We start from the raw sequence: 60,948 nt of genomic DNA on the forward strand, positions 1-60,948 counted from the left end.
GTAAAAACGTAGGTGGCGCGCGCCAAATGATTTTTCGTTCTTAACGCCCTCCGTAATACGGGAAAAATGACGATTAAAGTGACAGGCCGAGCACACACATCGAAATGAGTCGTCAGCAGCAGCAGCGGGATGGGCTCTTTTGATGAGCCCGCGGTACTCAACTATTTCAGAGCCCGTCGCTCCTCGTCGGCCGGGACGTTTACGACGCCGGGATTCCCGCGTTTTTCTCAATGTCACGGCTGCAGTGTAATGTGGAAAGAGAAAGAGAGAGAGAGAGAGAGAGAGAGGGGGGAGGGGGAAGATAGAAGCGAGCAAGGAAAACGCATACACATGCCTGGCAGCCGTCCAAGTCACGATCTCGCGTGGATAGTCACCTCGAAGGGAATTTATTTCACAGCAGACAATGGCAAGTACGAGAGTTGCCTGGGCTGCTTCACTTATATCCGTACTCACATAGAAATAAAATCTCGAGCTGATATATCATAGCGCGATGTATTTATACGACAAGTAGATGTGTAGTCGTTTCGAGAGTGCGCGCGCACGCGATGTTATATACACGCTGCGGGATGTAATACTCGATCTGCGTTGCTGCCTTTTTTTTATTTTGCTTCCTGGCGCGCGCTGCCTTCTCAGATTGGCTTCGTCTCTCTGATTCCGCTGAATTTTCGCGGATGGAGAGATGTATACGCTCTCTCGTATTACGGATGATTTGTCGAGCTTGTGATTCACTCGTTTGCTCGTAAAAGTATTCCAAACCTACTCGTATTATCTTGCAAGGAGAAATTCTCTCCAGCTGTCCAGATATGCAATGATAAATCACAAGATTTACAACACCGCGCGAGCACCGTTTAATTTGGCTAAAAACTCGATTCCGGAGCTTAGAAAAGTTTTTTGCAAGCTGGACGAAACCGAAGCCAACGATCGCATCTAAATATTCAACCGTCGTGGGGTTGAGGGAGCGTGCGGTGGCCAGCACTACAAATGGCCGCTCTCGGTTCACCATGAATTTATAAGGGTATTACCGCGCGCCGGGCCGACGCACACGCTGCCCAGCGACTAAAAGGGGCAAGAGGGAAATCAGAGGGGGGCGAAGGACGACGCATTGATGTAGGGTCCCGGGTGCTATTGCGGGGCTAGGAGAGTCCCGAGGAAAGAAAAAACTGCCGAAAACAAGGATAGCCGAGCTGTAATTACGCGGGGGAGAAACGCGCGCGATTGCACGCCGAAATTTATCGAGTGCGGATTGAACATTTTCTTGGTGATTATTAGCACGGGCTCCTAGCGATCGCGAATATGAAGAAACTTAATTAATCCGCCAGAGAGGGTGTGCAGTGTAATAGAGAGCGAGGCATGATTTAGGAAAATAAAGCTCCGTTTTTATACCGTGCGCGCGCACTCGGCGGAAAGCTCTCGCAAGTATTTAGTTAATATATATCATCGGCGCCGTAAATATACCGCCGCGGGAGTCCCGCGTAAAAGCCAAGTAGCCAATACACGGCGAGCAAGGAGAAAAGTGTGTATATGTACAAGGGGACGCGAAGCGGCTTATGGCGCGTACGCATTTGAGCGGCAGTAGAGGAAAGTAGCCCGGCGCGTTATAGGTTGTAAATTAAAGAAATAACGGGAGAAACAAGGAGCCGGCGCGAGAAGGAGCGTGGAGGAGGCCGCGCCGAGACGTCGGTTGCAAATGTACGGGAAAAACGCGAGTAGCCAGTAGTAGAATGGACGCGCGGGGCCGGATAAATAAGGAGAGTAAGTATAGCGGCGGAGGGCGAGAGCGAAGGGTTTCCGATAAATCTCCGATAGCGGGAGGAGGCCGAGATGCACGAGTGTGCGCGCAGGCTGATCCCGTAACGACGATGGTCAATGGCGACGGCGAGCTAGCTGCGTGTGTGTGTGTATGTATGTGTGTACATGTGTGCGCGGCTGGAATATGCGCACACGGGGGAAGGAGGAGATGCGAGCCAGAGCGAGATTTAAGCCCGGCAAGCTATTCCGCGGACGCGAATATTATGAAAATGTTTCGGAATTGCTTTCCGTGAGATACGGCGATCGCGACGTCGTCTGCGGGATGCTAGACTGTTATGTACTACGGCGTTTTCATCCGTTTTCCCGATGCCGCGTGAGGCAAACAAAATTTTTCGCTTTTACACACAAGGGAGCGCAAATTGATTAAAAAATTAAAAACATTATTAATAAAGTGCATCTTCTTTGTTTGGCATAAAATATACTTTACTTCGCTCGGCTTGAGGCGATCACTTATCTCTGTGTACCGGGAGTCGCGGTCATTTCTCTATCTAAAGCACCGATTCGACGCGATTATAAAGTGTCTTGAGTGATTGAGACATAAACGTTAAGCGTTCAACGTGGAGCCTGATGCAGACTTACAAACACGTACATTCGAACAATTTGTGAAACAACTATTATAACGAGGACATCACCGCGAGTATTTAAGCAACGATAAATTTTAATTAGATGGTTTTCCTAGAGAGCTCGAGTGTTGCACCTCGAAAATAACCACCATGAATCAGAAATTTTTCACTCAAAGTGACAAGCAATAAATTAGGAAAATAAGTGTCGTCCTCTCACTCTGCCTTCTCGGTCCGCGGCTCTTCCTACTGGCTTTGAGGGCGCGCGTATAGTAAGCTGTGCGCGAGTGGTAGGTGTACAGAACGAGGCGAATAGTCGATCGCACTTTCGATAAGGCGACTTCTATTTCAGGAAAGGAATAAACTCGCGCTTACACGTGACGTGTAAAAAAGCGAGGTACACTGCACTACTCGGCCGGTGCAGACTTTCTCGCGATATACGCCTAGACGTTGCGGCTGTGTATAGTGCAACAGTTAATGCGTCCTCGCGTACAATATTTCAACGAGTCGCCACTTAGCTCAGCTAATATAAAGGAGATCGAAAACTAGGACTAATTGTTCAGGGCTGATCGGTATACGGCGGACCAACGATATCTTACAACTCTCGATATGACTCGCGGTGTGACGGCTGCTCTGGATCTGTTGATATTATCTGTTGTAAACGATCTGCAATTTGTGGCGCGTTACCCGGACTAAATGCTTTTGTATGCGCGAATTATGTTTTAGAAGAGTATTGAAAACCGAGCTTTTGAGTAAGCGGAGAAAAACAGTCAATTTTATCTGCGCTCGAACAACAGTGTCTTCTTTGCCGACTTTCCGGTTAACATAAATTCAATAAAGCTGCAGTTTTATTTATAATATAACCTCTGTGTTTGTTGAAATTTTGAATCATTTGTTATGCGGAAAATCAAGTATTCTCATGATTCATCATTAAAAAGTTTGTTTAATGAATCTTGAATGATGCATATGTACAATTGTATTTTTAATTAAATTAATTTTTAATATAAAAAATGTATACCTATATTAAATTTTGGTAAAATTCTTTTTCAAATCGCCAACAATAGTCCGGTAACAGATCCTTTTATTTTACAATATGACGGTGCGAAGGTCCACACGTTAAATTTGGGATACACCTCGATTGTCGAAAGTGGTAAGCTCTTATCCCATCCTCCGATGGCCCAAAGTTTCCCCATGCTAGAAATTAGTAACATTCCCCATCTTGGAGTATTCATGCTTGGTCTGTACTCCCACCTTTAACGAAGTATAAGTAATGTCTGAACTGTTTTATTATGTGGTGCACTATAAATGTAGGGATAGAATTGATATGTATATACATACCTATTAGTTTTTGGATCGTAAACTTCCATTGTTTTTAACGAGACTAATAATTTGCTACTACTTCCTCCACATACATATATTTTGTCGCCAAGAACGGCTGCACCGAAACTAAACCGCTTCTGATTCATCGTCGAAGCTAAAAGCATCCATTGATCTATCCGAGGATTATACCTTTCAACCTAAAATAAAGCAACTTTTAATGCTTTTGAAGTTACACTTTATTTAACGATCCATTTAAAAAACTTGATGAATTTACGAACTGAGTCTAACGCTGACACCTCATCACATCCGCCTAAAGCGTAAACATATCCTTGACAAGCAACAACTGCAAGATCTTCACGAGATACATGCATAGGACTCATTATTTTCCACTCATCTGTTGCTGGACAGTAACTTTCAACGACATTTGACTTGTGATTTGCATTACTGCCGCCGCAAACATAAACGAAGCTATTCAAACCAACTGCTCCGACATAACTAAAAAATAAAAATTTATAACGTATGTAATAACATATTCATTCATATAACCACAAAAATTTTAATAGTGCAAGTCTTGGCTACTACCGCAATTTAGTATTCATTGAAGATATGGATCTTATAGTGTGCCTCTGTAAATTGTAGATTCGCACAGATGATACAATTTCCGAATCAACTTTTCCACCAATAATATATAACTCGCCGTCGTGCATTGCGCAGTTATACCATTTCCGAGGATAATGAGTTCCACCTAGAGTTTTCCACGTATCTGCAGCAAACATCAATACGTATATAATCATTTTATATATAGCGTGTACACGCTGCAGATACTTTACGAATATAGTAAATAATCTATTAAATTTATTTTGTCACCTGCGTGCGGATCATATACTTCCATACTTCTCGAATCAAATATACCCATGATGAAAAAACGTTCGTTTAATTCGTTGTAATTAGAATTATCATTAACTTCTGACTTCGGTTTTATATACGAGTAAATTATATTATTTGCGAAATCTCTGATGAAAAAAAAATTTTATAGATGAAATCGTAAATGAAAAACAAACCATTAATACAATAAATTAGTAGAAAAATTACCTGCATTGTTCTGATTTATTTATTAATTCGTCTTTGATGACGTGATCAATCAAATAGTCTATACTTAATCTTTCAAGAGCAGTGCCGACTAATAAATCGTAAAAATGTTTTTGTCTATTATCAATATCATGCTTTACCCATTTCATTGTTGCTTCGTAGACTTGCCTTGGTAAAACAACGTCCGAATCGTGATCGCAAATAATTTCGAATAAGAAACTGATAGAAATACTGAAAAACTGTTCGTTTCGGGATATTTTTGCAAAATGTTGACGCATAAATTGTTTGCATTGTTGCATCAATAAAGTGCAACCTAATAATTCAGCTAAGTTATAAATATCGAAGACACTGTCTTCCCTCACACAGGAATGCATAAATGTTATGCACTCGTTCTTAATGTCAATTATATCAAGGTAATCAGCATCAATTAGCATACTTTGAACATTGTCCTCCATTAAAGTAATACATCCTAAGTAGGCAAAATTGATAAAATTTTCCATATTTCTATTAAACAAAAACAGAAATTATAGTAACACGTGTTTTTGGTACCGAATCTCGATAATCAAACAAATAAATCACTTACTCAGCTTTAACGTTTGGTATTGAAATTTGTTTTTCATCACTTTCTCGAAAATTACCGACAAGCATTCTCTTGAAATAATTGATTGATGCAGCTAATACACAATTATGTGCGTGAAAAAATTTTCCTTTTACCTATAATGATAAATAAATAGTTGTGCTAATAAATATTTAACGCTTTTTTATATATGTTTATAATAATTATTATTGATTAATAAACCTCAATATTAATATCGCATAATATATTATCTTCTTGCAAACATTTTAATGACGAAAAATGCTCTAGACGCCGATAAACCATATGGTGTTTTTTATTACTTTTATTTACTTTTGCTTCCATGTTGACAGCACAATAAATTTAACGAAAAAATTACATTAATTTAATAATATCAAGGTTTTTTTATGCAAAAAATGGAACATAAGAATAGATAGATGACGTTAGATGGCAACAGTCATACTGTCAGTGTTGATTTTGATTTCATCACCTAAGAGTATAGAGATAACAAGTACACGAACTTTACGTCAGATGAAATCCTCCTATCCTCCTATCTTAAAAAAGTGATGGCCTTTGTTGTGAAGCATTTAATACGTGATTCTGATTGGTTGCTGGTTGGTTGCCTAACGAGATCAGAACCGCGCTTTAAGAGTGCTCCACACTTATGCTAGAAGTTCGAATTTTTAGCAGCGCCCCCACGTTACGTCTGAATAACCATTAATAATTTAAACAAACTTAAAGGTTGAAGAGTGGGTATTAGTGGGTTTCAGCAAGTGTAGTGTGTATCAAGGAATATTACAAAATTAATTTTATTAGGTAAAAGTTTAAATTCACATTTTATTCCGTCGGACAAATTTTAAGAAGCAGTGGCCATTTTGCTAACTACAATTTGACTTTTTCCGACGAAACAAGACGTTATTATTTAATTTTAATTGCTTAATTTTTTTTTCAAACATTCCTTAATACTTATTGCACGTGCTGAAACTCGATTTATGATGATAAAGTTAGTCAATAAATAACCCTGGTAGAAATGTTTGAGGTGTTTAAAATGAAATGTGGAAACCTTGATAACAGATAAAATATATGTAATATAACTAGCAAGAAATTTTAGTAAAAATTAATCATTACCAAGAGTGTGTAGTATTACAACATGTGTATTGAAAAGTGGCACCCTAACCCTATTTGAAGTAGTAAATAAAGTGTGTGAATATTATTTAGTTTTTTTTTTTAAATGTCAGTGAGAAGTTCAATTAAAAGAATAAAGAGTTTGAAGATATGCTGTGCCTCTGTGCCCAAAGTTGCCCTCGGTGAGGTTTGAGAGGTGAATTTAAAGAAAAGTTCAGTATCCGAGTCAGTAAGTTTAAGTCTATCATTATACAATGCTCTTTGAATTGTAAAAAGGCTACTAGACAACTAAAATATGACACTATGCCACTTCCTATGTTACCTAGAAATATGTAACCTAGATGATTCTGATTTAACTGTTTTCGTTCATATTTTCACATCCAGGTTCATGCGAATTTTTTAATTGAGCAGGTCAAATTTTACTTATAGCCAGTTACGCAGAAACTACTATCTCTAGCACATTGTATTTCTGGTTTCTAGCATATTTTTCCATGGAGAAAGTGATAAATGTTTTGGCTTTTTTGTCAAGGTTTTAGGTAATTAGAATTTTGACTTTTAATAGTTGTGAGAGATTTTGAGACCGGTACCTGTTTCTCCATTTTTGCATTTTTTCTCATTCGAAAACTAACAGGTCTAGAAAGCTCATATTTTGCATATAGATTTCTTTTGTGATTGTGAAAAGATATTTAAAGTTGAATCGACCTTAACTGAAAAACTTCTGATTTCGACTCCGACACTGATGTTAATGCAAACTCATGCTATACGACTAAATAATTATCATGGGTGTTGTAGTCGAACACAAAAGTATTTCAGTTAACGTCGATTCAACTTTAAATATCTTTTCACAATCACAAAAGAAATCTATATGCAAAATATGAGCTTTCTAGACCTGTTAGTTTTCGAATGAGAAAAAATGCAAAAATGGAGAAACAGGTATCGGTCTCAAAATCTCTCACAACTGTTAAAAGTCAAAATTCTAATTATAATGCCTTGACAAAAAGCTAAAATACTTATCACTTTCTCCATGTAAGAATACACTGGAAACCAGAAATACAATGTGCTAGAGATGGTAGTTTCTGTGTAACTGTCTACAAGCAAAATTTGATACGCTAAATTAAAAAATTCATATGGGCTTCGATGTGAAAATATTAATGAAAAAAGTTAAATCATAATCATGTAGGTTACATGTTTTCTAGGTAGCATAGTAAGTATCTGTGTAAAATTTCAGTTGTATAGCTTTTTTATAATGCAAATAAATGGCATTGTAATGATAGACAAACCCACTGACTCTCATACTGAACTTTTCTTCAAATTCACTATTCAAACCAATGATGACGACATTGAGCATTATTAATATATTTATTAAAAAATAGTTTTGAGGGATTTAGTAACATGTTACATGCTTATAAAATATTAGCAGACGTTAGTGTGCCAACCAACACTTATGGTAGATTTTCTACCAGTGTTATTAGACAGAGATAGAATCAAGAGCGCGCGAAGCGCGCCTTCATTCCTAGTTTCGTAAAAACACAGTGGAACAGAAGTTTAAACAGCAGAGGGCGCTAGAATCGGCAGTTACAAATGTATATACATACATGAGACCAACAATCAGTTTAAATGACGTACTTATTATAAAAGTAATTCGTGCATAAAAAGCAAATAAATTAACAACGTGTATCAAATATATTCGATGCTGAATAAAATATGGTCGAAGATTTTAGAAATCATATAAAGAATTTTTTCGCAAAAAACATAAGTATTATAAAATATTATAAACTTTTATTCTGAAATAACGTTATTATGCTATATAAGATGCTTGTAGTTTTCATGACTTTTACATTGCATAAAAATCCATAGTATAGGTATGTGTATATATATATATATATATATATATATATATATATATATATATATATATATACGGACATGTAAAATTTAAGCATGAAAAGAGAACTCTAACGTGAAAATAGTTAAGTAGCTCTATAATCTATCGAGGTTGTACCTTTGGGAATAAAATTAATAAAATCGTCGATATTGTTCGCACATATTTTTTATTATAAAAAAATTGAAATAATAATTAATTTCTAAAACAATTAAAACTTCGGACGCCAAGCTCAATATTACGATAGCGATTTCGAGTTTCGTACAAGTTTTACAACCTTCTGTCATGAGTAAACGTGTTTCATGCAAAAATAAAATTATGTGTATAAAAACTACAATATTCATGTGTGTGGAATATTTTTATCAGTCTCATCGGCATTGTAAAGCTAGCTCCACTAAGTCACGATGAAATGTTGTTGGTAGCCAAGTTAGGCAAGATAAAGCATCATAGACTTTTTGTAATTTTTCAGATTTGCCTGTTTTTCCTTTGAGAATTGATTCGTTGAGCTTTGTCTCTTGCAAACTTTTTACCAGTTCTGTACCAGTATCTTTAAACTCTGGAAAAAGACTGCCATCCTGCAGCATCCCATTAAGTTTTAGGTCGAGTCTGAAAATAATTAATTGAAAATATATACCAACACGTTTGTATAAAATACAAGAAAATAATATTTCAATATTTACGTTACAAACGCGTTGAAAGTGTTTGATATAGCTTTAAATGGTATTGAGCTCGCTGCGATAAAAAGTTTCGCATTGTTAAATACTCCTGTTTTATTTTTAAATGCTACATCAAATTCAGACTTATGAGTAGCATGTGCTTTCATCTGAAATATATATATATATATATATATATATATTTTAATTTATTACATTTATAATATTAAAAAAAAACTAATATTTTTGATTATGACTATTATGCAATGCTTCTTATATATATGGAATTTAAATAATTAACCTTTGAAGGATCATTGCAAAAATCTGGAGAAGTAATACTATTATTATCGTTTTTTCGTGTACAATTGTCCTCTAACAAGTTTTTCATAATGTTGTATCCAATTTTTTCATCGGATATATGCTTGGCCTGAGTATTGTATTCAACTGGGCATGATCCTAAGGAAGTTTTCTATGAACAAATTATGTTATATTATATTTATCATTCAGTTTTTCCGATTTGATTTACTATTGTGCGTGTGTGTGTATAGATTAATTGACATAGATATAAGTTTACATACTTCTTCAGTAATAAACGTAGAGTTAGATACACCTTTTTCTTCTAATTTACCTAAATCAAACTGTATCTCAGAAGCAACTGTGTACTTCAGACTTTTGGTGAATTCTGTGTCCTTTTTACTAAATTTTAAACCTGAAATCTTTGATGGATCAAAATTATATACTTGCTATCGATAATAAATATTTGCTTATACTGCATTAAATAAAAAACCTACAATTCCAGAATTCTTATACACAATTAAGAAAGGTTCTTCAATCGTCTTCTTTAATTTTTTAAATTTTTTACAATTGATTAAATTGTAATAGTTTCCTTCTTTGGTTCTTTCGTATATTATAAAATTTGTTAACCCTGCACTAAACGCGTTTTCTGTATCATTGTTATTTTTGAAATATAAAGTTCCCTTTACTATTAAATCTTCAGGTTCTGAAACAATTGCTAGACCCTTGTTACATCCGAACCGCCAATTTGCATTAATATCTATGATAAAAGTCCTTGCCGCTCGCAATACTACAAATTAATAAATATTAATTCGTACAGAACTCCTTACTTATATATGATAATTATTGAAACTTGTTATTCGTAATACATTAAATATCATACCTGCATTACTTTCAGTAATAAACAAAAGTACAACAACAGTAACTAAAAAAGAAAAGAATGGTATATTATTTTTGGAGTAATAATACCATTCTTAGTATAATTAGCTCTGCACATACGCTATACTATAGTATCGTTATATAAGTTTGTCAAAATTCTGTTATAATTATTAAATACAGCAAACAAGAATTTTTTTACGGTTTATTACCATACCGGCAGTAAATTGATAACGCGCCATTATTTACGTATACATTAAGATTCGATCAAGAACATATTATAAGCACACTCTGCCATTCAAATCATAATATATTATAGTACTGTAAAATTTAAAATAGTCTTAGACACCGTGCAAAAGAAATAGAATGAATATATATATAGCCAAAAAGTTAATTTACATATGCTCAAAGATATTGAGTTGGACATAATATTGTATATATCGTCTCGCCTAACGAAGAGTCGTATAGTACATTTCAGATTTCCCACAAAGACTAAGTACATTCTATTTTTGCCGCGAAGACTAGTACATTTCAGATATTTCCACATGAAAATATCCAACTGTTTTGAAGAAAAACAAACATAATAGGGCCGCGCTTCGCCCCAACGCACAGTGTATAAAAATTTATATTTGCCATCGGGGCGCTACCGTGCCCCTTGATAGTTTTATTTTGGTTAAAACTAATAAATTAGCAATATTTTTATAGTTGCCAAATAATTTTTCAAAAGTTTCGAAATTTAAAAAGTTGTTATGAGACTATTAATATCAATTTTTTTAAATTAAAGTTTTCAATAAAATTTTTTTTAATTTCAAAATTTTTGAAAATTATTTAACAAATTTAAAAACATTGTAATTTTATTAATTTTAACCAAAATAACTATTTGTTTTTCTTCAAAATAATTGAATATTTTCATGTGGAAAGATCTGAAATGTACTATGTCTTCGCGGCAAAAATTTTTTGTACTAGTCTTCGTGGCAAATCTGGAATGTAGTATCTGGAATGTGTACTCTTCGTTAAGAGCGACGATATATGTGCCCCATTTTGCTTATATGGGGTAAAAAATATTATATATATAGAGCAAGATAATATTACCTGCTGGAACTGATCTGGTTACGAACTTCATTTTTAATTACTATCTATGTACTACTGTACATTTAGCTGCAATCTTATTTATAGAATTCACGTATTTTTTTATTTCTGAATAAAACAATACGTGATACATACTGTTATCTTTGAAATTACGGCAAGTACATACAGATTCAGGCATTTATTTCTTTAAGATTTTTAATTTGTACTTTAAACATTAATAAAAATATATATTTTCTTTGCATTAAGCTTTTTTTTATAAAATTAACAAAACTTGATTATATTCAGTAAGGAAGGTGAATTCTACTTTTTAAGTAATAATACTATTGGCATTTGTATGAAAATGTCATTTTCTTTCGTATTATTTATAGTATAAATTAAACATGCAAAATAGTCAGAACTATTGACTATACATAATTATACATCGTTATGTTACAGTATAGCAGTTTTCAGTTTTGGAAGTTTTTATTTCTAAATAATAACATTAAATATGCAGTTTAAAATGTATGTACAATCATTTATGCGACAGTGTTAGGGTAGTAATAAATTTATCGAACTAACAAAGTAACGTTGTGTGATTATGCGGATGATAGCTACTCTCCCATACGGGGGAGATCAGTACTTCGCACTGATTGTCGGGTCAAAACTGTTTGCGTGATAATAAAACACCAAGGAAAATTAAATTATTAACGAGAACGACTTACTTGTGTTTGTTGACGGGGATGACCCAAAGGTTGACGATCAAAACTCTCAAATCAAACAATCTTTTAGACTCAAGTATTTCAAAAATTCCTTTATTTGTTTCTGGATTATTTTCACAATCACAAAAGAAATCTATATGCAAAATATGAGCTTTCTAGACCTGTTAGTTTTCGAATGAGAAAAAATGCAAAAATGGAGAAACAGGTATCGGTCTCAAAATCTCTCACAACTGTTAAAAGTCAAAATTCTAATTATAATGCCTTGACAAAAAGCTAAAATACTTATCACTTTCTCCATGTAAGAATACACTGGAAACCAGAAATACAATGTGCTAGAGATGGTAGTTTCTGTGTAACTGTCTACAAGCAAAATTTGATACGCTAAATTAAAAAATTCATATGGGCTTCGATGTGAAAATATTAATGAAAAAAGTTAAATCATAATCATGTAGGTTACATATTTTCTAGGTAGCATAGTAAGTATCTGTGTAAAATTTCAGTTGTATAGCTTTTTTATAATGCAAATAAATGGCATTGTAATGATAGACAAACCCACTGACTCTCATACTGAACTTTTCTTCAAATTCACTATTCAAACCAATGATGACGACATTGAGCATTATTAATATATTTATTAAAAAATAGTTTTGAGGGATTTAGTAACATGTTACATGCTTATAAAATATTAGCAGACGTTAGTGTGCCAACCAACACTTATGGTAGATTTTCTACCAGTGTTATTAGACAGAGATAGAATCAAGAGCGCGCGAAGCGCGCCTTCATTCCTAGTTTCGTAAAAACACAGTGGAACAGAAGTTTAAACAGCAGAGGGCGCTAGAATCGGCAGTTACAAATGTATATACATACATGAGACCAACAATCAGTTTAAATGACGTACTTATTATAAAAGTAATTCGTGCATAAAAAGCAAATAAATTAACAACGTGTATCAAATATATTCGATGCTGAATAAAATATGGTCGAAGATTTTAGAAATCATATAAAGAATTTTTTCGCAAAAAACATAAGTATTATAAAATATTATAAACTTTTATTCTGAAATAACGTTATTATGCTATATAAGATGCTTGTAGTTTTCATGACTTTTACATTGCATAAAAATCCATAGTATAGGTATGTATATATATATATATATATATATTTTTTTTACATGTCCGTATATATATATATATATATATATATATATATATATATATACGGACATGTAAAATTTAAGCATGAAAAGAGAACTCTAACGTGAAAATAGTAAAGTATCACTTTTTCCATGTAAGAATACACTGGAAACCAGAAATACAATGTGCTAGAGATGGTAGTTTCTGTGTAACAACTATTTCAAAAATTCCTTTATTTGTTTCTGGAGACTTCAAATAACTTTCAAATGGAATAAGACACAATTTCGCTAAATGATGATCAAGACGGAAACACAATTAAGACTAAACTCCAACTTAAAAACTCAGAAATATAACTATAAAATCGAACTCTTCAATAGCGTCCTTACTCTTGGATCGCACACACAGGAATGAAAAATCGGGGGAGGCGAAGCTTGAAGAAAGCGTCATGGCTTTCTCCCACGCAGGGTCTTTACTTCTCCTTCGCACTTCAGTTTAGCCGCGCTCTCTTTCTTACTCCTTAGGCCTTATGGGCCTAAGTACGGTCAACAGCTAAACTGCAGCGTCGACTGTGCACGCGCGCTTTCAGCCGAGGGAGGAGAAGTTTGTTTTGTTTTAGGGTTACTTCTTGCGCTCGTTAAGCGTCGAAGTTTCTGGATTTTTCCTGCTGTCTTTGTTTCATTTAATTTAATGTTTCTGAATATTCATCCAGTAACTTCGTCACTTAACAGACAGATATTACAAATGGACTAAGGAAATCATATTATATTCGAAACAAAAGAATTTCATTCATATAGGATATCAAGGTTTGTAAAAAAATTGACACTTTTTTTGTAAATGATTTTTTACATTTAATTATAGTATAATTTTAATCATTTATCCAAAGTCAAAAATAATCGAATACACAAGTATATTAAATTTTAATCTTATTAATAATCTTAAATAAATTAAGTTACTGATAAGTAACGTAAAATTTGTAAAAGAATATTTCTCTATATTTAGAATGTTATTTTTTGCAGTGCGGATACTGTAAGAAATATATAATAGTATAATATCAAACTATAAAATTATAATAAACTCCAAATAAGTTTTTATATCTAGAAAACAACTTTATTAATCTATCTCATGATTGTATTGCTTGATACGAAACAAATAATATCTATCACGTATATATATATATATATATATATATATATATATATATATATATATATATATATATATATAAACTTAATCTTAATTTTACATTGGTTTATTACTCTTAGCCATGTTGTGAGATGCCCAATTCAAGGAGGTCTTCCAAGAGTTGCAAAGAGCTTCATCAAACTTGCTACGGAAATGTTTTTGAGCCTCAGCTTCAGACATTTCCAGGACCAGTGTATCTCGGAGATAATTAAGATCCTTTTCTGACGATAATTCTGGCAAGCCGGTAGAAATCATCATGGCGAATAAGGACAAAATAAGACTACCGTGTCGTCTTAATACTAGAAACGCTTGCTCGCAATAATTTTGGAATCTCTGGAATTCTAGAGCCTGGCCTTTCTTAGTTTGTCCTTTATTAATTACGTGCACGAAATCGTTCGTCAATACGAAGGGCACTCTTTCTCTTCGAATTCCGAACTTTTCCTTGAAGTGACCCAATATGTGACCGAAATCCACGTGAAATAGTTGACCCGTTTTTTTAACCATTATATTGTCCGAGTGTCGGTCCGCGATGCCAAGTACGTAGGTAGCGACACAGTAACCGGCACAGCTCAATGTAAATTCTTCGATTGCTTTATTTAAAGTTGATTCCGAGTGATTGTGGTCCTTCAACCACGCCAGCAGCGATCCTCTTCTGAACGCCGCCGTGGCTGGGAAAGTGCCCTTCTCTTTTTGAATATTGGCAATGGTATCTGCATTCAAAACGACTTCGATCAGACCCACTCTGTTATCAGTGGATATACACCCGTAGGGATTCATTCGCAAATCTAAGCCTTCGTTTTTCCACAGTTTATCCATGATCCGAAGCATTTGCAAAGTCAGCATATCTTGCCGAAGATCGTCGCCGTGCTTCAAAATCAGGTATATGTCGTCTCCATACTGATCAAGGTTTTGAAAAGCCAAACAAAGTGGCCTCATTTTACTGTCCATCACCCTGCACTTGTCGACCTTTATGTTGCTCCATCTAAAACTTGGATTCAACGGACTCATAACGTTGTAAAAAGCCTCGCGACAATGCGCCTCCTTAATATAATCTTGCAGACACTGCTGCGCGGTTTTACGATCTTTTCGCTGTTTCACTTGATCGCACGCGCTTCCGAGCTTGTCCAAGCATTCCATTTGTTTGAAAAGAGCTTTCATGTGCTCCTGGCTGCCGCGGCAGTAAGCTTCCAAAATCAGACCGAACCTTACGGATACAGAGCCGACGTGCATCTCAGATCTCAGATGCCAAAACAAAAAGTGGCCTATCCGCTGATTGTTCAAAGCGCGCCTCAACAAAAACTCTGTGAGCTCGCAAGACAAATAATTTTCATGCTTGAGAGCCTGCACGAGTTGCAGTAGGAACAGACTCAGGTCTTCGTCGCTCACGTCTTTTAAGCATTTCACGGCGAAACTGCGAACTGTTTGGTCGGCATAAGCGTAATCCAATAGTTCCAATGCTCTTTCGACGGGCAGCTTTGGCCAGCGGAGTACCAAGGAAGTCGCTTCTGAGACTTCCTTATGATCGTTCCACTCGACGCACTGCAACAGCTTCGTTAGTATCGTCGGGACTTTCATGATGCACTGCTGCCTCAACGACCAGATGGTTTTTCTTTCCTGCTCGTGAAGCTCGTGCAGTGGATCTCGGTCTGCCAGCAGCTGGAGTTGATCTATGTGATGTTGCAGATCCGAGTCAGAAACGCTGGTAGGATCGAATTCCGCTGAATTTTCTCGGGATTCGCTGAGCTTCGTGGCGAACTCGACCATTTTCTCCGGAGACGGGTAAAGAATTATTTGATCTCTTGTATAACTAGGGAAAGTCAACATGAGGGCAGCTGCTCGATCTATGTGGGGATTGGATACGACGGTGCCCAAGGGATGGAGCAAGTCTTCGTTTTGAATGTCTTCAGCGTAAGCCCACGTGTAAAGAGTCATAGCGCCAGTCTTTAGTTGACTTTTGAAGTCGTAAATAGTTGTGTTTGCCCAACACAGTGGATTTATGAAATATTCTTGCTTGGAATCTTTCACGAGCTTTCGGCTCTTGATGCCTTTCGACGTCTTGCCTATTTCGTAAAGAACGCAGCATAGCCGTGTATTTCTCGGTATATCACGTACCTTTATGTCGAAACTCAGCGTCTCCTCCCACTCGCAACTGCCATCGGCACGGACCACTATGTCCTTCGTCTTTTGGCTCTCGCAGAGGGACTTGCCACCGTGGAACAGGCCAGCCTGCAAGCCAACTTCCACCGTTCTGTGCGCGGCGTCGCAATTGAGCCGCGAAATCCCATTGACGTTGAACTTGAACTGATCTTCGATATTCCACGAATACGTGTACTTTCCTTTCTTTCGCAGCGTAAGCGTCGAGAACGATGGTCTGGTACCGCGATTCAGTGTATCGGAGTCCGGATCTTCATAGTCATGATCCTTGTATACGGGGATACTGTTTATATTGACGGCGACGAGTGTTGGAACATTGTCCTTGGCGATGCAATCTTGAACGTAGCTAAATTGAATAAGTGGATGATCGGTCAAGAAATATTCCTCTTGGCCGCAGACTTTTAACGTGAAATCTCTTGGACGTTCGTCACGCAGAGTCAGAGTGTTCGCGCGCTTATTCAAAGCCAGCACAACGAGCTGCCGTGGAGTTGTCGCGTGCGGCACTAAAAAGGTATACGATGTGTCAGCGTTTTCGAACTTTACAACGAGAACTATGTTTCCGTCTTTCAGTCGAGTCTCGATGTTCTTCGGTATATCGGACGAAGCGGCTAATCTAGTCGGAAATTGATAGAGCACTTTTTCAGTCCAAGATTTCTTTTGTCTATCTAGAGCGATTTCGTCTCCGAGTAATCGCATCTTCCATCGAAAGTCGTTGACTTCCGAATTTTTCAGAGCTACGAACTCGTGCAAACCTTTGCCTATCAAGAGACCGATTTGCGAATCCAAATTCCTGTCGACCTTGGTATCCTCCTTTTCCACGAGTTTAAGTACAGAACAAAAGGGTTTGATATCGCACAAACGTCTGCTTTCATCTCGCAACTCTTCGGATTCGGCATTGGAATTGATACATAAAAATATATAAGACTGTGAATCCCTTAATATTCCATGTAACGGGTATTTACTAGCTTCGTCCCAGAGATCTTCTTTGATTTCTGCTAAAGTTGTATTGCGATTCGCCTCGAGTGGGATAACCACGCCATTGGGCATCAAACATGTTAGTTCAACGACCTCGGTTGGCGTTTTTATCCAAAAGTTATACATGTAACTATTGGGGATATGAACCATTTTGCTTCTTGCTTCTTCTAGGTAGTGTAATTCTAACATTTTGGTTGATAATTTTTGATCGCGTTCTCCTAATAAAATGTCTTCAGCCATCACGAGTTACACGCTCGCGATCATTTTTACGTTGCTATTGGCTTTAAAGTACCTGAAAATAAACGTGATTACATACTGTGAAAGTTGTAAATATTTTTTCATTTCAAACTACTAAAATCATTAAAATTTCCAATCCAATATTTTATTATATGTTTCATATGCTTTGTTTGTATTAATAATTGTGTAAGAAACTAAAAATTCACTTTTAATTTTTTTAATTCAACAAAATAAACTATACTCATTTTCAATTGATTTCAAACTGCTTACTTGCATCAAATAGGAAATTGGATTCTTACGTTGTACTTTAGAGCCATACAATTATGCACAATTATCAGCTGTCACCATGAAATCATGCTAGTTATAATTTACTTGAAGTAAATTGAAATAAATCTCACGTACAGTTAAATATTAGAATAGTCACTTAAAGATTAACCTTGTCTAACTATGTCCTCATTGTCGTTCATCTTTTTTATAGAAATATATTGTTTATAAAAAGTAACTTGTATCTTATCAATTTCTGATAAATAGTAATTATTACAACTCGATGTAGGAAATTCAAAATTACTCGAGCCATAAAAATTAACAACTAAGGTATTTGATTTAAACCTCCATGTGTTTAAAGTCACATCATAAATTATTCTAGTTGATTAATTAATAAAAATATAATATAATTCCAAGTATACTTTGTTACCAATTTGTCTTTTTCATGGAATAAAATGCTTGTACATCTTTCTTGAATAAGTATTGTTTTAAAATCAATTCTTCAAATAAACTTTTGTAAAATATTTCTATATTGCGTAGTCTTAAACTTGCATAGCTGATTTTTTAGCTAAGCTTCTTACTTTGATCATCGACGATAAACTTTCTAATTGTTATCTTAAAGATGAAAATGACAAATACAATATTGTTAGTTTAAAATAATGTTTAGCAGAAGAATATCATTATTATAAAATTGTTCTCAATATTTACGGTCAAGTAATATTATGTAATAATCACCATTTATAATGACATAACAAAAAACAACCTTAAATTAAGTACATACACTAGTGGAATATAAATTCAACTTAGTCAGTGGGAACGATTAACAAATCCATATGCATGCTCGCTCAAACTTACGGATACCAACACCCATAAGAATAAATGTAACAATATTTAATTGGGCATAAGAAAATCAATGATTACTTTGTAATCAAATAAAGAAGCATAAGCTGCTGATTCAACGCACATTAAATCCTGTAATATAACATTAAGAGATATTGGATCAAAAACTGGATGTCTATCTTTGTTTTATACAACAGTTTACATTAGTCATACAGTTTGATTTTAGTAGTTGAAATATCATTAATTCTTGCATGATGCAGGTTTAAAGTTAACCTTACCTTCTATAATATGTATTGCACAAATTTCCATCATAAGTCTTTTGACTGGGACTCCGTTAGATATCTCTATAATAAACAAGTCTAACGTTATTTTGCGTCATTCAACAGAGAGAACGAAAGAGGTTATGTAAAATTATTTACCTTTCGTCTCTTTTTCTTACGCATGTTCCATATTAATCTGTAAGAGTCTTGATCACAGCACATACTAAATGTAACACTGGAATTGAAGTAATATTTGGGCACAATAATAAAACCCAATTCACCGAGCAAATATTAGGCAGTATTGTAGAAAATATTATCACAAACAAGCCAGACAGAGTTCTCACGCTTTGGTAAGCCCAGGTTAGGTTAGGCTGCTTACGTACGGTACGGGACGGCGCGTCTGTCTCTCGCCCAAAGTTGCAAAGCTGATGGTGGGGAAGCTGAACAGAGGAGAAGACATCCCCACTACCTATATATATACGCTCTCGCTCTGTCTGCCTGGCAACGTATATAGAGAATATACTTACCTCCTATATACTGAGACGGATGATGTCGGTGAACTCTCCCGAGTCCCGCTTGAATGTGTACACTATATATATAAAAGCTCTAAAATATTCACTTTTTAATTATTTTAAAGAAATTTAAATTTTTTGTAATGCTAAAAAAATTAAGATTTTGGAACTCAACCCCATTAATGGTTAGATGAGCTATACATAACAGGCGCATAAAAAATGTTTAACTGTCTTGACTTTTTAAAAAACTAGATGGATATCCATGCGGATATCCATATGGAATATCCACATGGAATCCACATGAATCCATATAGATTATCCATATGAAAAATCCACCTGGATATCCAGGTATATATTTTCAACAGGGATATTCTAATCTGATTAAAACGCAGGATGCTATTGAATATAATTAATATAAACAAAAACATTGATTACTGCAATTTAAATGATCAAATATTTTTAATTCTCCGTACACAATCGCACTATTTTTATATTTCAAGAATATGTATAGCAAATTTATAAGCTGACAAAAATGTCTTATATAATCTATAATGTAACAAACATACGTGCATTTTTCATAAAATCCCCATGCAATATAATAAGACAAGAATTTATGTACCAAAAATATATATTCTTTTACTTTCTATTCTACTGAAGACCTATTTAATTTGACTAATCAGCTCTTCCGCTATCGAATCACTTTACAATAGCAAAGCCTATAATTGAATTACGGGCTGAAAATTCATAACTGATGCGCACCACAATTAATTGGAAGTATAATACAGTATAACGCGGCAGTACGAATGTGCACTGCTGAGCTGTGGAAGCTCAATCATGCTACAGCAACGTGGTGGATAGAGCTTCTGTCGAGATCCAATCAAAAATCGCATTTTTGCGGTTTTACTGAGTATACCTGTAGGCGTGAAATAGATATATACCTGCTCAGTTGAAAGAACGTTGACGATGCTTATTATAGAGAAATGAGAGCAATGCCAGCCGCATATACAAATACAGACGTGTACTGCATACATTACAGCGTATCAGCGTTTGTGGAACTGTTCGGTTCTGTCAGCGGAACGTTAATTATTGGCCCTGAGAGGATCACGAGTGCGCGCTCGTCGTTCGATAATTAAAATTTGTCGACAGTATATCTGGAGCTTGCAATCCAATTCTGAAATGGTATGATCGAGATTATCTTGCAATAGTCCCGGAAATCAAACTCTCTGATATGACTGGACATGTGCGATAAATGCTGCAAACTAATCCGATCAGAAGTGTGCATGCAGCTTTTTGATTTACATAATAGAACGGCTTCCATTCTATAGTTACTGCGATTTCGTTTAGTTCACCGACAATTGTGTGGCAATATATAATTGTCTTAATGCATGTATATGGTACAGAGTTTTCGCGAAACTTGCGTAATTTTGGGTCGAACATTCATGCGTCCTGTTATGAGTGAGATTTTTTGTGCTTCTGGGTTTAAGAGGGAAATTAAGAAAGAAAGAAAACTCTCTTTAATTTATGACGCATGAAACTCGATGATTTATTAAATTTATTGTGGTCGAAGATTCCCTAGTAATGGATGCGTTTCTCTTTAAACTAATAAAACTTAAGACTCTAAACTCGCGCGCAGATACACACGTACGTACACTCACACCGTCGTTCTTCCTTCATGATGATGATGACTCGTTGCCCGGGTTGATGCGTCTGTAGTGACTTTTTGTTGATGGCAGCGCTGCTCGTGTGCTTACTTCCTCCCCGTTCTTGTTGACGTGGTGAGGCTTGAGTGCTCGATGAAGTCCTACCTCCCCGTTCTTGTAGACGTGGTGAGGCTTGCTGATGGCTTTTTTCTACTTTATAGATTAGGGTGAGAAGACGGCCCTGGTTTGCAACTGAGCACCTGGCCCTTGGAGCGCCGGATCTCTTCTAAGGTCCTGCGTGTTGATCAGAGCCTCTTCAACTTGCCTGGTTAACCCCACCCTCGACCTACAACTCAGTGCTCAGTGCTCGCGAATTCTCGAGCTTTGCGACATGACACTGAGATTAACGGTCAATCGGGCCAACTAATATAAGCGCACACTACAGTCCGAAAATAATATACGGAATACAGTCATTTTACCGATATATGTTATTATGTATGGTCAATTTTGATATTTGGTGTATATTCATATTTATACTGTTTAAATAAAATCACTAGATTTGACTTCTTTTTCAAAAAGAACCATTGTGGGCTTTTTGACCCCATATTATGCAGTACTTAAATTTGCTCGCAAATGTCACAGACTTGAAAAGTCCACCTCCACCAAGAGAGTTACAACAAAGTACCTTTTTCCTGGCGTACTGAGAATGGCGTACAGAAAAGGTGCACGTTTGGTTCGAGAACCCGTACGCACGAACTTTACGCAGCTTTTTTTGAAAAATAGTCGCCTTACTCGCAATATGATATTTTCTAGCTAATCATCAAACAGTATATAATATAATGTGCAACGAGTACCGCAATAAGTTACCGATGACGCACGTTATATTGAACCTGCATACCGTACCCTGCCATACCGTACCATAATGTGCCTATAATCGTACCTAACTGTGCTATATATATATATTTGCCCTTTTTATATAGGACACTAAAGTAGAATCAATCTGCCTAAGATCTGATTAACTAAAATATACGATTTATACATCAAATAGCATGCTGAATGAATTCATTTTATTCTGCTTCTCTAAAAATTGTTAATCTTCGTGGAAACTGATGATATAATCGCACAATGAATTATTTACTACGCATAAAAACACAGTTGAATGATATACAAACATTCAAAAATTGTATAAGACACAAGTTAATTAAGCAGAGAAAATAGCGCCGAAATAGACAACAGAATCAAACTGACAGAGCACTCTCTCTCTCTCTCTCTCTCTCTCTCTCTCTCTCTCTCTCTTCTCAGTTGGAAATTAAACTGCCACGTCGCGTATCTTTGGACGTTTTCTTAAAGGGTACTTTACTGTAGAATTTAAACCCCTTCCGCAAGCCAGCAGACTGCTAAGACATTAATTAAATTCCTATACGAATAAATATATCGTATATTTTATTTTACTTTTTTTGCAAGCAAAATAAACAATTATGTACGGATACGTGACTACGATAAATTGCTTATATCAAAATCGTATTTTCCTTTCGATCGGAATGGCTACCCTTTGTTCCTAACAATAGAGGCGAAAAAATACATATTTGTTTCTACATTTGCGGGACAAAAATAACATTTTCGAAGCCAAAGTAAAATTGGGAATCGTTTATTTGGGTTAATTTTAACCGAGTCAGTCAAATCACCTGAACGGCAACTTAAAGCCAGCGAACACAGGTCAATTCAGTACAAGGAAGCTGTTTAACGAGGCGACTGATCACATCAGCGGTTTCGCGATGCGCGCGGATGAGCTTTGCATTTCGGTGATGCCCAGTGAAGAGACGACAGAATCAATCGGCCCATCGTGCCGAGGCGTCGGGTCGCGACAACTGCATCTCTCCAGCAAGCAAGGGTAGCCCCTTTGGTATGCTCACTGCCGTAGCTGTCATTGCAGCAGCCACTAGCGCTAACCGCTTCATATGCTCTGGGCTCGTATGGTGCGGCGAAACCGCTGCAACTACCCCCGTGACGAGCGTCCCTCGATGCTGTTATGGATGCTCGCTATGAAATTCGCTGCAGATATTTGAATCTTTACTGGTACATCGTTGCACATAAAACTGATATAGTTTTTTAAGTTGTTTACTCTACATATACATATACATATACACTTGAACAAGTGTTGGCCTCGTATTTATTTGGAAGAATCGTCATAAACCGAAATCATCACCTAAGAGAACGTAAAAGTTGTCGAATATTCTTATCCTTCAATTTAATAATTACATTATGTACTATAGCGTATAAAGTCAAGCCAATATTTTCAAGCAATAAGAACTATACGAATTATTCATTTAAAATATAGTTAATATATTTGAGCCAAAAAATTTGTTCAAAAAGATTTCGAAAATTATGATAAAAGCAGGTGCCTATAGACATAAGAAATCGGGCACCTTAATAATCATGAAACCTATATAATATCATCGTTTATCTATGAAGAAATCCGTATTTAAAAAAATGTAACCATCATACCTCTCAAGAAGATTAGAGATATTCAACAATAAAATTTTCATATCATATAAATAATTAAAAAAAGCTTTGAGTCTGAAGCTTTACAGCATTATTTTTCAACTTTTGTAGCGGTGCCAATCGAAAGATCTGGATAAACGTTTTGAATAGGCGACTCACCCCTAAAGCTGTTGGTAGCGCAATAATTCAGACTTTCATACATTTTCATAAACTTCTCTTAAAATTTTTTCGTTAAAAAATTAACCTTTGGATCTATATTTAAAGATCTTCGGTATATTGTACTAATATCATACTAAAACCAAATTTATAACAGTAATTTCATGGTCTGCATATTATAAAACTCTATTGTCAGTATAGGTTATTGAAATTAATTCTTACTTTCCTGATTCATTGATGAGTTATTCTCCGTAATAAGATACCGCTTATAATTAATTGGATCGATTCCCGCGGGCCGCAGCAATAAAATATAATTTTTTTTTTTTCGTAAACCTAGGAAACTGGGGAAATACGTCTGTATTCACAATTATAAAATCTGCTTCGTTTCTTATTATAATTTCTGCTTTTTTTTTAATGGAATCTTTGAAATTCGATATTCTTTAAGAAAGAAAACAAATTTTATTATCAAGTACGTTTCAATTACAGATCCGTAAATTGTATGGCATGGATCTAGTTATAAAATGTCCAAAAACAAATTCAAATGCTTGCTTATCATACCGACATACTTAAGGAATTTCTTCTCATTATTTAGTAACTTTTTAAAAGAGAAAACAGTCTATTTTATTATTAAACAATTGATCAATTTGTTATTAATTTTAACTTTAGAAATACAAATCCATAAGAATATTGAGAACTTTACCATCATCTCTATCAAAATGATAAAAAATAAAGCAGCTCTTACTGCCAGATACCGACTAAGCTCCCTCTGATGAAGAGAACGGCTTATTCAAGGTGATTCGTTAGTAAGTACATGAACATTGGTTCACACGCCATGTGTGTTTATGATTATGGTTATGGCTGTGTCGCGGTTACAGACGCCGCCCTCACAACTGCCGGTCGAAGATAACCGTCAGTTATATCCGAGACTATCCCTAGTCTGCCCTCTTCGTAACTCGTAAACGCGCATGCTAAATTATTCAGCTTTTTTTCTCATCATAGTTGATGGTCTCAAAGATATTGTGGCTGACATTGATGTGTATGAATATTTGCAAATTGCATTAATAAGTTTATTTGAATTATTTCAAATATATGAAATAATCCAAAAATCATTTATTCCCATCAATGATTTGAACAGGTTTGGACCACCCCCATCTGGAATACCCCGTCGAAATGATCGTGTATCTTCTGACCAGGCCGTTGAGCATCGAAATGGAATTAATGTCTCGAAGGCAAAAAGGAAAAGAAATAAAAGAAAGAGAAACTCTGAGTAGAGTGCGTCATTAAATTGAGAACTGCGGGCACTAAAACAAAGATCGTTAGGTGGCAGGAAAGCGAAGAATCCCGTAATATATATGGATGTCTACGAGAGAGAGAGAGAGAGAGAGAGAGAGAGAGAGATCGCGGAATCCCGCGCGCTGCCGCACTTTCGTTCGGAGGGTGCTGCGAGAACGAGCTTGCGCCACTGATGCCGAGGGGGGGGGGGTGTAATTTTGGTACTTACCCGGCAAAGTTAGGAACACAATGTTACGTGAAAGTACTACCAGATGGAAGGTGCCCCCCGGGGTTGTACACCACTGCACGAAGCTTGAGAAGTATTTGCAAGAAGCCCGCAGAATATAACCGAAGAATATATATGTATATACGCACAACGAAGCTACCATATCATTTCCGCGCAACTATACACCCAAAAAAATGTCCTCTTGGATCAAGAGGAAATAATCTTAATTTAGGACCCAAAATTAAAATCATTTCGAAGTAAAGGGATTCCATTTAATTTAATGAGAATCCTTTTGCCTCAAAGTTTTTCTAAAAAAAATTTTTTTTTGAAGCAAAAGGATTCCTATTAAATCAAAAGAAATTCATTTGAATCAAATGGAATCCCTTTACTTCGAAATGATTTTAATTTTGGGTCCTAAATTAAGATTATTACCACTTGATTCAAGAGGACATTTTTTTGGGTGTACGGATCCGCGCAGCAGTGGCTGTCGTTTCGCCCTCTCTGCTGAACGAATGCGCTAAATTAAAACGATGACCTCAGTTGTACGTCGATTACCGCATCAGAAAAGCGATGAGTAAAAGGTCTGAAATTTTTCTTCTTTTGTTCTATCCCGTGGATAAAAAATGTAAAAATGTAGAATATTTATCTGACACTTATATTGCAATATTGTAAGAGTTTTCTCTTATTTAAAGTAACAATGACTTATGAAATTATTTATATAATATCTTGAACTCAATATTGTTAAATAGTATGTGATGATGGTCATCATTTTTAAGGGTAAACATTAATATAACGTAAAAGTCCCTGTTTCAAGAACGACTGCACATAATGTTAGTAGTAAAAGCGCCCTCGCCCGGCACAGTCTAATTAGTGCGTATTGTAGAAACTGACTCCTTCGTTTAACATCTTTTTTACGACGCACATCCTTCTCTTTCATTTCGTCGACTTTTCATTCGTAACTTTATCGCCAACGGTCGAATAAACGTGTTAGAAATTATTATGACAGTCAGTCGCGTTTTCGTTGCCTAAAAATACGCATGTTAAAGACCTTTAATTCGCATCGATCGCGTATTCAGTAATTAAAGCCATCGTTAAGTGGTAATTTCCGAAGGAACTGTGCAATATCAAACGGAAGAGCCAAACGTACATACATCAATCTCGCTCTGTCCCCACATCGCTGATCTGTTTGTTTTGCAGTCACTAATGCACCCGCAGGAATACAGGTGATTTGCATTTGTAAAGGATATCTGCATGACTGGCTTCCCATTTCTCGCTGGTGCGCCTGATATCTCTTATTACACATACCTCTCCCACGCTCTTGATTTCGGGAATACAAAGCATCCGAACTTATCTGCTCAGTAGATGTGAGTGTGTGCGACTCTGGCGGAAGGTTGGGTGTGCATTGTGTATCGTTGGGTTGATGCATTAAGGCAAAACTACGTGATGTATACAACGTGATGTATATTTCATCAGTTTTAGTTCTGGTTTTGGTTATTTACTTTAACATTTAATTTATCGTTTCTATGATTATAACGAATTTTTTCATCCAGATTAAAATATGTTTTCCAAACCAACTTGAAATTGTTGCTGCACACAAAGCTTGATATAGTGTGCGATTTGATTTATGAACGCCAATGCTTCCTAAAACTACAGCATACTGTAGTTTTAGCAAAGTATCTACGCATAGTCTTCTACAATGTACATACCTAGCTATACATTAACCGAATAAATAATTTACTCCTAAACTGTAATGCATTGACTGCATCCGTGTTTAATTTCGCGTTATCCCTACCGGAGGGACCGGCCTCAACAGCTAATTGTTCGTGTGTCAAAGTTAGGAGCAGATGGAACGCCCGACGTACTGCATTCAACGCCTCTGACTGCGAACCTAATTGGATAAATAAACGTGTTAATGCGATCATCCGCAATTCCTTGTTTGTTAACAATCGACATTATCTTCTGTCGTCTGATTCGGCTTACCAATTCATTAAACTGGAAACTCTGATGGACACGATTAGTGTCTCGATCGATGTATAATGGTCAAATAACATCTGTCAATATAATCGCTGGACACTTAATTGTTAGCTTATCAAGCCAATTAAACACTCTGCAATCAAAACCAATGTTCTGTGCAAAATTTCGATATATGATATGAAAATATGTTCTTGATCCGTTTGAAGCTATTAAAATAAGAATAAAAGTCATATGATCATTTTTTACTCATTTTACATTTTCTTACTTTTTGTGCAGTTTAAAAATCATATCTCGGAAGATAAAATATAATAACAAAAATATTTGGCGGTTTAACTAATTTGACATCCGCGATCCTATTGAAAGCTCTTTATTTTGCCATGAAACAGCAAACGCTCCGGAAATATCCATCAATTAGCTCTCAAGTATCCGACCACGCGCCATCAATATAAAACGGAACATCACCATCCCAGCCTCGTATTAGGCGGGACGCGCCACGATTAGAGAATGATATCCGGCAGCAGTGGTGCAGGGCGATGCGGCCGTCAGACCTGTAAAGTATGCACACACGCGAACAGGGCTCGCACGTTTGGGTGTAGCAACCATGATCCGCAAGCGGTCGAGCGCGTGACTAATGAGCCGGTCGCGCGCGTGACAAATGCGCCGATTTTTTAGCGCGCTGCAATAGCCGGGCCGGTGTCGCGCGGCACCTCCCGCGAGGCGACCTCGGCTTGATTTTGCTATTCAAAGTGCGACTGCGCGCTCGTACTGCATCGCGAGCCCTATACATGTTCAGCGGAACTGGAAACAATGTAACGACTGCAATCGTTTTAAAAATACGCTTCACGATGATTTTCAGCTGGGATAACGAAAGGAGGGAGCGTCAGGACTAATTTTGGCAAACGGATTCACAAGGGTGTAAATAATATCAGTGGCAGTTGTATAAACTATTGATGTATATTTCGTGAGGAGTAAAAGTGAGGAGTGGCTTTAAATTTGTCAGTCCTAGCGCGGCGGGTATCATTCCGAGGCAAATCCAAGGCAGTCAGTCACTACTCGCAGCGAGGGCGAAGTAGTCGCATTAGCGTAATGAGAGTGCCGACTTAAAGCCTGAGAGATAGACAGGACCCTGCTCACTTACACCTTACACGCATCAGGGCAAGTTTGCCGTTACCTACACTACATAGTAAATGGACATACGTATAGAGGTTTCGCAAGCCTAGAAGGAGCTGGGGGTACAGAGGAGATCGCTCCAGAAATCGAGCAGTCGTCGAGGTTACTCAGTTATGAATGTATTGTCTCTCGAGTGCTGACAGCCATGCCAGTCGTGCTCTCGCTCTCCAGAACTCGCAAGCCTGCTCTCTCTCTCTCTCTCTCTCTCTCTCTCTCTCTCTCTCTCTCTCTCTCTCTCTCTCGGCCTCTCACACGCTCCAGCGCGCTTCGCGCAGCTTGCCCGACGTGTAAGAGCGACGCTTAATTATCTGGTAAATGAGATAACTAGTCGAGTGGAGCCCGGAGTAGCTAACTCCGGCACTGTTTGGAGGGACTTGAGTCCCCCCCTTCTCTCTCTCTCTCTCTCTCTCTCTCTCTCTCTCTATCTCTCTCTCTCTCTCTCTCTCTCTCTCTCTCTCTCTCTCTCTCGCTCGCTCGAGCCCGAGAAGCTCGCTCCGTTCCTTTGGATAATTTCTAACGTCTCTGGGCCTCGAAACCGCTGGATTATGCACGTGTGACCGCGGTTACTCGATGCATTCAAACTTTTGCAAACGCTGGGAATACGTTTTGCTTAATCGGATTTACTCGCGGAGGAGCAAAATTGAAATTCGAGGCTTCGTTGTGCAAAACTGTGCGCAGCTCGGCAAACGAATTCGAGAGTAGCTTCTCTTAGCCAAACGAGTAAAACGTTTTCTTCCTTATGAGCCTGAAGCCGAATTTGTTCTTCTTTCCGCGACTCAAAAGCACATTCGCCAAAGTTTTGATAATCTTCGCTCGAGGCTGCTTCGTTTTCATTACACACCGCTCACGTGTAATCCTCGCCGGCCATTTCTCCCGACTCCCGAGTATACAAATTATTTTCAAAAGAACTTGGCGAAAGCTCCCGCGCAACAAAGCCAAACACGCGCGAGTTTCAAAGAGAGCTTTTCCCTCGGATTACATAGCTCGACTTGTGGAAATCCGCGGCTTCGTGTAGATACACATCCGCGCGGCCCTGCGGCCAAATAACGAATGCAAGACGCGTCAGGCGTAGAGCGCGACCACCGCGTGTAACCTCTTTGCAATCATCGCCACCACCGACGGCTTAACCAAGTCCCTCACAACAAGCCACAGGGAGAGATATATATCTGTATATACAAAAGCGAAGTCGACGAAATTGCAGATCTAGGACCGCCCATTTCATACGCATTAGATAATCCCACTTCATCCCAGATGCGGTTGTGCGAGTCGGCAAGACGCTGGAGTAAGCTGCCGCTGCTTCTTCTTGTTCTTCTTCTTATTGCCCCGCAAGTTCACGCCCTTCTGTTTGCCCTATTGATTATACAGTTACGTTAGGCCACCAACAGACGCCTCGGGCGCGTTTGTTCCCTGACGATCTTATAACGCACCCCTCGATCCGTCCCCTCTGATGCTATACAGTATGGCTGCGCTTCTTGCGGCGTTTGTCTCGCGCTCTACGTTTTTTAGCGATCTTTGATTCGGAAGGGTCCAGCTCCTATATTGGATTTATTTGTATCATTGCGACTGGAGTCGCTGTACCATACCTCGGCTTATCTACTGAAATTAAACTTTTATAGAACAGCTCAAAAAAGACAAGCGCGTTCCAGAGACTCTATGTACAGTTTATATAGTTACGAAAAACAAAAGGTCCGCGAGTTTGCTTACGCCTCTGGCCAATTAGCGAGCGAGTAAAAGCGTCACCCCACGCCCGCGTAAATCTCCAGAAAAGCAACAATGATAATCGCCGCGTACAAGGGACTCGCGATTTTCTTCGCCTGCGACTGATGGATGAGGATTTAAGCGCGCGCGTACACCCACCTCGTGCAGTTCATATGCGCGAGCGCTCGAGCTTTTGATCCCGATTTAGCTGAAAAGTGAAGGTCGCGCGCGGCGTAGATTTATCGTGGAATCTTCAAAGCGCACTCCCGGCCGTCGTCGTTGTCGGACAATTGCCCGACTTCTTGTCATCCACAGGAGTTACGGATAGCTCGGCTGCCGCTATGCCGCTGTGCGTTGCGGCTGTCATTAATAATGTACTTTTAGCTACGGTCAACCGAAAGTGCCTTCGTGATTTATCGGAATACGCGAAGTCGGGCGTTTCCAAGTTATTATTTTAGAGGAGACGCCGTGGTGGAAAGCGTTTAAGCGCTAGATAAATGAGTCCGATTCGACTTTTACTTTGCTTTGTCGTATACGTTCTCGTACCGCTTAAAAGCTGTTTTTTAAACGTGGGCACAATGAACATTAGTCGCTTAAAACGCACAACAATCGTAATCTCAACTTTCCAATAGCCTTAATTTGGTTTATCGTAGAAATAACCTCCGCAAGCTTCAACGCACCGTAAAAGAATGCGCACGCAAAACGGAAAACCCGAAGCATTTTATTAAAATGGGGTCGTTGCCCCTCAATTCGCTCTCCACCCCCCGATGCTCCCTCCTCGCATAAATGTATGCATGCGTTCGGAGTGTACATCACCGGGCCAATACAGCGGAGACGCATTACGTATGGAAATCCTTCCTAACGGAGGAAAAAGGGAATGTGATCGAATAAGGGCACCTCGTACGTTTTCAGCGCGGCCTCAACCCCCGGCGCGAGCATCAGTTGCCCTCGTCGGTTTCACGATTTCTCCTCCTCCTGTCGTCCGACCGGCCGCTGCGACAGCAGAAGCTCAGCGGAGAATCAAAATTTGTTGTGATGCTCGATGCGCGTATAAAAAGGATCTCCACTTTAGCGTCTCCTACGGGTGCTTTTAACGACGCGGAGGATTCAGCCCGGACGATATATCTCGATAGGCGCAAAATAACCGGGCTCTACTCCCGAATTTTGCTCAACAAACGGCCCGTAAATTTAAAAAAAGGGATGATATCCGCGAACGTTACACGAATACGGGAACGGGGATAATTTCTATGATCGAAGCGCAGAGAGCGATAGAGAAGGAAGAGAGAGCCAGCCGCGTTTAATGCGACTGTACGAATCACGCTTATGCGCAGTCAGGAGCGAGCAGGTAGACTGGGTATTCGCGTTGACGCTGCATCATCCTGTCGCGAACGAGATAACAGGTGGGCTGTATGTAGTGTAGTCGCATGCATATAGGGCCACGAGTCGCGCTCGGGAAATGCGACATGCATGGATGCAGTTAGTTATTGTCGAATAATGAGCAGAGATCGCGCCATAATCCAACGGCGCAAGTCTCGCTCTGTATGTAGGTACATGTACGTACGCGGCGCGTCAAGCGCACTGGAGCGCCGCTCGAAGCTCTCTCGACAAAACGCTTTTCCCTCTGATGTCAACGGATATATTTTACGTCGAAACATTCCATTATAGCTGGATCGAATTATGAGCGTATGCGATTCGGTCTGTCCGATAAGCGCAATTAAGCGAAAATAAACTATTCTGCTCTATCACCCGAGTGAAATTATGTCGAGCTATGATATGGGTACTATTATCAAAATAGATGATACATTGATTCGGATTTGAAAAACGAAGAATATGTAATAGAGATTTTAATACAGTCTACATATACACTACGTATTCCCGGACTCGAATTATTTTTGCAGAGTGACACTCTGATGGCAGACTGACTAATTTCATCATCCGCGTGACGTCCGACTCTCGTTCCGCTTTTTCGTATTATATTACAGAACCTGAAAAGCCGGAGTTTTCGCTCGATATCGTGGTCCGAAATGGATTTCCATGGTTACTCAACTTTTTGCATTCTGCGAAAGAGTTTATTTCCGACGCGAATTTTTCGATGGTTTTTTACAAAATGATCAAGTGCGTCTGGATATGTCATATCAAAAATCCGTTTTAATCAGTCTTAGTCGTTATTTTCACAGTGATAAGATCCACGTAATCTTGATTGTTAAGCAGAATAAAATTACGCCTTCGTTCGGTTTATGATATTTGTTCATTGTTTATTTACAAACTGCACTAATATAGAGTAGCGCATGCATACTAACATTCATGACTATATTTATTATAACCGCAGTTTACCTTATACATAAAATTGCTTATTGCTTGAGTTTGTAACATTTTCAATGATAAAAATGAAATAATTTATATCTGAATACATTTTACATTGCAGAGATGCATGTATCGAAGGCTTCGCGAGTGTATTATTGATTCAAATTCACGCTTCTTTTTTATGCTTCGAATAACTTAAAAATGGAAAAAAACTTTCTCGCAATATTATATTATTCAAGAATTAAATTTATGACGATAGATTAGGGTAACAAAAAGCATCACTTTCAACGAATTTCACGAGATCTCCAGTCCTTGGAAAAGAATTCAAAGACGTTTGTCTCGGCGCGTTTCCGAGGGTCGACTGTCGCGACGGCGCTCCGCCTGGATTTATATGCTCAAGAGATTTACGCTCGGACTATTAACGCATTATTGAAAGTCATAATGGCCTTCCTCTGAGCGAATCGCTTAACGACACCTCGGCATCGCCGCGCCGCGCATCCATATCCAAGCTCGCGCGCTTGGCTCTTCGAACTTTGCGGCAACTTTACTCCGCGCGTCGAGCCAAAGTGAGTTAAGTGCTTTTCACTCCTGAAAATTGTGATTCTCATCGATAAATTTTTATTCCGCTCAGCCATGAAAATACTGCACTGTTTGAAGGTATGTTAATATTGAAATAAAAGCGACCGATGTCTTTTTTCGTTTCGGCGAAAATTCTGTCAGAATGCATTTTTTGAAAAATACTTCTCTTGCAGTTATAAAAAAAACACATTAATTAGTCTTCTGTGTTAACATTTGTTCAATGCTAGTATCGTCTACTAATCGAAGATCAGCTCATTATCTATGCGATTGAATAAAAACTATTTCCACGTATTTATTAAATTCACGCAGAATCTTTTGCAAGTTTTTAACCCGCGCAATTCATCTGACTTGCGATTATCTTTTCATTGTTCACATATAATTCGAATATTCTTATCAGTGAATACACATCAGAATCATTTTGTTAAATGCGTCAGTTTCACGTCTCTTCTGGTAGTGTTAAAGAGCTACATTGACAGGTTTTATCTCATATTCAGTCGTATGAATTAAATTTTGTACTATAACTTTTAATGGAAGTGCATCTTGTAGTATGGAGGACAACCAGTTCACACAAATGCCAGACTAGTAAGAACGATTGGTACAATATTTTATATACAAATTCCAGGACAAATGATTGAACGAATAAAACTTCTGTTACAGCGGAAACTAACTAGCTTCTAAACAGCGGAATAGAAACTATCCAGATGATGATAAAAGTGATAAAAAACACACGGTTGCTGTGTCAAAAATAAGATGTTCTGCATCACAATTAGTTGCCGTATTAGCAACAAACATAGCGAAATTTACGCATGGAACACTGCTTGGATATGTTACTATAGTGCTTGCGGAACTGTATACAAAGAGAACGCTGAGATAGACATGACACTAAATGAACTCACGTAGTTCAGTACGTATGATTTGTTTGAATGACAAATATTTCTTTCAACTAAATAGTTTATATTTTAAAAGACTGTGTATCTTCATAGCGCTGATTTATGTTTTAACAAATGTATTGCTGTGTTATGCGATAGGATAGAATTCGATAATTTTAAATGGTTCGATTGTAAATTTTAGCTTGCAATGTTATCATTCTTGGAACAATATATCGGAAAAATTGTTAATTAAAATTAAAATGATATGCACGATATCATTATCATAGCAGAATTATTTTATCAAATTTAATCCTGCATGAAAAATAAATGGCAGTCAATTTTTGTAATCTTATATCTGCTTCAACAAATTTTTATTCAATATTGAACAAAATTAATTGATTTTTACTCTTAACTCGAGACTGATCTGATCTCATTAGTAAATTAAAACCATTATTATGTTTTTTAGGTAGCAATTGTTTCATGTCACCCGTTGGGGCTTTAATTATTGGTTTATTAACACAAAGCATTAGCAGCCGTTATTCATTAATGATAGCTACCATTCTGCAGACTATTTCTTGGGTAATGTTTTATTGCGCTACTAACTCTGCAATGTTGCTAATTGCATCAGCAATAGTAGGATTTGTTTATTCTGTGTGACTTGGGCCAGGTTGTACGTACATTGCTGAGATTTGCCAACCGGATTTGCGCGCTACACTTCTGGCTTCCAATAACTTATTCTTATTGATTGGCAAGTTCTGTAGTGTTTTATTGGATACTATGATGAATTGGAGAACAATTGCTCTTGTAAATTGCAGTTTTCCGATCTTTGGTTTCATAGCGATGTACTTTGTTCCGAATAGCCCACACTGGCTTGCAAGTAAGAATGTTTCTTTGTAAAAATATTAAGTGTGTTTGAAGCATAACGAGTCGCACGAAGGCAATGCATGTCGTTATGCTTTGAGCCAGAGGCGATATTGAATATGCTGAATAACAAATTGTTTAATTGTTGTTGATTTTAGTCAAGGGAAGGATGATTCAAGCTGAACATGCCATGGCATGGCTGCGCGGCTGGATAACTCCTCAGTGCATACAGCAGAAGTTCAGCACATTAAAAGAGATACATCACAATCCAGACAAAAATTTAGTGACCAATCTTTCGAATCAAAAAAATATTAGCGATTCGAGAACATGTTTAAATTTAAAAGATACGCTTAGGCCGTATTTACAGAGATCCTTTTGTCGTCCGCTTGCTTCTGCTTGTTGCATATTTGTGCTGTACACGTTTACAGGATCGTTGGCTATAGTAACTTACATTATAATTATCTTCGAGATGATCGGCAAACGAAGACTTGTGTTCACTTCAATGACTGGCACAATGTCGTATCTGACAATATCAATAGTAGTATTCCTAGTTTCGCAAAATCACATATCCACTGTCCAATCGGCTTTGACAAGGTTGTTTACATGCTGAATGTTGAAATATTCCCGACGCAGTTTCGTGGTACCGGTGCCGGAATAGGACTATTTTTATCGTCATTTCTAAGCGCAGTTGTTAATAAGATATTTCTGTATATGGTGAACGGGATGACACTCCCCGGGGTCTACCTGTTCTTCGCAACTGTAAATATAACCGCATCGATTTTGTTTTATTTTATGATTCCGGAAACCAATGGAAGAATTTTAAAGGAAATCGAAGATCATTTTACAGGCGTAAAAAAATTAAAACGAAGACCCAAAAATACCTTGGAAACTTCATGAGTAATAAACAAGTATTATTCGAGTTAGAATTGTTATTTGATTCAGCGGACTTTTGTTCCAATATCACAGTTTATCAAAAAAGCTGTAATCATCCAAAACTAATTCCTTACGAAGAGACAATGTTATCACATATTCATACTCTCATACAAAGCGCACAAAGCTTCCGAAGTAGAAAGAAGCGCCTAAAAAATACATAACTCAACTCAGCAAACCGCAGAGAAAATATTCCATAATATGCAAATAGCAGAGGGAGGATGATCTGTCTCACTCCCTCTCTCATTCTCCCGCGGCCTATCTTCCCTCTCCATCTCTCGATTAAAATTTAATCCGTAGCGTGGCACGACCTGGACAGAGAGAAGTTGGCGCTACGCTCGTAAAACGCATCTGCGGAATGTAAAATACGTAGGTAATACTGTTACAGCGGGCGATTTACCCTCCCGGCGCCGACGAAGTGCACAAGAGAACCGAGGGGCGGAGGGGTGGCGGAGGGAGAGAACAAGCAGCAGAAGCAGCGGCGGTGAGCCCTAACTTTCATCGTCATCCGCACGCGCTCGATGTCTGGTCGCCGAAAAGCGCTCCGCCAGCGAGCTTTAAAGCGACGTCGTTAAATTCCCTCGCGATAGGCCCGCGTACGGGGGGGGGGAGAGTGCGAGACTCGACTCGTCGCCAGCGCCGTGAGAGGATTTTGATCGCGTCGTCGGCGGCCACCTATGTATAGGCTCGTATATGGCTGGCTGATAAATTTTATCGGACACTTGGGCCAAGTATGCGCGCGCGAGCGAGCGAGCGAGCGAGCGATGATGGCCGGCCGAAATTATTCCAGGATCGCTTTCGCGACCCCCGGATTTTGTCGGGCGCGAGCCCGTTGAAACTCTCGCAGTGCCGAAAAATATCGAGTCAATATTGCCAGCTATCAAGAGTCAGCCGATCCATTTTTATTCGTGCTGCGTACAGTCAATAAGCTCTCTCGTTTTGCGGAACCGTTTTTTTTTCTAATATTTAGTTATTGCTATTTTATTGCACGAAATATAAACGTTGACTGGCATGCTATTATTGTATTGTATTTTATCCATGCGCATAGGAACAATTTTGTTTCGTTGCGAAAATTTAGATGAAAAAACAATCGTGTTCGACGTAAAATTTATTTATACGTCAACCAACAACGCCGCACGCATGTGCTCGTGACGAATAGGTGGAAAAGGCAAGAAACCCATCAGACAGTCATAATAATTCGCGGAGGTGGCGACATTCGGACGACTTTTAATCCTCGCGGCTATTTTATTTATAGTTCCATTAATCTGCTGCCGGACGCTTCAGACACGAAAGGGCATTGTAATTACAAGGTTACGCCAAATCTATTGCCTCGCAGAGTTGGTCAGCGGCGCGCATTTGTGTATGCAGTACGTATGCGTGTGTGACAAAAGATATGAAACTCCGATTTCCGATGTTGTGAAGGGCAGAGCGAATGGTTGTGCCTTTGCACTTGTAAATTTTTACGTTTACTTTTAATTTGTTATTCTTGAACTATTTGTGTCCTGAATATAAAAGTCGAGAACCGAGTCAATACGTGAAATCGAAAATATATAAGAAATAAATCAAAAATAAGTCGTGTCCTTTTCCCGTCCGAGCCACAAATCTTAAAGCTAGTTATTGAAGTGTCACCCTCTCGAACGTGGATAGCTTGTCTGATCGGTTTTCTTCCACTTTGCCTTCAGGTCTTTTATTTTGTTATCTTATTCCTTCGATTTTCTTGTTTCAATCTAACATTAAATTTTTGATTATAAAATTTAAATCTCCTCATAAATAGATTACATAACGTGTCAAGTATGTTTCAGAAATGATAGAAAAATCAGTAGTAAGAGGTTTGTTTGAATTCGTTGACCCCTCAAATACGCCAACTTGCGATAAATTGCAAAAGCAGATAAAAAAATTGCTAATGTATACAAGTGCTCGTGCTCCGGTGCGTACATATACCATACACTCTATAATACACGTACACAAGCGCAAGTTGGACCGTGTAGAATATGGCGTTTGGCGTCTGGGGCATCGTAGAGGAGATAACGGCACCTCGACGCAACTGAGACCGGCTAAAGCCGCGAGAGATCGCCTGGAGTCTGCGAGGCGCATGCAAGAAAACCAGACCGACGTTTCTCATTCGCAAGGCTCTGGGCTGTGTATACGCTTTCGTCCCTCAAGGACCTCAGCTGCTACTCCTCGGGCGCTGATTGCACCCGACAATATATGCGCCCTCGTGTGCGCGCGAGTCGATGCTACGTTATTATACACGTTTCATTAGAATGTCCATTGTTTTTGCTAAGATAACATTCAGTTCTATACGTTATCTGAGACTGTTGCGGTTAATGCCGTGCCAGTTTTTACCTTTGATTCGAGAGTTTCTTTTTCTTTGCAGATACAAAAGATTCCGACAAGGTAAATATTGTAAACGAATCTCGCATTACGATATACAATAACATTTCGATAAGATTTGAAGAAGTGCAGTAAACGTTTTCGTGTTAAAAAGAGTTTACGTATAAGAGTCATATTATACAGTGCGTAGATGGTTTGTCATCGTAATAATGTAATCCTAAGAATAGTAAAAAGTTTTGATTCAAAGCTCATCGATAAGAGCATAACGACTAATCAGCGACAAATCCATCATTCATCGCGCAAGTAGCGTTCCTCTGTATAAATATTTGCAAAGAATCAGCCAGACCAGTTATAAATCTCGATAATCCACACCCGCAAGGTTATGCACGCATCCAATAAAGATAAACAATTGCTCAGCGCGGTGGTAAAGGTAAACCGTACCTTATAGTACACAGACTATTCCGGCAAAGTGTTGCTACATTAGCTACGCGTTAAGACCTTCTAATGGAGACATAACCTCACATATCATAAAGCCGAGGCATATTCTTTAGTCTCCGATGCAGTGTATACTCAGGCTCGGGGCTACGGGGCCCCATGACCTCGGCGCGGTCGGGTTAGCCGAGAGCAGCGCTGGCGTTCGAGCTTTATAGCTGGAGTTAACGTTTCCATGCTAATATCGCGCCTAACATTGCGGCCTGAGACAGAAAGAGAGAGAGAGAGAGAGAGAGAGAGAGAGAGAGAGAGAACGGAGAGCGCTTTGCCGCGGGCTTTACGACTCCCGGGCGCGAAAACGGCCGGATTATCGATGAGCGGAAAGCTCGTGTGCGTGGAAGACAAGTGGATTAGCAGCTGAACGTCTAATATGAATTCACGCGCGGTCCTTATCCGTAAAATCTTTATACGCCTAGTGGTAATTGCGCTGATCGGCATAGTTGTTCTATGAGATGATATATAGTTAATGAAGAACCCGGCTTTTCGAATTAAAGTCCCTGCTTCAATTTTGAATGGTATTATCCGCTTTTGTTCCGGACGTAACCGAAGGCTGCTAGAGATAAAAGCAAGTGTGACGTATTTATTCTTTATCAATAATATATTCTACCTATTAGTAGTTTTAGCGAACGTTTCTCCGTCATTTGGCTCTGATATGCGCGAATCGACAAGGCGATTCGTGGCTTCAGGCCAATACGGTTAGGAGTGATTTTATAATCATTCCTAGACTGCCACGACCCCCTCTAGGAGTTTTACTCCACGGATTTTGAGGATCACTTTCAGTGCGGAGAGGCTAAAAGGGCCGATCTGTGACTGCCAGGCCAGAGAGTCGAGTGGCGGGAGGCGTTCGCGTGAACACATAACTACGTGTGTATAGCTAAGCGTCTTTGTTTTAGCGGGCCCGAGTTTTCGGCGGCGTTTGATGAGTAGAGCGTCAGTTCTCGGCGACAACTTGTAAGAGAAGGTCACACAAGGACCTGATCGCTAGGAGATTTCAATAAAGTCATAATATCTAATCAACAATGATTTCACACTTTATTTTTGAACCTTAATGTAGTCTTGTCCCATACAGCTTTCACAGACCTCCGCGTTCCATTATGAGTAAATCAACATTATTTCAAAGTCTCTCTTCACATACGTCCATATCGAAAGAATACTATTCAAATCCGACGTCAGCTTGATGCGAAATCTGTCGAAGCCAGTCACAAACAATGAGAACGCGAGCTCGAAGTAAAAAACCCATGTGAAAATCTTAACATCCCATACATTATCGTGGTGGCGGAACGGGCAATAATCGAGGCATAAATCACCTCGTTCTCGTGCGCGCACGTACACGACGGGCGAAAAAGAGAGAGAGGGAGAGAGAAGCGCGCATTACATTTCGCGACAGGCCGTGCGGCTGCACCGACACTCGCACTCGCGGGGCTTCTCTCTAATCGCAGCGCGATCTCGCGCGAACGGGCCCGGCTACGCGCGTGATCCTTATATCTCCGTGCGCGGCAGTTGAGAAAGAGCAGAGGGAGCTTAGATTGCCCGCGGCCGCCAACTGTGAATCTCGGATCGCAAAAGTCGCGAACTCGCTCTTCATCTTCGTATGCTGCACGTGCCTACGCCGGCGAGTAATGTTTCTTCTTCTGCACTCTTCCTTCGCGCAGCTGTTGTACTCCGATTTGCTGGAGATGGAATTCAGACTAATGCTGCATATCGCTAAGCTTTCCCTTTGAAAATGGAGCCAATTGTCTGGAGAGACGGGGCTTGATAAGATAGTTTCACGCATATAGAAAACTTATATTTTTTCATAGCAAGAATAATAGTTGGTCGCGCCTGAGTCTCCTTCAAACGGGTTATTCTAAGTAATAATATAATAAAAGAGAAACTTTGCGTCAAAGCATATAAATTAAATATTCATCGCTGAAGTATTTCTAGCTTAATGAGGTATTAAACGTGCTGTTTCGAATGAGTCATAAATTAATTACTATTTTACTGTATGGTTCGTAAAGCGCATACTCGTTCTCGTTGCAGTTTCAGCTTTATACATTTTAATACAGTTCAAGAAAAAATTCTGTCAATAGTCGTGATTTAATAAAATAGAAACAATCTCATGGAAACAAAAGCATAAAGATTTTTCATTTTTAGTACATCAGTCTCGTCCAATGGTATATGATTATAATTGTGTAAAATCCTGATTACATGTTATTACATAATGTTTCTCATTTTTATAATCACATATCAAGATTTCGTTTTACAGATACTTGTTTTAATGCTCCGTTGACTGACTCCGCGCGGTTGCCTATACGACTACCTTGGCGGATCATTTTTTCCATGTATATAACATGAACAAATAAAATGTTGAAAGTTTGATATTAAACGTCGCTGCCACGGTTCGAATGGTGTCTCACTTATCCAAATAATAAAAAATAATATCTTTTTATTCATACGTTATTATACAGGCCTTCAATAAGAGGTTGACTTATTTTAAAATGTAATATCTCAAGAAGCCTTTATTGTAACCTTTATGAATTTAATAATCCATGGTACAACAATTTATCCACAAATATATTTATTTAAGTACTTTTTTCTGGTTATATACAATAAGTCTCATTGAGTTTCAACCATTTCACCAATATGAACCATTCACCAATATGAACAAAAAAAAATATATATATATATATATATATATATATATATATATATATTATTTTTTTTTGTAAAGTATGGTCAAACAAATGCATGGTATAACCTTCGATGTCTGATAAAAAATCTAAAATAAACGAAGTTCGATGCTATTGACTACCCAACAAGCAAACGCAGTGTTTACTGGCAGAGCCAAGAAGAAAGCTACGAATAACCTTTAATTTTCTAAATGTATTTTCTCTGGTAAAAATTAAGACCTATAAAAGTATCTAAAAAAAATGAAAATATATCATGTGCTGTGGACGGAGGTCGATACAAAGATTACGAGTGTTCTGATCGATAAACATGTTAAGAATACAAAATCCAAGACGCTAGAAAAATTGGGAGTTGGATGGCACGAAGCGAAAGTGATAATCAGTAGTGGTAACTATAAACAAATATAAATGCTACCATTGTGTGCATACAAATTGATTTATTTGGAAATAGCAGTTGATTTGTTGGTTAAGTAATTGTTGAAAATAGACGAAAGCTTATTACTATATAATATTACTTTATCACAAGATGATACGGATGATTTAGAATCGCTAGACGTCAGCGTTCGCAGTAAGGTCGTGACACCTAAAAGGAGGAAATCCTTTTTAGATGCCGTAATCGCAAATGAATACGAAGCTTCATCAAAGAAGAGAAAAGTAACTGATACGATATCCAGAATAAACACAGATTCAGAATCAAAAGTCTCGGCCCATTCAATTTTTAGCGAAGATTTTAACATCGAAGAAGAATTGTACACGTACGTATACTTTCATACAATAACGTGCAAGCAGAATCCTTCTAGTTATGTAATACTCTTTTGTGGTTTACTTATTTATTTTACATACGTTTGTATACGGAGAGTATGTTAAGGAGGTTGTTATGAACGAGAATATAAAGTTTAAAACTGAATCGAACGAGAATAAAAGAACAAGGAAAAGGATAGTAGAGAGCAACAACGATGACAGTATGAACGATAAAGAGAAAGAACATGATATCGTCGGTGGTTTGGTAAAGAGTGAAAAGAACCATGACGAAAGCGAGTATAATTACAGCAAATTCAACTAGTACGTAGGCGACAACATTTTACGCAAAACATCTTGGAACGCGACATACTTATTTATTTACGGATTCACTCATCTTTGTCATTTGTGTACCTACAGAGAGGAGGTTAAGAAGGCTAAGATTCAACTAAGTGTAAAAAAGAGAACAGAAAACAAACCCGTAAAGGTAAACAACGATAAACCGAAGATAGATGATTTCGAGACATTGGTGAATGGCGAGCAGAGCGTTGTAAAAATAGAGCATGATGAGGCCGAAATCAAGAATGACAAGCGGGATGACGTAGCCGATGACAAGATAGCTAGTCGAGATGAAAGCGAGTGGACCCCTGATAACGAAGACAAGGGAAACTACGAAAACAAATCTGATAACGAGGAGCACCAAAGCGCCATCGCTGAAAGACGCCGCAAACCTAGTATCAGGGAATCCCTTATTTCGGATCATCCCGAAGATGGAAAAGTGAGTTAATTCATAAACGAAACAGAATACGCAATAACATAATATTTAATCTAGGTAAAGCTCATCAGTGGTTCAAAGATCTATATAAACAAAACAGAATTAAAACTTTTAAAAATGCAATATCGATCAAAACCGGAACAGTTTACTCGGCGGCTAATTAAGTTGATTATCGGTGAAGACGAACTGAAATCCATGACTCCTACCGGATGGGGGCGAACTAAGCGCATACCTTTGCCAGTTTACAATGCCGTTTTTACTGATTCTCAATTAAATGCTTCACAATAAAGCCCATCACTTTTTTAAGAGAGGATTAAAAAACATCATCCAAGTTTTATATAACATATGGATGTGCAAATCATCCCTGTAGCTTACAGTTTTTTGTAGCATTTAGTTTGCGCACATACGTACAATGATTAATCAGGTTTCTAAGCTAATTGTTACATATTTTTTTTAGTTTATGTGAATAAAAAGATACCGCCGGATTTTAATAGAATGTTGGAAAGCCGTAGCCGCCTGATCCTCATTAACATGTGCTACAGCTTAAGAAATAAAAAACAAAGAAGACGTGCATTTGATTAGATGTCGCTTGGAATATGAGTTTTATTCGAGTCACGTTAGTTACGTATGCGCATAATTACGACCCTGTTATTACCTAAGTGTAAAAAGTAAAAAGTCTAGTTTGTGTCAATCTTGCAATACATTCTTGTTTCGCATGTCTCAAGAAACCTTTTTAACGTTATGTTAATTTAATAAACCATATGTTACAAAATGTAGTCACAATTATATATTTAATAAAAAAATCATTCCTGATTACAATAACTAAGTTCCATAAGATTTTAACCATAACCACGACTAGCCCGTGAGTCATCTTTATAAGATTTTTGTATGACCACTTCTGTAATCGTATCAGTTTCATCTAGCTGATCGAGATTCCGCAGTCTCAAATAAGCCGCCACTAGAAGCACATTTAAACGTGCATGTTATGTATGTAAAACATATTATAAATTTCATTTAAAGAAAAAGTGTCTAACGCATAGCAAAAAAGGCGGCGCATAAAGACAAAAAATGAATGCGTTACCATCAAACAGCTTTATTTCGATCCCGTATACATTCAATTCAACTGTGTACTGAACAGAAAGAAAAACTAGAAGTGTTTACTTTGGCTTGTTAATCTCAGAACTAGTTTACGTTATTATCAATAAACGTGCAATTGAGCGATGTCTTTCCTAATATTTAAGCTTCCTGTTCGGTTTGTTCATAACAATTACGTTGTGCGAGTTCGCGTTATCTAAAGTCGCTCCGTCCCAGCACTAGCACACAGACATATCACGCAGTAAGGACCGAATCCAAATTACTACGATAAAAGTTTGCAAGAAAGGCAGCGAGCTAGTGGAGAAACATCACACGTCTCGAAGCCCAGGTCGAGTGTTAGCTAAAGGCAAATGCGAGCGCGCAAATTTTTCACATCCGCCTGACAATCTAATACTCGCTTTCCTCTCTGTAGCTCCGCGGCCGTGCAAGCGCAACCGTGCGCGCCGAACGGAGAATGACGCGGGCTTTATTTCCTCCGTGCAGCGGCATTCTCGGCCGGGGGCGTATTATGTGCGCGCTCGAGAGAGATTGCTGCAGTGCGGTTCGACGTCGCCGTCGGCGAGCCGCGCCACGAAGGGATACCTATACACGCGCATACAGCCCGGCCAGCAAGGGGCAAAGGTATATCCTTAAATGATGTTTCCGCTTGCAGCCGGTTGACGGATTTTAGCTGCGAGCGATACGCGCTCATAATACCATACTCGCAGGCGCGCGCGCGCACGGGCAAGGGACTGTGGATTAATCTAAAGGGTCCGTCGGGGCTTAATTAACTGTTGTGATCGTTTTGTTGCGCGATCATCGCTCTTCGCGGCTGCGTGGATTGAGTACGCACTATTATGGATTGGTTTCGCATTTGTTCGCTGAAATTCGAGCGAGGCAGGAAACGTTCGTTTTACACGCAAGTAATACTGCAGAAGTTCTGTATTATTGCAAAATGACCCTTACGAAAATAACCTACAAAACTTTTTACAAACATTGTTGTATGCCATCATACAGGCAATGTGCAAGATTATGTGTAAGATAATGTACATGACCGTCTGCGGGTAGACCAGTTGATAGTTCAGCAAGATGACATGCAGGAAACATCATACATAAAATCCTAAAGAAAACCTACATGCAGTGTGCACGTTGGTTTACAGTCAAACTGCAAGAAATTCTGCAAAAAATTCGCGAAATATTTGACATTCGCTAGCGAAATAAATGTGCAGAAATTTATGCAGCGCTTTCTGCATAGATATCTGCAAGAAATTTAGACGCGAGCAATTTGAAAAAAACTCTAGGTCCCATAATAGTTCTTGATAATAAATAACTTTAATATAATATACACGTGTATTTGTATAGGTACTACCATCCGGATAATAACACCAAAACTGTGGGCCTGAGCTCCAAAATTTTAATTTTTGATTAATTCAATTTAAACAACAAATTTTTGTTAAAATTAAATTACTGAAAAATTAACATGGCACATACATGCACTTTCAATAATAAAATTAATCTACCAGTTTCCACTATTTACTACAATTATAAAGGATCTATTACTAAATAATGTATGACATTATACTAAATCATGATTGTTTTGAATGTCAGCAAACTTACGTAAACAACAAGAAGCAAATCAAAGAAACATAATTTTAATTGGGCAATTGATTTATAACTGTATTTAAAACAACTTATTTTACTCCATAATTTCTACTCTATTGGAATCCTTTATCGGCTTTCTGACATACTCTTCTGTGACGTTTTGTCTGTGTATATCTATATGTCAGTCGCTTCTTTGTCCTCTCCGTGTGTTTCCCCGCGTCTGTCTGACTGTGTCTCTGTGTATCTCGACCGCTCCGCTCTTCCTACATGTTGAATGGAAACTTGTAACTATTGTGGTGGATGATGCATGAGCGGTTAACCGCTTAGGTTCCGCCCGCCAGTCTCGCCTTCGGTTGCCCTCTTTGACGTTTCTGCCAAATGAGCGAGCCGGATAGCAGACTAAACTAGATTGTCGGAATTTCATTGATTATACATTGGCCGAAATTTCGACTGCGCAACTTGGAATTAGATTCGCGATTACCCCTTCTTTTTCGACGAGTACGAATTTCGATAAAAGTAAACATAGTTTTTTCAACGAAGTTTAGAAACGTTGAATTTCATGCAGAGTGCCGTCGCACCTTGAAAAATGCGATCTCGCTTCTCCCACGCTATCTCCTCGCAACAGAATTACGCGCGCAGCGAGAAGCAGCGAGTTAAAAAAATAATAGAGGAAACGGAATAAAGCTCGAGCGAGGGAGTAGCGCGCAGGGGCGTAGATCTGCAGCACCGGTAGACAGTTCGGGTACCCGAGGCGTTCCTCCGATGCGTATATCGCAAGTGGGCGTGCTACGCGAAGACCCTCCGGCGGAATCGCGAATTCACGGTGCCGCGCGCCTAAGCAAAAATTTCCCCAACCTATTGTCTTGAGTAACGGCTCGACGCAATTGCGCGAGTGTATAACGTACCGCGGTGTACGCGTATACGTATATGGGAGTAACTACTGCAGACAAAGGGCAGATGCGCGGATCCGTATGTGTGAAACAGCCGGCCGTTTCTGTAACGAGCCGTTTGCACCTGCTCCGGCGAAGTTTTCTCGAGCGTGCGAGATTATTTTCGGGACATTCGGTAGTGAAGTGAATGCTGAGGCGATGTCGTTAACCCTCGGGTATTATTGGGCGATTCTCGTGGGACGTACTTTTGAGCGTTCACCATTGCTGGCGGGACGTTAGGTAGAAGATTGATTTGAACAATGCATACTGCGTACAACGAAAGACGAAACGACAATAGAAAGACTACGGAAGCGGCGACGCGGGGTGCAGCGTATAATCGAAGGGAAAGCTCCCTACAGATGAACGATCGACTTCTGATTAATTTCTCTGGCGATGACACGCGATGAATATGTTCAATAAATTATTTAAATTAGCTCGAGAGCATTGTCGTCGTTGGAAAATTGAATTAGCCACTATAATATTGACGCTCTTCACCGCAGAACCACTCGAGCGCTAAGAAATCAGTCCCTGACGGCCATTCGGACGTCAAACTTCAATTACGCAGCGGCGCGCATATCAATTTCGCACGCGGCTTCGTTGTTTTGCATGTCGCGGCGGCCGCCACACCGTACACCACTCGACGTTTTATTCAATCGAGACGACCATTGATTTCTCCATAAGCCTAACGACATCGAACATCAGCGGATATATGCGTAAAGTTTCGCCAGCGGCATCGCGTTTGATTTTCATCCGAACAAAAAAAGCACCCTTTTCAAATACATCGTGCGAGATGTATTCGATGCTTTCTCACCGACGCTTTTAAACCAATGAAAACTGCCAAAACTGCGTTATTACAGTCGGAACTGCACAGCATACATAGAGCGACGGCTCGTTATGATCGGAATAAAATTGACTTTTAAAACGCTATATTTGTTCCCCTATTTTTCCGTTTCATTTTGGCGAAGCAATTTTAAGATCGATACTCGCGATAGAATTTCAAATAAGTTCTCGCGATAGATTGCTATTTTTGAAGCTCGCCTGTGACCCGAATTTCCGCTGAATCAACAACGAATGAAGAATACAAGCCGCTAATACTTTTTTCACAAGGCAGAAGAGGCTTCGTCTCTGGCTTCGCTTTATAATGGCAATAAACGCGTCTGTATATTGATAAGAGCGTTGCGACTTCAAACCAAAATAAAGCAAGAGCTTGTCACGCTATTAAAATGGAAGAAACTATCACCGGCGGTTTTTTTTTCAAAAAATCGACGGTAATAATCGCGGCGAGCAGTCGAAAGCTGCGCCGATAAACGTACAGTGGGTTGAACAATGCACAGCGCGGCGGCAAAATCCAAGCGCGCAAGCGATTAAAGGCGACGCGCCTGCAGAGCTGCTACACACCGAGCACGTAGGCAAGCACGGCCATCGTCCCGTGCGGTGGGCTGCGCTCTAGCGGGATTGTCTGCAGCAGCAGCAGCGGCCGCGGCAGCGGCAGCCTCGGTGTTCGCAGGAGTAGTTTGATCATGACGCAGTCGCGGCATCGTGGCTTCTGATGCGATTAGTATTGTTCCACGTCCGTTCTGCTAGACGAGAGATAGTTTAGCTTTCGCCCGGCTCGGCCTCTGTACGCGTGTGTGCATGTGCGCGTGGCTGACCGAACCCCCGCTACGAGCCGATCACGTATTATACTGGTCGCCTGCGCGCAGAAAGTAAATGCGCGCCCGCGCGAGCACTAATGGATTTCGGCGGCGGTGCGTAAGTGCGCGCGCGCGCCGGTAATTGTACCTCTTGTGCACATTCTCAAAAGTATACGGCCGTTCGAGACATTTGACAGTCGATACAACCTGCAGCTTTCGTTCGTGCGGTACGCCTCGTTCTCGACGTTGCTCCCACTTTTTTCCAGTCTGCGACAATCTACGCACCTCAGGTTCGTTGTTTCTGCTCAAAGCGACATTTTTATAGAGCCGATGCTATGCGGAGCTTTTCTGCAACTAACGAAACTGCCACTAAAGCTTTCTCGTGCTTACGCCCGTTCTCATTATTATCCACCGAATACGCACAACTGAGTGTTTCGATATGATCAATCAATGGGATTCTTATCGGAGAGTTCATGACCCCGTTATCGTATCATATAAAACTCGTTACCACGCGTGCTGGGAATGTAGTTTAAATGCAAAGCACTGCGAAGTTAAAGTTTCCTCTTTACAAAGGGGATGAACAAAAATGAAAATCGTTTCTGCGGATAATCAGATACAGTCAAAAGGCTTTTCCGGATATACAAATTAAAAGTGTTACTGAATGGTGGCTAGCAAAGACGCATAATGATCTGCCTTGCATGTCAAACGCGTTACGCACATCCAATTCATAGCGACCCTCGTTGAAGAGGCTCAGGGCATCTCGAGAGCGATGAACAAAGTTGTCCGAGTAAAGTCCAATTACGGGCGCTCATAAGTGATACTCCATTAAGTAAGTAGCCACGCGCACTCGCACACTATATACCTATACACACACGCGCAAATATTCGCTCGGGTAGATGTTTGCGCGTCTAATACCTGTACAGACGCGGAGGCTTTGCTCGTGTCGAGTGTGCATATAATGCTGGGGAAAAGCCTCGAGGCAAACATCGCCGGTAATGAAGGTAATCTTGGTCGAGGAGCCGAGTCTGTGCGACGTCGATACCTGCGCGCCTCCTCGAATACGGACTAATTAATAACTAGAACTAATTGGGACTTGGATGCATCTCTCCGTTAGCCGCCCGTCTCTAATTATCAACTTTCGATAGACTAAATATTATCTTCTTTCATTGATCTCCAATGCTTTTCAACAGTTAAATTTGCCACTCGTTTTTAAACGTCGTTTCAATCAAGACGAGAAAATAATGTACAATTAGTCTGAAAGAATAACCACAGGTAACAAGATCTATCCTACCGTCATAAAGAAATGTTTGAAAAAGCAGCTTCTGAAAGTTTTTATGAGACTTGGCTTTCTGTCCGTAATAAAGAAAACTTTTAGTACTGAATGCTACATTGAACCTTCTTGTCTTAAGTTATAATATTACATGCTTTGCCGTAAAGGATAATAAGTTGTGAATTATTCAGCTCTTCGAGCTTCTTTTATTGTCTGGTACGTTTATCAATGTATTGTTTCCTTTTTATGAATAACGATGCTGATGAAAAATACACGAATTCAAAATCAAGTATAGTGAACAATTACATATAATCTTATAAAAGGTATTTTTATAATCTCGTCTACAAAGCCAATAATCTAACATTATTGTAGCATTGTTCAAAAGAAAGTTCATTTCAAAACTCAAAATCAATCTACCAGGCTCGCAGCAGCCGCAACATTGTGAAATTTAAACCTCCTTATTAAGCTGCACGTGCACGATTTCCCCTGCGCTCAAGCGTGAGCCGTCAACGAAACACGCCGAGTTTTCCGAGTTTATAGGAGAAGGGGCCTTACGAGGGATGAAATACAAGAGAGGACGAGCAGGATCCTGGAAATTTTACGACTTCTCTAGAGAGCTGCGGTTCCGGCGTAACGCGCCCGCGCCGCGCTGTTTCATCCCGAGCTTGCAAGCTCGATCTTTAACAGAAAACGTGAAGCAGACAAAACGGCCAAACGAAATAGAGACAAAGCACTGATGCTGAAGTAAGGACGGCGAGATTATTTTAGAAAAGCAAACAGTTGGGAAGGGAGGAAAAGTAATTTTAGTTTTAAATAAAATTGTTAGAGAACATCATATAAACAACATCTATCGATGATTATAAAAATTAAAACGCGTAAGAAAAAAGCTTGAAAATTGCTTAATTATTCAAATGAAAGTCTCGGTTAGAAACTTATCTTTACAAAATACTGGTCTACTAGGTTAATTTAAATCAATTGTTAAAATAAATTATGAGGTGCTTCCAAGAAGGAAAGTAAGGGGGGAAACTTCAAACTGTGAGTGTACGGAACTGAAATTGTTTGGTAAGTAGACATAAGGATTCTATACTTCCATATCCACCAGAATTAATTAAGCAGCTCGCGCGGTTTATGACGTCTCGACTTCCCTCATTAATTTCTCGTACAGCAAATCCTCGACCTTATAGTAGTGTACGTGCATGAAGGTTAGACAAGTATTTAGCCAAACGAACTTTTACGGTATGTAAAAATACCACTGAACTAGTCAATCATAAACAATCCATTAAATAATCGGATAAAAATCAACTTAGTTTTGTTATTCTTGGTTATATATTGTTAGATTGTGAATCTCACGCAGCAACCTCATGACAAGTATAGATGAATCATATTGCAAACTTATTTACTTATTTTCTAAAGAAATAAAATAGCTACTATTGAATGAAATACATTTTGCTTTCAACTAGATAAAACTTAAATTATTCTATAACTATTCTTCTAAGACTGTAAAGAACACTTTGATTTGAATACATAATTTCCAAATCAGGCATAAATTACATCAGAAATTCACAGGCGTAAGCCAATCAAAGAAAGCTAATTAACCCGTTGAGAAAAATGTCCGTATAGTCATCGCGATATTCTCTGAAGACAGAGTAGAGCGAAGCACCGGAGATATGCGTACAAAGAGGGAGGACAATCGTAATACAATCAGAACGAACCAAGTTCGATAAATAGTTTAAGACCAGTGGTTCGTGACTGCGTAAGACACAGAGCTAAACCGAACAACCCCTCTGAATAATAAACGACGAATAATACCCGACATACGTGGCAGAATTGCCAAGGGAAGACGAACTGCCTTCATATACCTACAATATACTCAGACTCGCAACTCTTGCTCAAGTTTTGAGATTTTATTTCTATATAAGCAAGACAGCTACATATCGACAAAACTTCGACAAATTTATACACCAGATAAATGCATATAAAGATCAGAGAACATAATGATTTGCATTTACAGAACCAAATGCATTATTGTTTAATTGTTTATAGAATATTTTGGCGTCTCGTCAATCAACTTAGTGTTATAGGATAACAGATATCTGTTCTCGTTATTAGCATGAAAAATATCGTCCTTGATAACAAATGTTTAATAAAATAATGCCATTCCATTCTTCTATTATAATCTATTTGAAAGTAGATGTCAGGCAAGAGGCAGCCTTTATTGTATCGAAAAGAAGCTAAATTTAATACGTATAAATTTTAATGATTGAGTGCTTCCTATAATTCCACATCCGGCCCTCTAATATGTTGTTGATAGTTAAAATAACCTCATTTAATGAACAAAGTTCATTGCGCATACAGAACAATTTCTTAGGATTCATGCACATATGCATAGATTTAATGTGTATTGCTGGATTGCTTTTTAATAAAAAATCAATATCTCTCCTATCAGAAGTCAAGTTTTATCTTGTATTAAAAATCAAGGCATATTTTACCACGATTCTTGGTGATTTTAACAACACAAAGCTTCGATTTTTTTTTAAATATTATTTCAGAATTTGTTATCAAAGACCTATAGCTTCTATTTAAGCAACACCATAAAACACACGCCAGAAACAATACGACTCTCCCTCTCATTAGAAGAGTATAACAATAATCAAATGCCATCGTCCTGCGGCGATAATTTACAGCGTCAGCTCTGCAAACAAAACGCAGACGTGTCCCTCGTCGATTCCTCTTCTCATTCCCTTCGTCTCTTAAATTGTCCATCAATCCGTTTCTCTCTCTCTCCCTCTCTCTCTCTCTCTCACTCTCTCTCTCTCTCTCTCTCTCTCTCTCTCTCTCTCTCTCTCTCTCTCTGTCTTTTTGTTTCTCTTTCTATCTGTCTCGCCTCTCTAGTCATCCGGATGAAATTCATTCAAGTGCTCCGCTACACATACACCCCATAACGAGACAAATACCGATGTAGACGAAGGGGAGAAATCCTCGTTTCAGCCGAAGGTATCGTATACCTACCAGCGCTGTCGTATTTATATCCGGTTTTTCTATTCCGCGTTGTCTCGTTTCGCGCGACTCTCTGTGCATCAGCAGAAATTTACCGAATTGGTACGAACGTAAACGAAGTCGACAAAAAATATAGCTATTCATAAATGGATTCCTACGATATCAAAATTCTCTACACGGAGAGAAGTATTATCAGTTCTTCTTGAAACGCTAAATCACCATCTGTTACCGGGAAAGAAATTATTTCGCGAGCCACATCGAATTAATCAAAAAACTTCGAATCAAAACAATACAAAACTGCAAAAATATGAAATAACGCAGACAATGCGCGAGGGAAAGCGAGTGAAAGGCGGTGCTCGCACAATAGAAAGATAGAAAAATATTCGAGGGGTAAGAGGGAGAGAGAGAGAGAGAGAGAGAGAGAGAAAGAGAGAGATTGGCGAGAGTGAGAGCAAGAGAAGGAGGGTTCGGACCCTATCCCTTATTTATGGCTGCGCTATGTCTCCCAAATGTGCTTGCGAGCTTGCACCCGGCGCTTTCCCTTCCCCTCGCGTGCTGTGCGCGTTATACGAAACAAAAGGACATCGTATCAGCAGTTGTTATTATACGTACACGCCAGAGCGTGGAGTGCGCGGCAGATAAGCGGAGCTTCGCGACCCGATGCTACATCGCTGATGCTCTCTCCCTCTTGCTCTCCTCTCCTGCTGTATGTATCTCTGTCTCTTTTTCTCGCTGCGTGAGCTTCGGAGAGACGTAAGCATTTCGGGATTATGAGCTGAGCGTCTTTTCCGGGCCATTCCTTATTTACGAAGATTAATATTTTACTTGAGCGAGCTGCGCTTCTTCTTTTTGACAGCGGGAAACCGGATATCGTGGAGAAAAATTGCATCGTTATCACATTTCTCTTGAATTATCCGTACATTTATGTTTTTGCATTTTTTTTAATCTAAAAATCATCTATAAAACAATAAGTGCAAAACTCTGACTGCAATTTGCTTATACGCAGAATTAAAATGCGAACATGCGGCTTATTTTATGCAATGTCAATTCCTATATGTTTGCCTTCAATATTAACGCATTATTCGCTCGATTGTATTTTACAATGATAAAAAATATATAGTGCGATTTTTAAACGTAAAAATAATATTTGTAAGGCAATTTTGATTAAATTTATAAAATCGTTGCAGGGGTCTGACTAATCACTGTCATTTCTACTGGCACCCTATGAATCAGTAATGTATATATTATCCAATCGGTAAATTATTATTTTTGGTAAATTATTGGTACATAAAAGTGAAATTCATAAGTAGAAACTTTTGAAAAACAAATCGTTAAACACACTTGATTTTAAGTAATGAGTTGCTGAGTATAAGGCAGTTGAATACGTAAATTTTATCCTTTTACCCTACAAATTATCTGATTTTTACTAAATCAGAAGTCGTTACGATTTGTTGCGTCAGTAAATCTCAGTCGTGCGGCTATAAAGTTCCCGGAGGGTCTCGGCGAGTTAACTCGGAACTCACGCGACTGCCTAGCTCAACCCACAAAATTGTCCAGTTTAGCACCTCGCGTTACGTCTCGATTACTTTTTTCTCTTCCTGTACACGCACCCGGCACTCCCCTTCGACCTGGAGCAAAGCATTATTGACTAATATATAGGGGGAAATATGTTAGTTTTTATGGTTAATAAAAATGACTTCAACAAATCCTGTTCAGCCGTATAGTGTACTACGAGCCACGCTTATTTTTATACCAATACGCAAGAGGAATTTTCATGCGCAAAATAAATGGGACTCGAAAGGATTTCGAGTATAATTTGTTGCGAATAAAAAACAATTTACTGAAATTTCAAAAAGATGCAGCCAAAGGTGATCGTCATCGCAGCTATATACGACTCGAACATTTCAACAGAAGGGGAAAAGAAACGAGATTCGCTCTATCGAAGCTTTTCGTAGGGAATCTTTCAGCTCAGGCGAAAGGAAAACACGTACGGGCTCAATCTTGTTACGCGTATCCTCGGGAAGCCAGTCTCTCGCGTCGACAATACTATTCTATGCGAAATGCCGTTCGCCGAGAATTCTCTGCAGCTGACACATCTTTTGTACCGAAATCGTCTTATATTATGGACCGACGGTCGCACATCCTACTTTTCCGCGAAACACGTAGAAACAAAGGATCCAGCTCATAGTTGGGCGAGTCTTTTATGTGCGTAAACTTTCAACCGCCAATAGAAGATCCCATTATTTACTCAATCGCGTATAAGAATATAATTATCAATATACGTTCGGCGAATATTCATCTTTCAAACGTGCGTGACACTCGCACAGTGCGGCTATTAAATTCACTTTCCCATCGCGCAATCTAATCATCGCCAAAAATTGCTTTTCTCTCTCTCTCTCTCTCTCTCTCTCTTTCCCATCGATCTCTTCGAGCGTGTAAAAAAGGACACGCGCGTGTACGCACGCGAGGCCTCCTTGTCGTCGCATTGACGAGAGGCTTTAACGAGGCTGTACGGCCACATGACGGATCGCCGGGGATCTTCATCGATCTTTGTTCGGCCATAATCACGTGCTCTTGGCTCGGGGCTGGGGGTTTCCTACTTCTCTCTTTGTGCGCACACCTGCGACCCCGTCGTTGCGCTGCAGACTAGTTCGCTCGACCCTCCTTGGCCATTTCACCTTTCCACCTATTTTATCCATTGGTCCCTCTTTGTGACCGAGCTATATACACTATGTAGTACGTGCGTACACGCTTTCTCCCATTTTCGAGGGAATCGCACATCACAAAAACGATACATCTCGTCCGAGATGTTTTCTGAATGGAATTATGTTCCGAGCTAATACGAAGTAAAAAAAGTAATTTCTACTGTCATTATCTATCTTTATCCGTTTTTGATTGGATCCTGCAAGTTTTGAATTGTGCTTTTCATAATACGATTTATCTTACAAACACGCACGACGCTAACTCCAAACTCGGGAAAACGAATGAATGAAAAGTTTCTCAGAATTTAATGTATGCGCGCATTAGGCAGTCGGGAAATTGCACCTGCTGCTCGTCGCGGTACATATACAGCGCAGCGTCTGCGAGCGGAAAATTCAGACAGCCGAGCGACGAGGGTTCGACAACACACTTTCTCCCGCGTATACTACTAACAAACGCTGCTAGCGCAACTTTTCGGCTGTAAGCAGCGGACTGCGTGTAAACCACTTCGACGCGACAATCGTTTCGCAAGTCCCGCTCGCGCGTTTGCATAGCACAGCAGTATAAATCGGAGTCGAATTCTGGACATATTTATGCCCAGTGTCGAGGCTACTTTAACGCCGCCCCGTAGCCGCACGCGTGCCGCTTCGTTTGGAGACCTCCGACGCGAAGGCCCTGCTTCTCTCTAATTCGAGTCTCTGCGGTGGCAAAATTTACGGCATTGTCGCGCGCCACCCGAAGCAGGAGGGTAGGCCTTTCTCGCCATTCTTCAAAGTTAATTTTCTAAAGTGCCTACTCGAGCCTTGTGGAATAGTTTAATAAATATCGCTGGGTTTCGGTTTCTCCTTTTCGAAATGTCGAAAACGATCCGCCAAAAGCTAGGCATGATGTATTATCAGTAAGTAAGTAAGGTATTTATTCGAAAAAAATTTTCAAAATTATATTATAATCATATCAGTCGTAGCACAGTACAAAATAGATAAAAACTTTCGTATTTTATAAAAATAAAATAAATATTTGCTGTGTATCACAGCCGTCAAATATCACAATTCGTACCAGATCATACTCAAAAACATTAATACCAGGTATCAAGTCAGGTACACATCACGCGGTGCTTCCTTACTTATATCGTTCAGTCTTTGCATTATTATATTATTATATATTATTGGCATACTCAAATCGTCTAGTCTAGTATCAAAACTCAAACTGCAATAATTTATGATATTATCTTTTTACGCCATGTATTGATTATAATACTTAATACAAAATATTGTATTAAAGCTCTTAAAAATATAGAAGATTCAACATTTAATTTCGAAGTAGAAAGTGGAATCAATAAATTAATTTATCGGACTAGAAGTAGGCTGGCGCAATCGAATTACCTTCCTGCAGCAAGAAATCCGTGAAGCTCACACAATTTATGGCTTACTAATTCTCCTTGTTACCTTTCTCTGTTTACCAATAGATAAAAAGCATCAATAGCTCCAAATAAGTCGTCTTTCAGATCTCACTTAGTGAAACAGTCTTTTTTCTTTATCAGCAAACCGAGAAACTTTATCTAACGAAAAAGAATATTATTACAACTTATACCGATTATCGCACAATAATCGATTTATAAAATCTAAATCAAAACTTAAAAAGCTTTAAAATTGCCGAAATATACTTGCTACTCAATTAGTAATTTGTGTTTGTAATCCTAACTATCAGAGCATACAGGCAAGTGTCCAACTCTATAGAATATAAGTGTCATAGAATAAATATTATTTTTAGACTTCTAGTAATTATTATATATAATGAATATGAAATAAATAAAAAATAATTTTATAGATTTGAAGAACAAAAATACTAAACTTTATGAATAAATAATATTGAATTCGTAAATAGTATTGTCCAAGCATAAACATTAGTTTATCCATGAATGGGCAAGATAAAAATAAAAATCACATAATAGTTTTGTTTTATCGCATTATTTGCATATTTTTATCTACTGTTGTTTGAATGGTACTATCAGTAGTGGGCCGTATTACTCCAGCATACGGAATAGAGATTAGTCGTTTGCAGTCAATCACAGCAGAAAGATGTGTACATCTTGTATTTCTGTGACAAAAAATAAAATTTTCTAGACTTCTAACAAAAAAAGTCCTTATAATGTCTACAATCTATACAGATATAAATGAGTATATATAACAAGATTATAAAAAGTATAAAATATTACAAATTAATTACGTAAGTATGTTTGTGTGAGTGTCTGAGTATGTAAGCGTGATTTTTCAAATCATCTCTAAATTATTATTAACAGAATCCGGAACTAGTTTATTATAACCTTTGCAATTTATCCCTGCAGAGACAAAAATACATAATAATATTAAGAATAATAAAATAAAAATCTAGTCCAATTGCCCTGACAAGAGCAAAATATTTTCTATAATATGACGTCACTTTCTTCTAAGACTAGCAAAACGCTCATGCTAAACTAGCCAACCTTGCGCATTTCCCGCGAAGCACAATTTTACGAATCCAAATCGTGAGTGAATTCACAAGTTGCACTAGTTTTCGCGGCATATTTTGAGGTGCTATACTTAGTTTTTGCTGGAAAATTCGAACTGTGTTTGTGTTAGCCTTTGTTAGGAACGTCGATGTATTACTGCTTCAGTTTTTTATTCCAGTGCTACAACCCTAATATCAGTACCACATATTAATGCTATTTTCAAATGAAAGTGAAGACTTAGGAATTACAACATATTTCATGATAATTTGTATCATCAATTCCGCAAGCATTATGCAAATTTGTTAAATTACTATAATCTATTTGCTATTTTGCTAGTATTAATTCATGAATTTATAAATATTAAATAATCATATAAGATTTTGTTTAAATCGGGATGCCTGATACAAATAAAATATTGTAATAAAAGATATTCCTTGATAAGATAAGACAAACTGGATTGTAAACAAAGTAATTGACAATGCTTTATCTGATGAACAAAAAATGAATTATTCTTATTAATAATAATCATGCATGAAACATTGTAAGTCTATGAATGTATCTGTCTTCTTAATTTTGTAAACAGGAAGACAAAAATATGAAAATGCACTTGATTAACCAACAAACAAAATAACTGAATTATTTTAAAAATCTTAACCGTTGGCTCCTTTAGTTTATGATGTCTGTCATACAGAAGGCTGGTCGACGATCGAGATCATCGCAGCGATATCTTTTAAAATACATATTTAAATTATAAATGCTGATCTACTGATTGTAATATAACCATTTAGACATGCTGCACAGATAATGTATCGAGTATATATCTTATCTTTTCTATCAGTATCAGAGTACAGCTTTCTACCGTCTTATAATAAGTTCATAAACACATTACTCTTCAATACAGAACTTAGTCTTACATGCGGTTTTGTTTGATTTCAGATATTACTAGTTCAACTTTGGATTTAACTCGACTAATACAGTGAAAAATATCGCAAAATGACTAGCGGCAAAATCCTGGTTCTTGGGTTGCTTGCATTACTTTCAACAACTCAAGTAACAGGAGCCTGGCACGATGGATCTGGACCATGGGTCATTGCTACTCAAGGAGAACCATGGCCACTACCCAACCAGCGAGAAGTGAATAACGTAAACTACCACCTAGAACCATCTTCCTTCAATTTTCAGGTATTATCTATTAAAAATATATTATTTAGCCGTAAGCACAAACCAATTTTCTTTCAATTTTTTTAATTTTGCCGTCCTTATACTTATATTCGTCGCATTTCTTTTTTAACAATTTAATCAAATTCACTTATTTATTCCCTAGATTGCTGGACAGACATGCGACATTCTTGTGGATGCCGTCAAGAGATATAAAAATATCCTTGTAAAGGAATTTGAAGTGGCGCAAAAGCTTGCATCGCATAAACCTGACAATGAGAATACTATTTACGAAGGATTACTTTTGGGATTGGAAATACACTTGAAGCAGCCTTGTGAGATGTATCCACGTTTATCATCAAATGAAACATGTGAGTTTAATGATGGACCAATAACTAATAATTCAGTATTATTTAATAAATAACGTATTTATATTTATTGATCACAGACACATTAAGCGTACCTGGCAAAACTAACAAAAAAATCGCGATTTTGTCGGCCGATTCCATTTGGGGTATCCTAAGAGGACTTGAAACTTTTTCGCAACTTGTTACTCATTCCGAAAATGAACCTGGAGTAAGTTTTACATAACTTACCCGTAATTAATTTGTATACTATTGAGGATTTTTCTAGAGTTTATCGTTATTGTTACAATGGAAAAATAAAATGATTGCAGCTCATCATGAAAGGACAAACAATTGTCGACAGCCCTAGGTTACCGCACAGAGGTCTTCTCATCGATACTTCAAGACATTACCTTCCAATCGCAGATATTAAGCTTATATTGGATGCTATGTCCTATAACAAATTGAACGTTCTTCATTGGCATATCGTTGATGACAATAGTTTTCCTTACGAAAGTACTGTATATCCTGAACTTTCAGCCAAAGGCGCTTACCACCCTTCAATGATTTACACAGTCGATGATATAACTGCTGTTATTGAATATGCACGTTTTCGAGGAATCCGCGTACTGCCGGAATTCGACACACCTGGTCATACTCAATCTTGGGGCTTGTCTCATCCAGAATTTTTAACCCCATGTTATGGTACCTATTTTTTTTTTTTAATTTTTATGGAGTTATTGTGTGGTTCATAATTTGTTGTTCTTTTACATCAGATGAGACGGGAAAACCTACTGGCAAATTGGGCCCGATGAATCCAACCAAGCAACCACTCTACGGCTTCCTAAAAACGCTGTTTGGCGAAGTAACAGCAAGATTCCCAGACAACTACATTCATCTCGGAGGTGACGAGGTACCGTACGACTGCTGGAAGAGTAATCCCGAGATAAATAGGTTCATGCAGAAAAATAACATTAGCACGAAGTACGCAAAACTTGAGGAGCTATACATCCAGCGCGTACTCGACATTGTGGATGAGTTGAAGGTCAAACCAATCGTTTGGCAAGAGGTTTTCAACAACGGAGTAAAGATGCACGAAGGCACAGCAGTTCATATCTGGACTGGCGCCTATAAAGCTGAGATGGCTGATGTCACTGCCGCTGGACATCCAGCTCTACTCTCTGCATGCTGGTACCTCGATCATATTGCATCTGGTGGTGACTGGCTAAAATATTACCACTGTGATCCTCTGGATTTCAAGACTACCTCGCCTGAACAATTAAAGCTTGTTTTAGGCGGAGAAGCTTGCATGTGGGGCGAATTTGTTGACAAGTTAGTACGCTTACATGAATAATACACGCTGCATCTTTATCGTTATTAGAATCATGTTTATAAATTAATCATTACCTTTACAGAAACAATGTGCATCCAAGGATTTGGCCAAGAGCTTCTGCTACGGCCGAAAGACTTTGGAGTAACATAAGTCAAGACGACGACACTGCTGCTCAACGGTTAGAGGAGCACGCATGCCGTATGAATAGACGCAATGTGCCCGCTCAGCCACCCAACGGATCTGGATTTTGTGTAACATAATTTATAAATTAAGAAAATGTGCATTCTTTTTTAAATACAAAAAGCAATTAAAATCTGATATTACCGACTAACATTTGAATATTATGCTATTCAAACGTTCTTTTATTACGAGAAATGAGATTGTAAATTGGGATTCACTTTTAGATATAATCGTCTAGTAATTATCTAGCTAGATAAGAGATATATTTTAGTAATCAACCCCGCTTATCTATGATAATATATCACACTTCTTTAATAGATGTTTATATTATATTTGTTAGCCTCAAAAACAATTAATGGAGGCCCATACAATAAATGTCATATATGTGCAAATCCACGGAAAACCGGACACTTCAGGGAGTCTGAGTGAACAAAATTGAAATTTGAGGGCACACCTACCAGACCAACTTTTTTGGATTCCTTAGGCCACCCAGAACACGAAAAACCTTGAATTCCCGCGATTTCGAA

At 38.5% G+C, this 60,948-nt stretch overlaps 5 protein-coding genes and 1 long non-coding RNA gene across 9 annotated transcripts; 3 read left to right on the forward strand and 3 right to left on the reverse strand.

The window, feature by feature from the left end:
- Positions 1–3,330: 3,330 nt before the first annotated feature.
- Positions 3,331–4,696, reverse strand: LOC103317328 (kelch-like protein 18). The gene is made up of 5 exons (XM_031923436.1): positions 4,557–4,696; positions 4,272–4,452; positions 3,968–4,184; positions 3,708–3,886; positions 3,331–3,620 (listed from the first exon to the last, which is right to left on the reverse strand). The coding sequence occupies exons 1-5, from the start codon at positions 4,603–4,605 to the stop codon at positions 3,416–3,418; spliced, it is 831 nt and encodes a 276-aa protein (XP_031779296.1). The 5' UTR covers positions 4,606–4,696; the 3' UTR covers positions 3,331–3,415.
- Positions 4,697–8,515: 3,819 nt separating this feature from the next.
- On the reverse strand, positions 8,516–10,868 carry LOC107981969. The gene is made up of 4 exons (XM_031923455.1): positions 9,591–10,868; positions 9,314–9,481; positions 9,040–9,182; positions 8,516–8,965 (listed from the first exon to the last, which is right to left on the reverse strand). The coding sequence occupies exons 2-4, from the start codon at positions 9,398–9,400 to the stop codon at positions 8,728–8,730; spliced, it is 468 nt and encodes a 155-aa protein (XP_031779315.1). The 5' UTR covers positions 9,401–9,481; positions 9,591–10,868; the 3' UTR covers positions 8,516–8,727.
- A 3,062-nt stretch (positions 10,869–13,930) lies between these two features.
- LOC100115810 (phosphatidylinositol 4,5-bisphosphate 3-kinase catalytic subunit delta isoform) lies at positions 13,931–19,424 on the reverse strand. The gene is made up of 3 exons (XM_001600381.6): positions 19,174–19,424; positions 19,033–19,098; positions 13,931–17,705 (listed from the first exon to the last, which is right to left on the reverse strand). Exon 3 carries the CDS (start codon positions 17,651–17,653, stop codon positions 14,342–14,344), a length of 3,312 nt encoding a protein of 1,103 aa, XP_001600431.1. The 5' UTR covers positions 17,654–17,705; positions 19,033–19,098; positions 19,174–19,424; the 3' UTR covers positions 13,931–14,341.
- Positions 19,425–32,935: 13,511 nt separating this feature from the next.
- LOC107981971 (facilitated trehalose transporter Tret1-2 homolog) lies at positions 32,936–35,697 on the forward strand. The gene is made up of 5 exons (XM_016988954.2): positions 32,936–33,125; positions 33,594–33,629; positions 33,705–33,951; positions 34,383–34,793; positions 34,936–35,697. Exons 4-5 carry the CDS (start codon positions 34,694–34,696, stop codon positions 35,385–35,387), a joined length of 552 nt encoding a protein of 183 aa, XP_016844443.1. The 5' UTR covers positions 32,936–33,125; positions 33,594–33,629; positions 33,705–33,951; positions 34,383–34,693; the 3' UTR covers positions 35,388–35,697.
- Positions 35,698–41,336: 5,639 nt separating this feature from the next.
- LOC100678447 lies at positions 41,337–43,488 on the forward strand. 2 transcript variants are annotated; one of them, XR_512804.1, is made up of 4 exons: positions 41,337–41,587; positions 41,726–42,261; positions 42,358–42,715; positions 42,770–43,488. It is a non-coding gene; the product is annotated as an uncharacterized LOC100678447 (long non-coding RNA). The 2 variants fall into 2 exon arrangements; XR_512805.1 differs by having other exon boundaries at positions 43,170–43,488.
- A 4,338-nt stretch (positions 43,489–47,826) lies between these two features.
- Positions 47,827–60,590, forward strand: LOC100115732 (beta-hexosaminidase subunit beta). 3 transcript variants are annotated; one of them, XM_003427809.5, is made up of 7 exons: positions 47,827–48,241; positions 58,343–58,588; positions 58,731–58,935; positions 59,013–59,140; positions 59,241–59,613; positions 59,685–60,240; positions 60,324–60,590. In XM_003427809.5, the coding sequence occupies exons 2-7, from the start codon at positions 58,400–58,402 to the stop codon at positions 60,499–60,501; spliced, it is 1,629 nt and encodes a 542-aa protein (XP_003427857.1). In that variant the 5' UTR covers positions 47,827–48,241; positions 58,343–58,399; the 3' UTR covers positions 60,502–60,590. The 3 variants fall into 3 exon arrangements, with proteins under 3 accessions (XP_003427857.1, XP_031780013.1, XP_003427858.1); XM_031924153.2 differs by lacking the exon at positions 47,827–48,241 and adding an exon at positions 48,471–48,780; XM_003427810.5 differs by lacking the exon at positions 47,827–48,241 and adding an exon at positions 56,944–57,144.
- Positions 60,591–60,948: the final 358 nt, after the last annotated feature.

Source organism: Nasonia vitripennis, chromosome 1 (genome assembly GCF_009193385.2).
Source record: "Nasonia vitripennis strain AsymCx chromosome 1, Nvit_psr_1.1, whole genome shotgun sequence".
NCBI lineage: Eukaryota > Metazoa > Arthropoda > Insecta > Hymenoptera > Pteromalidae > Nasonia > Nasonia vitripennis.

What these genes read in the sequence shown, in the direction of transcription:
- LOC103317328 (XM_031923436.1), bottom strand. Translation starts at nt 4,605, where the DNA reads ATGGGTATATTTGATTCGAGAAGTATGGAAGTATATGATCCGCACGCA. An exon ending in AGTATATGATCCGCACGCAG is followed by an intron (nt 4,453 to 4,556) that starts GTGACAAAATAA and finishes TGTTTGCTGCAG; the next exon opens with ATACGTGGAAAACTCTAGGT. An exon ending in TACGATCCAAAAACTAATAG is followed by an intron (nt 3,621 to 3,707) that starts GTATGTATATAC and finishes ACTTCGTTAAAG; the next exon opens with GTGGGAGTACAGACCAAGCA.
- LOC107981969 (XM_031923455.1), bottom strand. Translation starts at nt 9,400, where the DNA reads ATGAAAAACTTGTTAGAGGACAATTGTACACGAAAAAACGATAATAAT. An exon ending in TTTGCAATGATCCTTCAAAG is followed by an intron (nt 9,183 to 9,313) that starts GTTAATTATTTA and finishes TATATATTTCAG; the next exon opens with ATGAAAGCACATGCTACTCA. An exon ending in ACTTTCAACGCGTTTGTAAC is followed by an intron (nt 8,966 to 9,039) that starts GTAAATATTGAA and finishes AATTATTTTCAG; the next exon opens with ACTCGACCTAAAACTTAATG.
- LOC100115810 (XM_001600381.6), bottom strand. Translation starts at nt 17,653, where the DNA reads ATGGCTGAAGACATTTTATTAGGAGAACGCGATCAAAAATTATCAACC.
- LOC107981971 (XM_016988954.2), top strand. Translation starts at nt 34,694, where the DNA reads ATGATGAATTGGAGAACAATTGCTCTTGTAAATTGCAGTTTTCCGATC. An exon ending in TAGCCCACACTGGCTTGCAA is followed by an intron (nt 34,794 to 34,935) that starts GTAAGAATGTTT and finishes TGTTGATTTTAG; the next exon opens with TCAAGGGAAGGATGATTCAA.
- LOC100115732 (XM_003427809.5), top strand. Translation starts at nt 58,400, where the DNA reads ATGACTAGCGGCAAAATCCTGGTTCTTGGGTTGCTTGCATTACTTTCA. An exon ending in TTTATCATCAAATGAAACAT is followed by an intron (nt 58,936 to 59,012) that starts GTGAGTTTAATG and finishes TATTGATCACAG; the next exon opens with ACACATTAAGCGTACCTGGC. An exon ending in ATTTTTAACCCCATGTTATG is followed by an intron (nt 59,614 to 59,684) that starts GTACCTATTTTT and finishes CTTTTACATCAG; the next exon opens with ATGAGACGGGAAAACCTACT.